Source organism: Ornithorhynchus anatinus, chromosome 11 (assembly GCF_004115215.2).
Source record: "Ornithorhynchus anatinus isolate Pmale09 chromosome 11, mOrnAna1.pri.v4, whole genome shotgun sequence".
NCBI lineage: Eukaryota > Metazoa > Chordata > Mammalia > Monotremata > Ornithorhynchidae > Ornithorhynchus > Ornithorhynchus anatinus.
In genome coordinates, this window is record NC_041738.1 from 14,184,213 (window position 1) to 14,255,460 (window position 71,248).

At 48.0% G+C, this 71,248-nt stretch overlaps 2 protein-coding genes across 2 annotated transcripts in view; both read right to left on the bottom strand.

The window, feature by feature from the left end:
• Window positions 1-18,817: 18,817 nt before the first annotated feature.
• On the bottom strand, window positions 18,818-28,689 carry KRT20 (keratin 20). The gene is made up of 8 exons (XM_029076075.2): window positions 28,266-28,689; window positions 25,353-25,435; window positions 24,494-24,650; window positions 24,106-24,267; window positions 23,884-24,009; window positions 23,174-23,394; window positions 21,666-21,703; window positions 18,818-19,212 (listed from the first exon to the last, which is right to left on the bottom strand). The coding sequence occupies exons 1-8, from the start codon at window positions 28,653-28,655 to the stop codon at window positions 19,055-19,057; spliced, it is 1,335 nt and encodes a 444-aa protein (XP_028931908.1). The 5' UTR covers window positions 28,656-28,689; the 3' UTR covers window positions 18,818-19,054.
• Window positions 28,690-63,838: 35,149 nt separating this feature from the next.
• The window catches only part of LOC100081910 (keratin, type I cytoskeletal 12-like), a 12,013-nt gene continuing 4,603 nt past the window's right edge, over window positions 63,839-71,248 (bottom strand). The window contains exons 4-9 of the mRNA XM_029075526.2: window positions 69,954-70,110; window positions 67,090-67,251; window positions 66,853-66,978; window positions 65,842-66,062; window positions 65,062-65,132; window positions 63,839-64,179 (exon numbers count right to left, since the gene is read on the bottom strand). Coding sequence (XP_028931359.1) covers window positions 64,082-64,179; window positions 65,062-65,132; window positions 65,842-66,062; window positions 66,853-66,978; window positions 67,090-67,251; window positions 69,954-70,110 — 835 coding nt within the window. The 3' untranslated portion in view covers window positions 63,839-64,081. The remainder of the gene's footprint in view (window positions 64,180-65,061; window positions 65,133-65,841; window positions 66,063-66,852; window positions 66,979-67,089; window positions 67,252-69,953; window positions 70,111-71,248) is intronic.

The following is a 71,248-nucleotide window of genomic DNA, read 5'->3' on the forward strand; positions in this document are numbered from 1 at the left end:
AATTCAACCTTTTATTACACAGCCACATTTTCAAGGAACATAACTCATATGAATTGCGAGATACGCCTCTAGAGCACCGCATAAGTGCTTAGGGAGCAGGCAGCCAGACATGTAGAGAGACTCTGGGAAGACAAGGATATTCCTGGGTCTATAGGGGAAGCGTCGCGGCTCAGCGGAAAGAGCCCGGGCTTCGGAATCAGAGGTCACGGGTCCGACTCCCGGCTCTGCCACTTGTCAGCTGTGTGACCGTGGGCAAGTCACTTCACTTCTCTGGGCCTCAGTTACCTCATCTGTAAAATGGGGATTAACTGTGAGCCTCACGTGGGACAAGCTGATGCCCCTGTGTCTACCCCAGCGCTTAGAACAGTGCTCTGCACATAGTAAGCGCTCAAATACCAACATTATTATAGTGGGTTTGCTGAAAAAACTGAGCTCCGCATAGGTGAATCTGGCAGCGGGGTGGGGCGCTCCCTAATTTATGCATTCATTTATGCATCGTCTCTTTTAGGAGGAGAAATCTAATCAAACACAAACTGAGTCATCTAGAAGGTGAGTTACCAGTTCCCCTCCTACTTCACCGTATGCCGCGTTTGGGATGGCAACCGTGTCGGACCTGATTAGCTTGTATGTGCCTAAGCGTTCAGAACAGTGCTTGACACACGGTGAGCCCTCAACGAACACCGTAATTATTATTTTTCAGGCTGGGTGAATCACCAGCTGTCACCAGAAATAGAAGCTACTTAATTATTCAGCAGGCCGGGGGGTTTTGCTGAGAGCTTCTTTATTGGCATGGGATGGATAGATGTGTGTCTGACATGAGGAACCTGTACATTTCATGATGACAGAGTAATAACGACACGCAAATTCGTGAAGCGTTCCATATTTTTCCTTGATTCTATTTAGTTGCCATCGTTTTCACGAGATGTCCTTCCCCTCGACTCTATTTATTGCCATCGTTCTCGTCCGTCCGTCTCCCCCGATTAGACCGTAAGCCCGTCAGACGGCAGGGACTGTCTCTATCTGTTGCCCACTTGTTCATTCCAAGCGCTTAGTACAGTGCTCTGCACATAGTAAGCGCTCAATAAATACTATTGAATGAATGAATGTTGGTTTTTGTTAAGCGCTTACTCTGTGCCGAGCACTGTTCTAAGCGCTGGGGTAGGTACAGGGTGATCAGCTTGTCCCACGAGAGGCTCACAGTCTTCATCCCCATTTTACAGACGAGGTCACTGAGGCCCAGAGAAGTGAAGTGACTTGCCCACAGTCCCACAGCTGACAAGTGGCAGAGCTGGGGTTCGAACTCATGACTTCTGACTCCCAAGCCCGGGCTCTTTCCACTGAGCCACGCCGCTTCAGGGTACTCCGGCCAGAGTACTCTGGTCACAGAACCGAGTGACGGTTCAGAATGGAAGAGAGGTTCGTCCGTTCACTCGGTAGTATTTATTGAGCGCTTACTATGTGCAGAGCACTGCGCTAAGTGCTTGGAACGGACGATTCGGCAAGATAAAATTGGAGAGAGGAAATAAGGATCCAACCGAAACTCAGTCAAAGCCAGTGGAACTTGAAAAGGGCTCGATTCATCTGCTTTGGCATTGTGCTGAGGACAATAAGCTCCCTCCTTATGGATGGATGGAGTCTAGTCCAAAGGATGCCAAGCAGCGCGGCTCAGTGGAAAGAGCCCGGGCTTGGGAGTCCAGAGTTCATGGGTTCGAATCCCCCTCTGCCACTTGTCAGCTGTGTGACTGTGGGCGAGTCACTTCCCTTCTCCGGACCTCAGCTACCTCTCCTGTAAAATGGGGATGAAGACTGGGAGCCTCACGTGGGACGACCTGATTACCCTGACTCTACCCCAGCGCTTAGAACAGTGTTCTGCATATAGTAAGCGCTTAACAAATACCGACATTATTATTATTATGCTAAATGATGACAACGCCACTTCTGAACGCTTTTTCCATAAAATTCCAGTAGATGGCATTCCATACCAACCCAAGAATTCCCCTTCAATTTTTTTTTTTTTGCAAATCCTCCACCTCAGCCTCTGGCAATTTCAACACGCCCGATTTAAATTTCAGTACCTCAATTTAATGGTATTTATTGAGCGCTTACCGTGTGCAGAGCACTGTACTAAGCCCCCGGAACGTACAATTCGGCAACAGATAGAGACAGTCCCTACCCAACAACGGGCTGACAGTCTAGAAGTTCCTTCTCTGTGCCTCAGTTACCTCATCTGTAAACTGGGGATAAACTGTGAGCCTCACGTGGGCCAACCTGATGACCCTGTATCTCCCCCAGCGCTTAGAACAGTGCTCGGCACGTAGTAAGCGCTTAACAAATACCAACATTATTATTCTCTACTTTATACAAGTATGCACTGGATTCTTTTGTCATAGTCCTAGGAGAATACATTTCGTAGCATCAGTAATGATTCTGTTGCATGGATTTGAAGGGGAGTTTAAATAAATGTAAGAAAAATTTCATGTTTGAAGGAACCGACAGTGTGAGACTATACGATAATAGAGACAGCTTGTTCTGAGAAGACATATTTTATTGTTTTGTTGGATTCTGACAAGAATCTTCCAAATTGGACAAAATCAGATGCAAATGAAAATAAGGAAAGCCATTCTGAGACAAAATCCCAAAGAGAGGTTGGGAGTGAACCTCGGGTGGTTTGGGATTGGTTCAATTTCGAGTTCTGACCGGCGATTTTTTTAAAAATCAGGTTTCCTCCCCTCGTCTGCGGGATGACCGTGGGTAAGTCGCTTCACTTCTGTGTGCCTCAGTTACCTCATCTGTAAAATGGGGATTGAGGCAGTGAGCCCCACATGGGACAGGGACTGTGGCCAACCTGATTTGCTTGTATCCACCCCAGCGCTTAGTACAGTGCCTGGCACATAGCAAGCACTTAACAAATACCACTATTATTATTATTTTCGCTTTTGAATTACACATGTTTTTGACTCAGGGACACCTTTCCTTCCACATTGAATTAGTATTGGGTGAACATGAGGCTGAAATGAGAATTGTCCACCATCAGTTCTTGTCAAACTGTGGACACATATATTTCTCTTGGCACTGAATAATAATGTTGGTATTTGTTAAGCGCTTACTATGTGCAGAGCACTGTTCTAAGCGCTGGGGGAGATACAGGGTCATCGGGTTGTCCCACGTGAGGCTCACAGTCTTAATCCCCATTTTACAGGTGAGGTAACTAAGGCACGGAGAAGTGAAGTGACTCGTCCACAGTCACACAGCTGACAAGTGGCAGAGGGGGATTCGAACCCATGACCTCTGACTCCCAAGCCCGGGCTCTTTCCACTGAGCCGCGCTGCTTCCCCTGGAATTACACTAGGGTGGATGCATCTACTGTTTAGTAGACGCAGCTAGTCCTCTAGACTGTAAGCGCACTGTGGGCAGGGAACGTGGCTACCAACTCTCTTACACTGTACTCTCCCAAGCTCTTAGTACAGTGCTCTGCACACAGTAAGAGCTCAGTAAACACAATTGATTGATTAATACGGAGTAATAGATGCTTTTCATCCAGTTTGGGTGTGCTCCACTACAAGACTGGAGCATTCCCTGGGTTTCTGAACTCCGCACCTAATTAATCATACTGGCTAAGTACCGTGGTCTGTATACTATGCTACAAATTCCTGGCTATCATCTAACTTAATCCTAGTAATGATGGTATTTTTTATGCGCTTACTACGTGTCAAGCACCGTTTTAAGCTCTGGGTAGATAGAAGCTAATCAGGTCGGACACAGTCCCTGCCCCACATGGGGCTCACCGCCTTAATCCCCATTCTGCAGGTGAGGTAACTGAGGCACGGAGAATTGAAGTGACTCGCCTAAGGTCGCATAGCGGACAAGTGGCAGAGCTGGGATTCGAATCTACATCCTCTGACTCCCAGACCCGTGCTCTATCCACTAGGCTGGCCTGCTTCTCCTCTATATACCTATGTATGTATTTCTGTTATTTCTGCACATAGATTGGGGCCACAGTGAGGGTGCAAGAACAGTGCTCGGCACATAGTAAGCGCTTAACAAATACCATCATCATTATTATAAATTATTATAAATGGCATTTGTTTGGATTACCAATGTGTTGGCATTCTTCCAAACCAACAATCCCTACTAGAAGGATTTGAATCCGACCCATCGTGGCTCCACCTCTCCTCTGACTGATACCTGGCAGTCATATGATGGAATCCGATGCCAACCTGGCACCCGCTGCCAGTCCGCGTCTGTGCGGCTAGTGATAATCACAGTGATAACTGTGGTATTTGTTAAGCGCTTACTATACTATACTAAGCGCTGGAGTGGATTCATGCAAATGTATCTCCTCCTCTCTTTCTCCAGCCCAGCCCTCACGCTCTCCTCCTCTGCCACTAACCTCCTCACTGTGCCTCGTTCTCGCCGGTCCTGCCGTCGACCCCTGGCCCGCGTCCTTCCTCTGGCCTGGCATGCCAAACTAGTACACTTCCCCCCTTCAAAGCTCTACTGAAAGCCCACCTCCTCCAGGAGGCCTTTCCAGACTGAGCTCCCTTTTTCCTCTGCTCCTTCTCCCCTCCCCATCGCCCCTACTCCCTCCCTCTCCTCTCCCCACAGCACTTGTGTATATACGTATATATTTATTATTGTATTTATTTTAGGATTTCCTGGAAACCTTATCCAACTCTGGCTTCACCGATTCTGTCCTCCCCTGGTTCTCCTCTTATTTCTCTGGCTGTTCATTCTGAGTCTCCCTCGTAGGCTCTTCCTCGGCCTCCCACCCCCTAACTGTGAGGATCCCTCAAGGTTCAGTTCTCGTTCCCCTTCTATTCTCCACCTAACGCTCACTCCCTTGGAGATCTCGTTGGCTCCCACGGTTTCAACTATCATCTCTATGCAGATGTAACCCAAATCTCCATCTCCTCCCCTGATCTCTCTCCCTCTCCCCAGGCTTGCATCTCCTCCTGCCTTCCAGACAATTCTACTTGGATGTCCTCTCGTCACCTCAAACTTAACACATCTGAAACAGAGCTCCTCATCTTCCCACCCAAATCCTGCCTTCTCCTGGACTTTCCTGTCACTGTGGATGGCACCACTGTCCTTCCTGTCTCAGAAGCCTTGGCACGATCCTCGGCTCCCCTCTCTCTTCAATCCACATATTCAATCCGCCACTAAATCCTGTCAGTCCCATCTTCAAAACATCGCTCAAATCCACCCTTTCCTCTTCATCCAAACTGCTACCTTGTTAATACGATCACTCACCCTTCCCCACCTAGATAGCTGCATCGGCCTCCTTGCTGACCTCCCAACCACCTGTCTCTCCCCATTCCAGTCCATACTGCACTCTTCTGCCCAGATATCTTTCTACAGAAACGTTCAGAGCACGTCACCGCCCTCCTCGAAAACCTCCAGTTGTTGCCTGTCGACCTCCGTATCAAACAAAACCTCCTCACCATTGGCTTTAAAGCAGTCCGTCACCTTGCCCCCTCCTACCTCACCTCGCTTCTTTCCTCCTACAGCCCAGCCTGCATACTTCGCTCCTCCAGTGCTAACCTTCTCAGTGTGTCTTGATCTTGCCTGTCTCGCCGCCGACCCCTGGCCCACGTCCTGCCTCTGGCCTGGAACGCCCTCCCTCCTCAAATCCGCCAGACAATTACTCTCCCCACTCTCAAAGCCTTACTGAAGGCACATCTCCTCCAAGAGGCCTTCCCAGACTAAGGCCCAGTGTTGCTCATCACCCACTCCTTTCTGCATCACCCTGATCAGTTCCCTTCGCTCTTCCCCCTCTCCCAGCCCCACAGCAGTAATTTTATGTATGTTTCCTCTCCCCCATGGGGCTCATATTCTTAATCTCCGTTTTCCAGATGAGGGAACTGAGGCTCAGAGAAGTAAAGTGACTTGCCCAAGGTCATACAGCAGAAAAGGGGCAGAGCTGGAATTAAAACCCGGATCCTCTTACTTTCAGGCCCATCTCTTTCCACTAGGCCACACTTCTTTAGTATGAGTACATAAATGAGGAGCAGCATGGTCTAGTGGAAAGACCACAGGCTTGGGAGTCAGAGGACCTGGGTTCTAAAGTTGGCTCTGCCACATGCCTGATGTGTGACCTTGAACAAGTCACTTCTTTGTGCCTCAGTTACCCCATCTGTAAAGTGGAGATTCAAAACCTGTTCCCCCTCCTACTTAGATTGTGAGTCCTGTGAGGGACAGGGACTGTGTCTGAGCTGATGATCTTATATCACCCCCAGCACTTAGACCCGTGCTTTACACATAACTAGCTCTAAAAAAATACCACTATTATTAGTATGAGTTGGCACAGAAATCCTGGGGGGTAGGAGGGCGGTGTAGTTGGCAAGTCAGGATCCTTGGGTACTTAACGCAACTGGGTTTCACAGGGTCAGTTTGGAAACTCTGGAATGATAGAAGGCAGGAGACACCCTCGAATCCCGACCGAAGTTTGTCGCTTCCTGCCCGTCCAGTTTGCCGTGAATCAAGTGGGGAAATTGTACTCTCTGAAGTGTTTTAATATAAAGCTCTGCAAACACTGAAGTAAGCAATCAGTAATATCATCGACTGATTAATCTTTCCCACTTTGGTGTCAGGGGGAAGTCAACTGGTGCTGTCCCCAACCAATTACATTCCAAAGACCTCATGGCAGTAACAGGATTACACGGCTGTCGGGGGTAACCTATTCCCCCAATTCCTTTACTCAACCCCAGCTGTGACTCTGTGCTTAAATTGCTGGATTTGGGCAGATTGAAAGAGAGTCTCCAGTAGCCTCTCCCAAAAGGGCAGGTCTCCTCTATCCTCGGAGGATGGTATAAAATCAATCAATCAGTTGATCAGAAGGTATTAATTGAGGGCTTATCGTGTGCAGAGCACTGTACTAAGCATCTGGGAGACTACAACAGGGTAGGTAGATATGTTCCCTGCACCCAGTGAGCTTAGAGTCTAGAGGAGGAGGTGGGCATTAATATAAATAAATTATGGATAGGAATATAAGTGCTGTGGGGCTGAGGGTGGGTTGAATATCAAGGACCCAAAGGGTACAGATCCAAGTCCATAGATGACATGGAAGGGAGAGGGAGTTGGGGGGAAAAAGGGCTCAGTTGGGAAAGCCTCTTGGAGGAAAATAAGGCCCTGAAGGTGGGGAGAATAGTGGTCTGGCATCTATGGAGGGGGAGAGAATTTCAACCCAGAGAGAGGATGTGGGAAAGGGGATGGTGGTGACATAGACAAGATTGGGGCACAGTGAGCAGAATGGCACCAGAATGCACCCGGGGCCATTCTTTTTATGCGTCTCTTCCTGCCTTTCTAGGAGACGAACGGGGTTGCCCAGCAGAGAGAGAATAGGCCTGCGAGTCAGGAGGACCTGGTTTCCAATCCTGGCTCTGCCACTCGTCTCCCGTGTGACGTTGGGCAATTCACTTAACTTTTCTGTGCCTTAGTTACCTCATCTATAAAGTGGGGATTAAGACTGTGAGCTGCATGTAGGACATGGATTGGGTCCAAATGATGAGCTCGTGCTTAGCTCAGGGCTGGGCACATAGTGCTTAACAAATACCATAAAAAGTGGAGCGTGAAAAGGACTAAAAGGAAAACCTCCATAGGCTTGTAAAGGGTGAGTTCATCCCTGTAACCCTGTCCAGAACACTTGGCTTGGCGAGTTTGCACTTGGGAACCTGTAGTCCCCCAAGAGTTTAGAACAGTGTTCTGCACACGAAAAGCACTCAATAAATATGCTTGATGAACCTCAAGGTTAAACTAAAGAGATAGAAATCTTCTCACCTCCTCATGGTTCTTCCTGCGGTAGATCAGCTCTTCATTCAGGCCCTCAATCTGCATCTCCAGGTCGGCCCGGGCCGGGGGCAGCTCGTCCAGGACGCGGCGCAGCCCGTTGATGTCGGCCTCCACGCTCTGACGCAGGGCCAGCTCGCCCTCGTACCTGAAAGAGAAGGTGAATGAATGAATGAATAATTGATAGTATTTGTTAAGCACTGATTATGTGTCGAACACTGTTCTAACCGCTGGGGTAGATACATGCTAATCAGGTTGGACCCAGTCCCTGTACCACGTGGGGCTCATAGTCTTCCTCCCCGTTTTACAGATGATGTAACTGAGGCACAGAGAAGTGAAGTGACTTGCACAGAGTCACACAGCTGACAAGTGGCGGAGCAGGGATTTGAACCCATGACCGCTGACTCCCAAGCCTATGCTCTTTCCTCTGAACCACGCTTACTGGGTGCAGAGCCCTGTCCTCGGCGCTTGGGAGAGTACAAAGATCGGAACCCTGGGTTAGGCTCTAGATGCATTTAAAAACTGTTACTTTCTAAACCATTATATTACCTTGTGTTTTACAATTCAGTTGTGCTTTCAATCTGGGATATTTAAGCAATTTTAGAGCACAGATCTCAGCTGCTTCCTGTCCTCCCTCAGGGATTTAGCATAACTAGCTCCTTGGAGTTTGAAAACTGGGACAGACAAACCTGTTTCACATGCAGAATAGTGAGAGATTCACGAGAATCGATTTCAGCCCTTATCTATCAATGGTAAGGAGGGCTTATGCCGAGCAAAACACAAGAGAGCAGGTAGACATGATCCCTTTCCACAAAGAAGTTACAGTCTACAAGTAGAGACAGCTATTAAAATAAATTCAGAATAGGGAAAATAGTAGAGTGTAAAGATATTTACATGTGTGGCTTTGCACAAGTTACTTTCCATCACCCCGGAGTCTCCCCGCTGGCTTTATTGAGAACAAGTGATAGTCTACACAACTAGAACAAGCCACAAGAATAATATGACTGATATATTTTCACAGCAATCCATCGGGTTAGAATCCTGAAACTAGATGCTTTTAAGCTTCGAAAATTCATTCACATCAGATTACAAGTAGAGATCACTGTGGAGGCATCGGGGTAAGGCAGTGACCCCAGACGGCACGGTGTTCATACCTTATTCCGAAGTTCTTCGATTGTTGGATTGTATCTACCGAAATCACTGCCCGTCTCCAAGATGATAGCTCCTGGGCCTCGGGCTTCATGCCAGTCTTGGATTTTCCCCTCCAGCTCTGTGTTGGCCTCGTCCGGTGCGTGAACCTTGGCCAGGTAGGAAGCCAACCGGTCATTAAGGTTCTGCACGGTTTCCTTCTCCGATCCAGAAAGAAGATCCAAATAGTTGCCTTCCAGGACACCTCCCGAACCACCTCCCAATCCTCTAAAACCACCCCAAGTCCTCCACCAAAACCATACCCAGGTCCACCACCCACTCCTGCTCCAAAACCCCCACCTAAGTTGACTCCACAGCTAGAACTGGATTTGAACAAAGAAGCCAGACTAAAACCTCCACCTGAGCTCCCTCCACATCCCAAAGAGCTGCCTCCGTGGCCCCCTCCCCCACTGGCTGTAGACATTCGGAAGGAACCACCGCCCACTCCGCTGCATTCATTCATTCATTCAATAGTATTTATTGAGCGCTTACTATGTGCGGAGCACTGTACTAAGCGCTTGGAAGGTACAAATCGGTAACAGATAGAGACGGTCTATCCTTGACGGGCTTACAGTCTAAACGGGGGAGACGGACAGACAAGAACAGTAGCGACAAATAGAATCTAGGGGATGACCGTCTCATTAAAACAATAGCAAATAAATAGAATCAAGGCGATGTACATCTCGTTAACTAAATGAATAGGGTAATGAAAATACATACAGTTGAGCAGACGAGTACGGTGCTGAGGGGAGGGGAAGGGAGAGGGGGAGGAGCTGAGGGAAATGGGGGGAGAAGAGAGCTTAGCTGCAGAGAGGTGTAGAGGGAGTAGAGGGAGAAGGGGACCTCAGTCTGGGAAGGCCTCTTGGAGGAGGTGAGCTGTAAGTAGGGTTTTGAAGAGGGGAAGAGAATGAGTCTGGCGGAGGTGAGGAGGGAGGGCGTTCCGGGACCGCGGAAGGACGCGGCCCGGGGGTCGACGGGATAGGCGAGAATGGGGGACGGCGAGGAGGTGGGCGGCAGAGGAGCGGAGCGTGCGGGGTGGGCGGTGGAAAGAGAGAAGGGAGGAGAGGTAGGAGGGGGCGAGGGGTTGGAGAGCCTCGAAGCCTAGAGTGAGAAGGAAACCCGCCGGTAGATGCCCAAACTGTGTTCCGAGAGAGATGCCATGTTTAGCCAAGTATGTCCTCCCCAGAATGATCAGAAATGTGATGGTTCCAAGAAGCGTCCCGCTGGGCTTACCCTTTCTTCAAGGTGTCTTCCTTGGCGTGTCTACATCTTCTCATCACTGAATGCCCTTTCTCTGCAAGCTCGGCATCTTTCGGGCTGAAATTGATGATTTCTCCCAATACGAAATATTCACTGGCGTAGAAACAAGGGTTCCTCTGGGGATTGAATGCACAGATAAGAGATCCGGGTGGAGTAGGGTTAAGCCGTCATGATGAATTTCCGCTTCCACGGAGCTAAAAAAAAAAAAGTGCGTTCATTCCCAGGACCTCTCTCCTCTCCCTCACAATTGATTTCACTTCTCCCTTCCCCCCATTCTTGGTTTGGATGTTATGGCGGTCTACTGGGATAGAACCTCCTTCGTAGCATCCCGCCCTCTTGTGCTCTTCCTCTCTGGGCATTTGTTTTTGGTATGATGATCCACTGGTGGATGGAGAGGAGATGGGGCTTGCTTCATGCCCCAGTTCTTTCACTTGGTTTTCCAAGATCATGCCTGCAGAAAGCAGCTTAGCCTAAAGGATAAACTCATGGACCTGGGAGTCGGAGAATCTGGGTTCTAATACTGGCTTGGTCACTTGTGTGCTGCGTGACCACGGACAAATCATTTAAATTATCTGTGCCTCGGTTTCTCCAACTGTAAAAGGGGGATTAAATACCTGTTCTCCCTCCTGACTAAGCCCCACATGAGACAGGGACTACGTCTCATCTGATAAACTTTTATCTACCCCAAAACCTCCAACAGTACATGATGCATAGTAAGGTCTTAATGAATGCCATTAAAATATTAATGAGGGGGAAGAAGAGACAGCGAGGAAGATTTAGAGACTATTTTTCATGTCTTCCTTTTGGCGATTGATCAAAGACATCCACGGAGTGTACGGGGTGCTTCCGTCCTCAGCTTGATCCTGAGTTCAGACATTCCCAAATCATGGCTTTGTATTTCGTTTGCTGAAAACTTTTAAAAACTGCCTCTTGGGAAAAGAAACTAAAGGAAGAAAAGGCCGGTAGAAGTTTTGATAATCGGTCAGTGGTGTTTATTGAGAGCTTACTGTGTGCAGAGCACTGTATTTAGCAGTTGGTAACGCAGATATTCAATGGCTTGGGACAGCCTCACTTGATTTCAATGTTGCAGAGAGTCACAGTTATACCCTTTCTGTATCTGGGGTCATTTCTCCAGGGGTAACATGGCTGCTGTGCTCATGAGATATTCCCTGGGTTTGGTGTCATCGCTAAAATCCACCCGTTCCTCTCCATCCAAACTGTTACTCTGTTAATACAGTCACTTATCCTATCCTGCCTAGATGACTGTATCAGCCTCCTTGCTGCCCTCCCAACCTCCTGCCTCTCCCCACTTCAGTCTATACTTCACTCCCCTACCCATATCATCTTCTACAAAAACATTCAGGATACGTCACCCCCCCCTCCTCAAAAATCTCCACTTGTTGCCTGTTCACCTCCATATTAAACAAAAGCTCCTCACCTTTGGCTTTAAAGCAGTCCATCACCTTGCCCGTTCTGCTCCCCTTGCTTCTCTCCTTCTACAACCCAGCCCACGTACTTTGTTCCTCTAGTGCTGACCTTCTCAGTGACCCTTGGTGTTGCCTGTCTCGCTGCCGACCCCTCCCCCGTCTCCTGCCTCTGGCCTGGACCACCCTCCCTCCTCAAATCCAACAGATAATGACTCTCCCTGCCTTCAAAGCCTTACTATATCCTCCAAGAGGCCTTCCGAGACTAAGCCCCACTTTTCCTCATCTCCCACTCCCTTCTGCGTCACCCCTTCTTGCTCCCAGCTCCACAGCACTTGCGTATATATTTGTAATTTTATTGATTTGTATTGATGTCTGTCTCCCTACCTCTAGACTGTGAACTCGTTGTGGGCAGGGAATGTCACTGTTTATTGTTGTACTGTACTTTCCAAGCACTTAGTACAGTATTCTGAACACAGTGAGTGCTTAATAAGTATGAATGAATGAATGAATGAATGAATGACCAGCTCCATATTGGGAGTCAATCTTCAATTGCTGACACTGGTGCTGCCTTTGGGATGGCTATCTTTAAAACAAGATCGAAACTACAGAGAAGCAGCAGCAGGGCTTAGTGGAAAGAGCATGGGCTTGAGAGTCCGAGGACATGGGTTCTAATCCCGCCTCTGCCACTTGTCTGCTGTGTGACCTTGGGCAAGATGCTTAACTTCTCTGTGCCTCAGTTACTTCATCTGTAAAATGGAGATTAAAAATGCGAGCCCCACGTGGGACAGCCTGATTACCCTGTATCTACCCCAGCACTTAGAACAGAGCTTAGCACATAGCGCTTAACAAATACCATAATAATAATAATAAGTCGTGGAGAGCCCTTCTTTGGGCCAGAGAAGAGGAAAATGGGGATTTATGTACCTGTTCTCCATCCAGCTTGCACTACGAACCCCATGTAGAATAGTGACTGCATTTGATCTGACTATATTGTATCACTCCAGCACTTAGCAAGTGCTTAGCACTTAGTAAGCACTTTGCAAAAAAATATACTTACAATAACACTAGATGAAATTATTATCATTATTATTATTATTAAAGGAACAGAGCCATTATGATGTTCATCATCGTCACCAAATGCCATTTAGTCGTTTCCGCTTAGTAGCGACTTCAAGGATACACCTTCTCCAGAACGTCGGATCTTTTGTTATGTTTATGTGTATCCGTAGATTTCTTATTTCAAATTACGGGAGTGGTTTACCACTGTCTTCTTCCGCATGGTAAAAAATTTAAGTCTCTGCCGCCATCTTTGATCAATTGGGAGAAGCAGCGTGGCTCAGTGGAAAGAGCACAGGCTTTGGAGTCAGGGCTCATGAGTTCAAATCCCAGCTCTGCCACTTGTCGGCTGTGTGACTGTGGGCAAGTCACTTAACTTCTCTGTGCCTCAGTTCCCTCATCTGTAAAATGGGGATTAAGACTGTGAGCCCCATGTGGGACAACCTGATTCCCCTATGTCTACCCCAGCGCTTAGAACAGTGCTCGGCACATAGTAAGCGCTTAACAAATACCAACATTATTATTATTATTATTATTATCAATATTTTATTGCTTGATCCTCCTCCTCTGACTCTTTCCCATGCCACAGCACAGGTGAAGCAATTTTGTCTGATGCTTCAGTTTAGACCTTTCCATTATGAGTAACCCTGGCAAGAGAGTTTCTCTCAATGGCATAGCTCTAAACTCCATTGGTTTAGGCAAACGCTTTTACCACGGTAAGGCATTCATAGCAGATATTACGATGTTAGGAAGTTGTTAAGTCTGGGGATTAGAAAAAGTTGATAATAAAAAATCTAGACAGTAATCTTCTTGTTGGTAGGTAACGTGATTACCAACTCCGTTATGTTGTACACTCCCAAGTGCTTAGTGCAGTGCTCTGCACACAATAAGCGCTCAATAAATACGGTTGATTGACTGGAGTTTCAGACTCCACTATATACTCCAATCCCATCTGGGATTCCACAGAGAGAATTCTGCCTAACAGTGTGAGACAGTGATGGAGTAACACCCTGAAAAGACATCTGGATGTTTTAATTCAGCTCTTTGTTTGGGCAATTCTGTCATCTCTGGTTTTTGTCTCAGAATTGAAAGATTCTTGAGAATCTTCTAAGCTCCCTCTTGACTCTATCCTCCTTGGGGGAGAGCAACTTGTCTGCCAAGTCTGTTATACTGAACTCTTCCATGCTTAGCACGGGGTGCTGCACATAGCAAGTGCTCAATAAATACCATCGATTGATGGATTAAATTGGACAAATCGATCACTTGCTGGGGACGTGCGTGTGTGGTTTCGCCGGAGCAGACTCGGGGGTGCTCCGTATCTGGGAGGGGCTATGTGGGTGGAGGGGGGCAGAGAAGACACTCGAGCAGGGGAAGAGGGGATGGAGTCTCCGGAGTGCAGGAGGACCGGGGTGGGGGAGTCCCAGGCTGCTGTCAGATTGTGTCATGCGCCTGGCAGATGTCGATCGTAGGGGATACAGCACCAGGTTGCATCATAGTTCAACTCCTCCTCCTAGGGATTAGTAGATTTTTTTTTTAATGGTATTTTTTAAGCGCTTACTACGTTCCTGGCACCGTGCTAAGCTTCGGAGTAGAAACAAGGCAATCAGGCTGGATGTGGCGCATGTCCCAAATGAGGCTCATAGTCTTAATCCCCATTTTACAATTGAGGTAACTGAGGTACGGAGAAGTTAAGTGACTTGCCCAAGGTCACACAGCAGGCAAAACGGCAGAGACAGGATTAGAACCCAGGTTCTGCTGACTCCTAAGCCTGTGCTCTCTCCACTAGGAAATGGTGTTTCCCCAGATTTGATAGGCTGCCCACACACATTTGCAATCCAAATAAACATCTTCTATGGAAATCACACCCCTGTCGCGTACCTTCGCTCTGTACCCTGGGACAGCAGAAGCCATTCGCGTGAGACTCCTGGGCCAGTCGGGAGTCTCACCCGAGGACAAACTCCCACAGTGCTTGCCTCTTGTGAACTTCAGCCCAACCTCCTCTTTCCCAACCCTCGTGTTTGCCCTTCCCCGGCTTGCTGAGGAGGCCTGACACAACAATTCCATTAAGAAGCAGGAGGGATCAGGGAACTCATCGAATTTCTGTCGGGGTCACCCGGAAGAGGCACATACTGGGGCCTCCGGCAGAATTATAAACATCGAATGGGTTTCCCTTTCAAGAGTTCCGTGGTTTGCGGTTGCCAAGGGACCAGAGGGACGTGGGACTTTGACCCTAGATAGTGAGTGAAGTGAGGGTGGAAATCCTGGTCTTCCGGGGTTTGTCTAGGTTGACGAGGAGGCTGCGAGAAGGTGTGGCAAAGAGAAAGCTGGCACGTTGGCATTTCTGGTAGACTAGTCCCTCCTGCCTATGGGCTCGAACTCTTGCTCAAGGATGATTGATCTGTGATCTGGGGTGGAGCTCCAGGGGAAGTTGACCTGGGGATATCTTAGGTAGAATCAAAGCAGGAAGAAAGTCAGGAGAACAATATTACTCTGGGAATAGGTCTACTGGATTTCCTCTTTTGAAATGCAGGCAATTTTAGGAGGACGTATTTCGGAGACGGGGCGTGCCCCCGACACAGTAACAGTGTAAATAGATCAGCAATAATTTGATGTTAGGGGTTTCTGTTCGGCGCTTGCTAGGTGCCGGCCACTTTAATAATAAACACAGGGGTAGATACAAGCTAATAAGGTTGGAGGACGCAGTCCATGTTCCACATGGGGCTCACAGTTTTAAGCCCCATTTTACAGATGAGGTAACCGAGACGTTGAGTGTCCTGCCCAAGATCACACAGCTGACAAGTGGCAGAGCTGGAATTAGAACCCAGGACTTCTGACTCCTAGGCCCGTGCTCTATCAACTAGACCATGCTGCTTCTCTGCAGGAGTTGCACACTATATTAGACTGTATGGTTCAGAGCGGAAAAGAGCACGTGTCTGGAAGTCAGAAGGACCTGGCTTCGAATCCTATCTCCACCACTTGCCTGCTGTGTGACCTTCGGCAAATCACTTCACTTCTCTGTGCCTCGGTTACCTCATCTGTAAAATGGGGATTGAGACGGTGACCCCCCACGTGGGACAGGGACTGTTCCTAACACGATTTGCTTGGATTCACCCCAGCACTTAGTTCAGTGCCTGACACATAGTAAGTAGGAGAAGCAGCGTGGCTTAGTGGAAAGAGCACGGGCTTGGGAGTCAGAGGTCGTGGGTTCTAATCCCGGCTCTGCCACTTCCCTGCTGCGTGACCTTGGGCAAATCACTTAACTTCTTCGTACCTCAGTTACCTCATCTGTAAAATGGGGATTAAGACGGTGAGCCCCACGTGGGACAACTTGCTAACCTGGAATCTACCCCAGAGCTTAGAACAGTGTTTGACATTTAGTAGGCTCTTAACAAATGCCATCATCATTATTATTATTATTACTTAACGAATGCCACAAATATTATTTTAATTAGTTATTACTTGTACGGGCCTAGTATAGCACTGTATCTGCAGTAAGTTCTCAGTCGGTGACATAAATGATGATGGGTCCCATAAAAACACTAATTGCTGGCTGCACCCTGAAGCATTTATCCACTGTGAGGGGGAGAATAACAGGTCACCTGGGGGGTGGGAGTTGTGAGTGTCCATGACCAGCCCCATGGAGCTGACTCTGGGTAGTGGTCAACATGCCGCTGAATATTCCAGATGGCTTTAATGCGGGGCTTAATGAAATAATAATAGTAATATTAATTGTGGCATTTAAGTGCTTACTATTTGCCACTGTGTGCTATGTACTATGTGTCCCTGTCCCTGTTAACACGGGGTTAACAGTCTTAATCCCCTTTTTGCAGATGAGGGAACAGAGGCACAGAGAAATTAAGCGACTCGCCCGAGGTCACACAGCTGACAAGTGGCCGAGCCAGGATTAGAACCCATGTCCTCTGCCTCCCAGACCCATACTCTTTCCACTAGTCCTCACGGCTTCCCATAGATTGCATTGAGTGACCAGGGCTCAAGCGATTACTTAATTTTGCAATTTAAATGCCTGCTGACTTGGAATGAGTTGTATTATAGTCATTATTATCCAGGACAAAATCCTGCTAGGGTGATGGACTGCCAGGGCCAGAGGGGCAAGGGTTAGGGTTCTAGCGTTTAAAACACTGCTTGGCACATAGTAAGTGCTTTACAGGTGCCAGCATTATTATTATTAATATAGGCTGCTAGGACTAATAGGGCAGGAGCAATGAGTACCAGAGCCAGAAGTACCGGGGCTTTAGGTCGTCAAGCCCAGTGAAGCAGGAGATATGGACTGCTAGGACTCAGAAGGTCAGAGGTAATGGACTCCTAAGCACAGAGATGCAGGGGTTATGGGCTGCTAAAGTCAGAGAGGCAGGGGCTATGGACTTGCTGGATCCAGAGGGGACTGCTAGGACTAGAACCCTCATATCCAATCTGTCACCGAAAGCTGCCAGTCTCACCTTCACAACATCGCCAAGATCCGCCTTTTCCTCTCCATCCAAACCGCTCCCATCTAAGTACAATCACTCATCCTATCCCGACTGGATTACGGCATCAACATCCTTTCTGATCTCCCAACCCCCTGCCTCCCGTCTCGCCCCGCTTCACCCTGCTGCCCGGATTATCTTTCCACAGAAACGTTCTGGGCGTGACACCCCCCTCCTGAAAAATCTCCAGTGGTTGCCCATCAACCTCCGCATCCAGCAAAAACTATTGGCTTCAGAGCTCTCTATCACCTTGCCCCCCTCCTAGCTCACGTCCCTTCTCTTCTACATCCCAGCCCGCACACGCCACTCCTCTGGTGCTAAACTTCCCACTGTACCTCGTTCTTGCCTGTCCCACCTTCGACTCCTGGCCCACGTCCTACCTGTGGCCTGGAACGCCCTCCCTCCTCACGCCCGCCAAACAAACTCTCTTCCACCCTTCAAAGCCCTACTGAAAGCTCACCTCCTCCAATAGGCCTTCCCAGACCAAGCCCCGCTTTTCCTCTGCTCCCCCTCCTCTCCCCATCGCCCCGACTGCTCCCTTTGCTCTACCCCCCTCCCCACCCCACAACACTTGTGTATATACGTACCTATTTATAATTCTATTTATTTTTATTAATGATGTGTATATATCTATAATTCCATTTATTTATATTGATGCTCTTGATGCCTGTTTACTTGTTTTGATGTCTCCCCCCTTCTACACTGTGAGCCCATTGTGGGCAGGGATTGTCTCTATTTGTTCCTGAATTGTACTTTCCAAGCGCTTCGTACAGTGCTCTGCATAAAGTAAGCACTCAATAAGTACATTTGAATGAATGAATGAATAAGAGGGGGAGAGGGTATGGACGCCCAGGCCCAGAGGTGCAGGGGCTATGGACTTTCTGGATCTAGAGGGGAGGCACTATAGACTGCGGGGAAGCAGCGTGACTCTGCGGAAAGAGCCTGGGCTTCGGAGTCCGAGGTCATGAGTTCGAATGCCGGCTCTGCCACTTGTCAGCTGTGTGACTGCGGGCGAGTCACTTCACTTCTCCGTGCCTCAGTTGAAAAATGGGGATTAACCGTGAGCCTCACATGGGACAGCCTGATTACCCTGTATCTCTCCCAGCGCTTAGAACAGTGCTCGGCACTGTTCTATAATAATAATAACAATTATTATTATTAGGGCTGGAGGAGCTGGGATTAATAATAATGTTGGTATTTGTTAAGCGCTTACTGTGTGCAGAGCACTGTTCTAAGCGCTGGGGTAGATACAGGGTAATCAGGTGGTCCCACATGAGGCTCACAGTCTTCACCCCCATTTTACAGCTGAGGTCACTGAGGCCCAGAGAGGTTAAGTGACTTGCCCACAGTCACACAGCTGCCAAGTGGCTTAGTCGGGATTACTGACAATTCCGACACTTCTAGAGGCTCCGGAATTGAGCCTTGGGAATTAGGCGCTGCCTTTCTCCTTCCCTTTAGCACTGCTTTCCCTTACTAAGTGTGAAGAGAGGACAGGTAAGATTGCAGCTCTTCTGAAACATGGGTGGATGAAGACTCTTTAGAGGTCTACCTTCATTCAATCACTCAATGGTATTTATTGAGCACTGAATGTGTAAGCACTTGAGAGAGTACAAAATTAAGAGTCGGGTGACCCGTTCCCTGCCCGTGGTGATCTTCAAGTTTCACTCAGTAGTATTTACTGAGCACCTACTGAGGGGAGGGCACTAAAGTCTGGAGAAAAGTCTAAGTTCATTACGTTAGAGTCGTACCCTGGCCCACAAAAAGCTCAAAACCTAAGACAGCAGAAAGAAGTAAGGAAGAGAAGAGACATTCTTTTTGCCGATAGGGCAAGATGTGTCTCCCAGGGAAAGGGACTTAAAACTTAAGAGATTCAAGGTTTGCTGTGGGTGTGTGAGAGGAAATCATCTGTCCACTCTCCAGAGTCTCCTCCATCTCCTTGGTCTTGGATGAGACAATCTTCCCATCCACCACTTCTTCTACCACCATCCTGATCTTCCGGATTTTCTTCGCATCTGAGGATCAGAAAGGCAAACAGGTTTGAAGTCTCACTTTGTGTGACCGAGGCTTGCTCTCTGTTCTGATATTACTCTGTTTAATGGCTTGGCGCCTCCTCTCCGTGAAGGCATGCAGGGTTGAGGAAGGAATGATCCACCATTCCCTTGGAGTAGATAAATAATAATAATAATAACGATATTTGTGCCAGGCTCTGAACTAAGCACTTGGGTGGGTATAAGCAAATCAGGTTGGACACAGTCCTTTTCCCACACCGGGCTCAGAGTCTTCATCCCCATTTTACAGATGGGGCAACTGAGGCACAGAGAAGTGAAGAGACTTGTCCAAGGCCACAGAGCAGAAAAATGGTAGAAACGGGATTAGAACTCATGATCTTCTGAAACGCAGGTCTGTGCTCTTTCCATTGTAATGTTTTTGGGTTTTTTTGTATTTGTTAAGCGCTCACTACACTCCTCTAAGTATTGGAGTAGATGCAAGTGAATCCAGCCAGATACAGTTTGTCCCACATGGGGCTCACACTCAAGTAGGAGGGAGAACTGGTATTGATTCCCTATTTTGCACTTGAGGAAACTGAGGCCCAGAGAAGTTACATGACTTGCCCAAGGTCACAGCAGGCAAGTGCAGAGCCGGGAATAGAAGCCAGGTCCTCTGGCTCTCAGGTCCATGCTCTATCCGTTAAGCCATGCTACTCTAGACTCTAAGATGTCTGTGGGCAGGGAACGTGTCTACGGATTCTGTTATATTATACTTTCCTTAATAGTACAGTGGTCTGCCCACAGTAAGCACTCAATAAATATGATTAGTTGATGGACTGGATGCTGTTCATCGAGAATGGCCAGGACAAGGCTAACGCTAACCTTCTCACTGTACCTCGATCTCGTCTATCTCTCTGCCGACCGCTCGCCCGTGTCCCGCCTCTGGCCCGGAGCGCTCTCCCTCCTCGTATCTGACAGACGATTGCTCTCCCGCAACTCAAAGCCTTATTGAAGGCAGATCTCCTGCAAGAAGCCTTCCCTGAGTAAGCCCTCCTTTCCTCTTCTTCCACTCCCTTCTGTGTTGCCTTGACTTGCTTCATTTATTCGTCCCTCCTCCCAGCCCATAAGCCCTTATATGCATATCTGCAATTTATTTATTTCTTTATATTAACGTCTGTCTCGCCATTTAGACCGCAGACTCGTTGCGCGCGGGGAATGTGTCTGTTTCTTGTTAGATTGTACTCTCCCAAGTGCTTATTACAGTGCTCTGCACACAGTAAGCACTCAATAAACACAACTGAATTGATTCATTGAATGAGTGAAGTAGCATGGTGCAGCGAATAGAACATGGGCCTGGGATTCAGAAGTTCGCGGGTTCTAAACCGGCCTCCGCCTCTTGTCTGTTGCGTGACCTTGGGAAGTCACCTCCTTTCTCTTTGCCTCAGTTATCTCATCTGTAAAATGAGGATAGAGACGGGGAACCCCGTGTGGAACAGGGACTGTGTCCAACCGGATTTGCTTATATCCACCCCAGCAATTAGTACAACTCCTGGCACCCAGTAAGTACTTAACCTATAACACAATTATCATTATTATCCTTATTATTGTAATGAATGAATGAATGGATGGGATCCCTGCCAGTTTGCTGGAGGTGATCTGCTTCTCAGCTCTGCTTCCATCACAGAATACCCCTCTGGATGGCATCAGAAGGATCGCTTCGAGCTCTAGAAGCTCAGGTTAGTCCGGCCTGGGGAGGTTTGTGCTTCTGGGGTCCCCGGGCTCTGAGTCTCCTCCACCCCCGGAATAAGGAAGGCAGAACTGTCTGGAACAGTGCATCGTAAAAGAATAAATGCCAGCGTCCCTGTTCCAGATAAATGACACGCCTCTAAATGCCTTGGTCCTGCCCCCGGTTCTGGCTTGAATCGATTTATCCTTGCAGCTGTGCTCCACTCGTTAGTGTTTTTATTGTCTCTGTGCAAATAGAGATTCCTGGATTCTTTCCAGAGGCCACTGGGACTCCCTGCAGCACCCCACCCCTGTCTGTCTCCCCCTCTAGAGTGTAAGCTCCTTATAATAATAATAATTATGGTATTTGCTAAGCATTTACTATGTGCCAAGCACTGTTCTAAGCCCTGGGGTAGATACAAGGTAATCAGGTTGTCCCACGTGGGGCTCACGGTCTTCCTCCCCATTTTACAGATGAGGTAACTGAGGCACAGAGAAGTGAAGTGACTTGCCCAAAGTCACACAGCTGATAAGTGGCAGAGCCTGGATCAGAACCCATGACCTCTGACTCCCAAGCCCGGGCTCTTTCCACTGAGCCATGCCGCTTCTCATAGATATAAGGATATGCCCATAAGAATTTGCCCATTCCTATGGGCAGGGAATGTGTGTACTGATATTTTCCAGTGCTTAGTACACTGCTCTTCCCACAGTAAGCACTCAACAGTACCATTGATTGTGTTTGATTGATTTACCTCTTTCCTCCAGAGTAGTTGTCTCACTGTCCAAAGTTCTGTAATTAAAAAAATTAGAAGAAAAAGAGTCAGTATGCTACCCCCATTTCAGAGCGAGACAGAGAGAGAGAGAGTGAAATGGAGAGAAAGGAGAAGAAATGGTAAAGGAAGAGGGAATAAGAGAGAAAGAGACAGGCAGGGGGAGAAAGAGAGGGCGGGAGAAACCCTTGGCCTTATGCCCTGAAGATATTATTTTGTGCTGATACATGGATGAGGGATTCTGTTTTGCTCCTTCACTTTGGAAAGCACCCCGTGCTTCGGTGTCATATGGAGTGGGAGATGATTACAGGTTGATAATATAATGCCAATTTAGTGGTGCTTGCAAAGTTTTAAAAGTTTTTGTGTTGATTTTGTAAAAAAATGGCAAGCTGGTGGGTTACAGATCTTAGTTTCAGCCTGGAAAAACAGCCGGCTTATTTCACAATTTCGAAATTGGACCGTTTCACCCTACTTTTCTAATTCTAAGTAACTGGATGCTATTCATAATGTTTGTGGCAGCAGCAAGACCAAATCGTGGGGAGATTTCCCCGTCTTTCTTCTTCTTTTGGTCCCCATTGGGGTTGCCGTGTTCACTGGGACCATTATGACCAAGTCCTCAACTGCTGAAAGACCTCGGATCTGCGAGTCAGAGAGAACTGGGTTCTGGCTCGACCCTGGCCCCTGGTCTGCTTTGTCCTGAGCCCAGTAAATAAACCTCTCTTGGTCTCAGTTTCCTCTTCTGAAAATTGGAGGAATGAATACCTGCTTCTCTCTTCCTCACAGAGGTGTGATGACAAGAAGTGAGAGCCCTCAGGTGAGGTATTTGGAAAAATGAAAACACTGAACAATCCAAATTAACTGAATTAGTCACTGCCAGCTTTTTGCCACCACTGTGACATAGGGAAGGCAGTTGACAGTGGATGCAGTAACAGTGGTAATTAAAATAATCATCATAATTAAATAATGATGATATTACATGCTTGTTATGTGCCAAGCACTATGCTAAGAACTGGGGTAGGTATAAGATAACCAAATTGTCCCATTCAGGAGAGCAGGTATGGCTCATTTTAACAGATGAGGAAATGGAGGCACAGCAGCTGAGGTGGGAAAGCTTCCTGTCCCCATGATTTCTAGAAGAAGGGCTGTCCTTCTTTACCGCCAATTTTCAGAAAGGGGAAGGGATCAGCTGGCAAATTCTAGAGGAGAGGTTACTGGTTTCTCCAGGAACACCCCGCTCCAGCTAATTGGACCCACCCCCCCCCCCCAATTTCTCCCTCTACAAGGGCCCAGCAGCATAATTAACACACCTTTAGGTCTCCTTGTTAGGCAACAGATACAACAGCCGCGCAGTACTTATGTAAACGTTCTTATACTCTACTGGGTCCCCTCTCTGTGATTTATTTTAGAAGAGTTTCTCCCAGTGGACTGTGAGCTCCCAGCCGATGCAAAGACATCAGAGTTCAGAAGGCACCGCAGGCGAAAAGACTTACACTATGTCCTCTCCCTCTAGCAGGCGGCGGTAAGTAATAATCTCCTGCTCCAGCCGGTTCTTGACGTCCAGAAGGGTATTGAATTGGTCTCTCTGCTTCTCTGATTCCGAGCGGACCTGGATCAGCTGGTCCTTCAAAGCTTTGAGCACTGCCTGCAGCTGGGCCAGCCGGGCCTCATAACGGGTGTTGGTCTCCGCCAGGGTTAGGTCCAGGGAATCTCTCTGCAACAAGCCGTAGAAACACCAACTCCTAGAGCCCAGTACACGCCCAAGGACCCATTTTGTGGGGCAGAACAGGGGAGAGGATCGTCGTTTTTTCTTATGGCACTAAAGTGCTTACTATGTACCGGGCACCAAGCCCTGGGGGAGCTCTGAGATCATCAGCTTGGACACAGTGCCTGTCCCACGTGGGGCTCCCAGCTTAAGTCAGATGGAGGAGGATTTAATTCCCATTTTACAGATGAGGAAATCGAGACACAGCAAAATAAAGCAATTACCCAAGGCCACTCGACAGACAAATGGCAGAGCCAGGATAAGAACCCGGGTTCCCTGTTGCCCAGGCCTGCGTTCTTTCCACTAGACCGCGGCGCTTCCCTCCTTCTGGCTACTTTGAAGGACACCCCCACTACAGTTAGGGTGGATCCCGAGGGTGTGTCTGTAAAGAGGGGGTGCCGAGAGGGGGAGAGGAGAGAGTCGGGGGGAAGACTCTACCTGGCTGAGCAGGGACTGCAGCTCCATCTCCAGGTTCTGACACTTGCGTCTCAGCTCCTTGACTTGGGTCGTGCTGGTCTCCAGTTCTCTATTGTTCAGGGTGATCTGAGTCTCCAGCTCGATCGTCTGAAACCCAGAGGAAGGAAGAGGGATCGTCCGAGCTCTGAGCTCAGGAAGACCCTTCCAAGCCGCCCCCCCCAGGGTTTGAAAGTAGGGTGGTACCTGGGTCTCGTAGCGCTCCTTGGCCTTCTGAATGTTCTTCTTGGCCAAGCTTTCGTACTTGTCCCTCATCTCATTTATGATGGCCCCAAGGTCTGGGCCGGGAGCCGCATCCACTTCCACTTTGACGGTGGCCCCCAGATGCTTGCGCAGGGTATCAACTTCCTAGGAGAGAGAGGATCCAGATAAATCCTAGCCTGGAGAATCATCCCACCCTTCACAGGGCCTGGGGGAGGCGATGAGTAGTCACAGAATGGTGGCCAGTCAGTTTTCCTGAAGGAACCATCAGACAAGAAGGTCCTCCCGTTCCCAGGGTTAACTCTTCTTCCCCTTTTTCGACCCCAGGCCTCAAGCAGCGAAAGGCATGAAAGGGTCCCCCATTTCCCCTCACCTCCTCATGGTTCTTCCTGAGTAAAACCAGCTCCTCGGTCAGGTTTTCGATCTCCGATTCCAATCTGGCCTTCTTCAGGGTCAGGTCGTCGGTGACTTTGTTCAACCCCTGGATATCGTTCTCAACTGACAGGCGCATTCCTAGCTCAGTCTCATATCTGTTTTAGGAGAAAGATGATTTCAAAATCCCAGAAATCCAGAGCTGGAAGGGACCTTGAGAAGTCATCTTGTCCCTGCCCCTGCCTCTGAGCCATCCGGGCGGATGCATACTAACCCTTTTCTTTTAGAGTTCCAGGGAAGCAGAATTTTACCCCTTTCCCGAGAAGTTTATTCCAGTTTATCTGCTTGGGGATATTGCTTTCCTTGTGCCAAGCCCAACTCTATCCTGATGCAAAGAACGCTCCCAGAGAGAGAGCTACAGCAGCAGTGGTTGGCAGGGGGAGGCACGGCTTGTTCCGCACCCCGATGGACGAATACCTTGAACGTTATGCCGGGTACCAGGGTTTATACGGTTAGGGAATACACCCCCATGCCAATCTCTTTCTTGAGTCCCTGGCTAAAGCCTTCCCATCTTTACCATTCCCCTGCTCTTCTGTCCTATAGCATTACGGCGCCAATCTTGGCTTTGTGGGAAGTTTATTGGTTCAGCTCCCTCGGTCAGCTCTGAGGCTCACGTGGGCCGGGGCAGGGCATGGAAGCTTTTGGATCCCACGCTGCCTCTTCCCATTCCCCCGCAACACGAGCATCCCTCTCTTTCCCCTGAGCCCTGAGAGCCCTGCCACTCAGAAGAATACATTCCTTGGGGAAGCGGGGTCTGGGGCGGGATGGTGGTGGAGAGGGGTGCCCAACACCCAACTTACTTGATTCTGAAGTCTTCTGCCGCCAGCTTGGCATTGTCCATCTGCAGGACCAACTGAGCGTTGTTTATTTGGGCATTCTTAATCTGAAAATGCAAAAAGATTGGGGTGACCTAAAGCACAATCACTCCTCGGGCCAACACCAGCAGGCTCCAAACTTGGGGTGTCAGCCAATGGGAGAAATGTGGTTATCCGCCCTCCGCTCTGCATCGACTACGCACTCGAGTGTCTACCCTTTAAGCACTTTGATACCTCAGCCCCTCTGCACTTATGTACATATCCTTCTATTTGACTATTTCCCCTATCTAACACTCTACAGTCTCCCCCGCAAATGATAGTATTTGTCAAGCGCTTACTATGTGCCCAAACCGTTCTAAGCGCTTGGGGAGATACAAGGTAATCAGGTTGCCCCATGTGGGGCTCATAGTCTTCATTCCCATTTTACAGATGAGGTAACTGAGGCACAGAGAAGTGAAGTGATTTGCCCAAAGTCACACAGCTGACAGGCGGCGGAGCCGGGATTAGAGCCCACGACCTCTGACTCCCAAACCCGGGCTCTTTCCGCTGAGCCATGCTGCTTCACATGGATTGTATTTGCATATTGTCATGTGGATTCTGTCTCTGAGCTATTTTAATCAGATAATAATGATAATAATTATGGTTCTCATTAAGTGCTTCCCATGTGCCAAGCACTGGGGTAGATAAAAGCTAATCAGATCCCACAGTCTAAGTAGGAGGGAGAACAGGTATTGAATCCCAGTGTGCAGACGAGGGACCTGAGACAAGGAGAAGTGAAGTGGAGGAGTTGGGATACGAACCCGGTTCCTTTCACTCTCGGGTCTGTGCTCTTTCCACTAGCCCGTGCTGCTTCTCTCCTTCTCGGATCGGGAGCTTGGGATTGGCTGTCACTCCTGATTTTAGGGCCAGGCAGGCACAAGGGAGACTGAGGATTTTCTGGGTTAGTTTCCTTCCCATGGTTCTGTTGACAGAGGCGAGGGTTAGACTCTTTAAACCTGACCTCACCGGCAGGTCCTGAACTTTGACCATGATTTGCCATGGGTGTTGGTCAGATGAATTTGGTTTAATAGACAGCCCACAGATAAAAGGGAAACGTGACTACATGGAACTACCGAAGATTGCGAAGGACTTTAAAGATGTGTGCCTGTGCCAGACCATGTGAGACCTGATGACTTTGTATTGAGGGCAGAGTCTTCGGGCTGATGAGGCCGTCTCTCTCACCGGGACCAAGAAATTCTTTGGCTAGCTCAGAAACAATATGTTTCAGAGACATTCCCAACAGATTTTACTAGGAAATAAAAAGGTTTAATTACTGACAAAGAAGCCAGTTCTCCCCAACTTGCAAATGGTGACTCAACTAGAGAAGGGAGTTGGTTTTAAACACGGTTCGCAATGCAGTTATCCAGCTTCCATCCTTGCCTTTCCACTTAACCTTAATAATGGAGAAGCGATGTGTAAAGAGAAGCGGCTTGGCCTGGTGGAAAGAATAGAGGCTCGAGGGTCAGAAGGACCTGGGTTCTAATGCTGTTTGTCTGTTGTGTGACCTCGGGTAAGTCACTTAACTTCTGTATTCTTCAGTTACCGTGTCTGTAAAATGGGGATTAAAAAGTTGTGATTCCCATGTGGGTCATGGACTGTGTCCAACCTGATTTACTTTTATCTAACCCAGAGTTTAGCGCAGTATAGAGAAGCAGTGTGGCTTAGTGGCAAGAGCCCGGGCTTGGGCGTCAGAGGTCACGGGTTCTAATCCCGGCTCCGCCACTTATCAGCTGTGTGACTTTGGGCAAGTCACTTCACTTCTCTGTGCCTCAGTTACCTCATCTGTAAAATGGGGATGAAGACTGTGAGCCCCACGTGGGACAACCTGATTACCTTGTATCTCACCCAGCGCTTAGCATGGTGCCTGGCACATAGTAAGCGCATAACAAATACCATCATCATCATTAGTATTATTATTGCAGTACCTGGCATATAACGAACGCCTAACAAATAACCATTCAGAAAATCGTGCCGCATCTTTATGGAGAATTGAGTTCTTCAGCTTTGTGGAGGCAATTCCTGGGCAATTAAGAGATCTTTGGGTGGAAAGCAGTGTGGCCTGATGGAAAGAGGACCTAGCTTTGCCACTTATCTTCTGTATAACCTAGGCGAGTCACTTAATTTCTCTGTGCCTCAGATTCCTCATTTGTAAAATGGGGATTCAGTACCTATTCTCTCCCCTTCTAGAATGTGGATCCCATGTGGGAGAGGAACTGTGTTTGACCAGATTAAATTATATCTATCCCGGAGCTTAGTGCAGATCTTGGCACATAGTAAATGCTTAACAAATGCCATAATTAAATTAATTCATCGTCTTGCTCAGATTTGGGTTTGTCTAGGAAATGTGCCACTGATCATTCAGCACCGGCTAGATGGAGCCCAGGAATTAGAATCAATCATTCATTCAATTGAATTTATTGAGCATTTACTGTGTGCAGAGCACTGTATTAAGCACCTGGGAGAGTATAATACAGCAATAAACTGACACATTCCCTGCCCACAGTGAGATTACAGTGTAGAGGGATTAGATGGAGCTTAAACCACACAAGCACGAGGAAGAAGTGATGGGGATGACTGACAGGTGACGTAAGTGTCCATCCCATAACGGATCTACCACATTCTGGTTTAACTCCTCAGAGACCACCCCTCCTTCCCTTTATCGAGATGGGCACGGGGATTGGGACCCCCCAGTCAGATGAGAGGTGGGAACAGCCCGGGTTTGTGTAGAGGATGACCACGGGGCGTCTTTCCTTGCAAACTCTCTTGACTCCTCCCTTCCCGGGAAACCATCCAAAGCCAGATTCCTAGAAAGGCCTGCCAGCCCACAGAGCCCAGTTCCCCATGTGAAACGTGTCTCACCTGTTCTTGGAGCTCCTCAATCGCCTTGTAATACGAGCGGTAGTCTCGGCCCAGTGGAGTGGAGTTCTTCTCGTGCCACTGCCTAATCTGGACTTCCAGTTTAGAGTTGGCTTGCTGGAGGGAGCGCACCTTTTCCAGGTAGTTAGCCAGGCGGTCATTCAGATTTTGCATGGTGCCTTTCTCGTTGCCGGTTAGTAACTTGCCCGCGCCAAGGCCCTCGCCATATTGGATCTGGGTCGTGCTGGTAGAAATCCGAGTGCCCCATCCTCCGGCTCCACCGTAGACACTGGGAGTGTAGAAAACCTGCTTGGCTGGCATCCTGAACACGGGGTTGATGAAGATGGCCTCGTTGGAGTTGCTCCTAATGAATTTTCCTCTGGAGATAGGCATCTTTGGCTTCAAGACCGAGCGTGCCAAGATAGAAGTGGTGAAAGCAGATACGGGGCTGGCCGAGGGTGTGACTGACACATTTATACTCTCCGTGCGAACTCCATCTCTGTAGACCCCGCCCACGACTGGACCCTGGAATGGCCCTCCCACCCCCCCCCCCCCCCCCCGGCCCCAGCGCCCTGGATTTCTCTGGAAAAGGGGTGGGGATTGGGAGTCTCAATTTCAAGCCCAGAGGTTTCTCTTCAGGGTGCATTTTAAACAAAAAGGAGACACAATTGAACTGCTCGTGAATCATAAAAGCCCTGCACCTGTCTCTCTCCAGTCCTCAATTTGGACTGATGTACTGATGTATTCAGAACTCTCCCAGGTGGGGAGGGATTAAAGCAAGCAGATGGGATTCTGAGAACAAAAAGGATGGCCAGGAATAGGCCAGAGGATATTGGGGTGGTTAATTTATTGTTACAGCCTACAGATTCCTGCTTTTTTCTGTCTGGGGGTGAAATCAGCTCTTTCTCTCTCTTGCTACCTCTCTCTCTCTCTGTCAGCCACCCTTCTCTATGCTTCTGCCTATCTCTATCTCTTCCTCTTTCTCTCTGACTTATGGGAACCGCTGTAGTGGTAATTGAGCCCCAAGGTCATCTGCTTCTCCTGCCCAAACCATCAAGGGCCAGGTGGAGAGCTTGGTCCAATTTACCGAGGAGGTAAATTTCTCAGCATCAGAGAAAGATACATTTATGACTGGAACTTGGCCTAGGCGCTGTGCGAAGTAAGTCTCACATTTCCTCCAGCCTTCTACTTGGATGCCCTGCCTACCCCTCAAACTTAGCATGTTCAAAAGCACATCCTTCTCGTTCCATCCAAACCCTGTCTTCCTCCTGACATCGCCAAGATCCGCCCCTTCCTCTCCACCCAATCTGCTACCTTGCTGGTACAGTCTCTCATAATATCCCGACTGGATTACTGCCTCAGTCTCCTTTCTGATCTCCCGTCCTCCTGTCTCTCCTCGCTTCAGTCTATACTTCACTCCGCTGGCCAGATTATCTTTCTGCAGAAACGCTCTGGGCTGGTCACTCCCTGCCTCAAAAATCTCCAGTGGTTGCCTGTCAACCTTGGCATGAAACCAGATCTCCTCACTATTGGCTTCAGAGCTCTCCCTCACCTTGCCCCCCTCCTACCTCACCTCCCTTCTCTCCTACAGCCCAGCCCACACACTCCGCTCCTCTGCCGCTCACCTCCTCACTGTGCCTCGTTCTCGCCTGTCCCGCTGTCGACCCCTGGTCCGCGTCCTACCACTGGCCTGGAATGTCCTCCCCCCTCACATCTGCCAAACTAACTCTCTTCCTCTCTTCAAAGCCCTACTGAGAGCTCACCACCTCCAGGAGGCCTTCCCAGACTGAGCCCTCCCTTTCCCTCTGCTCCTTCTCCCCTCCCCATCGCCCCTACTCCCTCCCTCTGCTCTACCCCCTTCCCCTCCCCACAGCACTTGTATATATTTGTACATATTTATTGCTCTATTTTATTAATGGTGTGCATTTATCTATGGTTCTATTTATCTGTTTTGATGGTAGTGATACCTGTCTACTTGCTTTGTTTTGTTGTCTGTCTCCCCTTTCTCGACTGTGAGCCCGTTGTTGGGTAGGGATTGTCTCTATCTTTTGCCTAATTGTACTTCCCAAGCGCTTAGTACAGTCCTCTGCACACAGTAAGTGCTCAATAAATACGACTGAATGAATCACTGTTGACAGCACCACCACCCTTCCTGTCTCACAGGCCCGTAATCTTGGCGTTATCCTCGACTCCTCTCTCTCACTGAACCGACACATTCAATCTGTCACCAGATCTTGTCGGTTCAACCTCCATATCGTTAAATTCCATTGCTCAATAAATTCCATTGATTGATTGATTGATTGATTGCCTGATTGAGCTCCATGAGCCCCAGAGATACAGGAGTTCAAGCAGTCCAGCCTGATGGGAGGCAGTTAGAGAGGAAAAGGTCTTTTAGAGGAGAGGCTTTGGGGAAACTGAAAGAATAAGGGGCAGGATTTTTTTGATCACCTTGGTTAAATGCTTACTATAATAATAATGGTATTTATTAAGTGCTTACTTTGTGCCAAGCACTGTTCTAAGCCCTGGGTTAGATACAAGGAAATCAGGTTGTCCCGTGTGGGGCTCACAGTCTTAATCTTCATTTTACAGATGAGGGAACTGAGGCACAGAGAAGTTAAGTAGCCTGCCCAAGGTCGTACAGCAGACAAGTGGCCGAGTCGGGATTAGAACCCACGTCCTCTGACTCCCAAGCTCGGGCTCTTTCAGCTAAGCCTCGCTGCGATCTGTGCGGGGGCATGTAGTATAGAAGGGAGAGGGAAGAGACTGGACTCGGAGACACCACTGAGGAGTGTGATTAGATGACTAGATCTGGTACCAGAATGGTAGGTGTTTGGATGGAAAAGATGAGGTGGATGAGGGAAGATGAGGTGGGATTTGGCCATAAATGGAATGTAGGAGCTGAAAGAGAGTGAGGAGTCAAGGATGGTGCTGACGGTGTTTATGGGATGGTGGGAATCATGGTCTTGTTGATTAAAAGGAAAGTTAGGAGGAGAATATTTGAGAGGGAAGATGAACGATTTAGCTTATAGACCTGTTAAGTTTGAGGTGTTGGCGGGATATCCCTGGTGAGATGTTCTGGGCCGGGAAGAAATGTGAGATTATGGGTCTAGAAAGATAGATTTGGGAGCCCTCTACATAAAAAAGCATCATGGCCTAGTGGAAAGAGCACGGGCCTAGAAGTCAGAGGAACTGGATTCCAATCCTGGCTCTGCCGCTTCTCTGCTGTGCTAACTGGGGCAAGTCACTTAACTTCTCCGTGCCTCAGTTAGATCAGCTACAAAATGGGGATGTTCTCCTTCCTACTTAGACTGAGAAGCCCCATGTAGGACCTGATTATCTTGTGTCTCCCCCAAATAATAATAATAATAATAATAAAATGGGATAAAGAGTAATAATAATGATAATAGTGGTATTTGTTAAGCACTTACTAAGCGCTAGGGTGGATACCAAGCAAATCAGGTTGGACAGTCCGTGTCCCACGTGGGGCTCACAGTCTAAATCCCCATGTTACAGATGAGGTAACCGAGACCCAGAGAAGTTAAATGACTTGCCTGAGGTCACACAGCAGGTATGTGACAGACCCTGGATTAAAACCCAGGTCCTCTGGCTACCAGGCTCATATTTGGGGCGCAGTGCTTCTGCTTCACAGGTAAATATCACTGGGGAAAATGTCAGCTGAATGAGGTTAGCATTTAAAAATGAGCTGTTAACACTCAGTTTCTAAAATCTCTACTACGCTTCTGCCCTCTGGGGAAACAGTGCAAATGCTCAGTCTTTCCATCCCCCGAGAGGCAGTGAAATGAACAAAAGCAAGCGGCAGGTATGATTCATCCATGGGTTCTCCACTTTTCAAAGTCAACCTTACAATGCTCTGCTTTGTTGTTAAATAATAATGGACGAAGCAATAAACCCAAGTTGATTCAGACAACACCTGCTCTTCACAGCTGAATTTCAGTAGGCTTCAGGACCCCAGCAATTCTAGAATTGTAAACCACACAAGTACTAAATTCACCCCTTGGAGTCAGCGTATGAACCCCCTCTCCTCAGGGCAGCCGCTGGGATTCTCCGATCACCTCCTGGACTGACCTGGGGAGAAAGATAAAGGCTGAGAGTTCGGTGTTCACCTCCGTAGCAGACTGTTAAGAAGGTAGCTGCTGACACTTTGGCCTCTCATTTTTTTAAAAATCATTTTTATTAAGGGCTTTTTAAGTGACATTTTTTAAGTGCTTATTATGAGCCAGGCACCGTACTAAGCACTGAGATAGATGCAGTCAGGATGGACACAGTCTATGTCCCACATGGGGCTCACAGTCTGAATCCCCATTTTACAGATGAGGTAACTGATGCACATAGAAGGGAAATGACTTGCCCGGGGTTCACACAGGAGACAAGTGGTGGAGCCAGGATCAGGGCCTAGGTCCTTCTGACTCCCAGGTCCATGTTCTTTCCACTGGCCACGCTGCTTCTCACCAGTGCCAAGCACTGGCATACACTCTGGGGTGGGTACTTGTTCATCCCAAGCGCTTAGTACAGTGCTCTGCACATAGTAAGCGCTCAATAAATACTATTGAATGAATGAATGAATAATTTTATGAGACGCAGTCCCTTTTTCACTTGACCCTCACCATCTAAGAGTTGGGTGGAGTAGATATCCCCATTTTACGGTACGAGAACCGAGGCCCAGAGAGAGTAAGTGACTTGGCCAAGGCCCTACAGTTGGCCAGTGGCAGACCTGAGTTTGAAATCCGGTTTTCCTGACACTTTCCACCAGGCCACACTCTATCTTGTCTTTCTGCCCGGTGCGTTTGCCTTCAGCAGTGAGGGAAAGTCCAATGCCCTGTGAAAGAGACATCCACCTCTGGCAAAAGAAAACCCCCAAGGCCTTTTGTCTGTGGAAATCGTCCAGAAGAGCCCCTTGAAAACTCACAGAGATCCCTAGCCAAGGCCCACCCTGTTGGCTTTGTGGACCTTGGTCTAGCTGCGTCAGACAAATGGGTTTGGCTGGAAGGGCACAGTGCCTCCGTGGCACCACCGCAGGCTCACACCCCAACTCAAACAGGATCTGCACAGCCTCCACTCCACCCCTTCCCACCTGGGCCCACAATACCTGAATCGTATCACAGAGTGTTTCATGGATTAAGTCACGGATTGTGTCATGGATGGCCTGCTGGGTTCACCTTCCCGGGCGAAGCTGAGCCGTTCACCTTTATCTCGTTTCAGATGCCCAAGTGGTGCCAGCTGGATTTGGGCAAGGAAGGGCAGCCAGAGCAGAAGGGAAGGGTCTGGTCTAGTGGAAGGAACGCCGGGGGACAGGAGATTAGGGTCCCCATCCCGGGTTTGCCACTGGGCCTCTGTGGGTCCTTGGACAAGACGGTTAACATCTCTGGGCTCCGGTTTCCAAAAATAAGTATAGTTCTTCCCCTGTCTCCCTGCCCACCGGGGATGTGACAGGGATAAAATTCGATGACTGACAGGGTAGTGCTTTGGCAAAATAAAAAATGCTATATAAATTCAAGGTGCTATAATGATCGTTAATCTTTGAAATGTTCGGGAAGCGTAAATTCAAGCCTCTGCCCATTCCCAGCATTAACGCGTGGTGTAAGATTGCTGCCGATGGCAGAGTAAGGCAGTTATCCTTGGAACAGCTGAAGAGATCTATTATTAATAAGCGGCCTGATCGATCAGTTCATTTCATCAGCAGCCACTGCGTCCCATCCGTGCGGTAGGGCTTGTCTTCATTAAGCTTTAATGCTCATCTGTTTAAGCGAAAAAGCGACAGAGCTCACCCATCTCTGGGAGATTCAACAGCCCCTGTGAGGTCCTGGCATGGAAATCTCGCCCCAGGACTCCCCGAGGGCAAGTGAAATTGGGCAAAGGAGCTATTTGGTCTACTTCTTGTTGACCGAAGTGGCGGGAGAGGCCGTAGACAGCTATGGTGACCTGCTCAATGAAGGCTGAAGGAAATGACTCCCTCTGGCTTATTATTATTGTTATTATTGGTATTATTTTGATTATCATATCTGTTAAGTGCTTATTACTTGCCAAGCGCTGAGGTAGATACAAGATAATCAGGTGAGGTGCATTTCCTGTCCCACATAGGGCTCACAGTCTCACAGGCTTACAGTGCTCTTTCTGTCAGACCACACTGGTCACAGTCAAGGAGCAATGTGGTTTAAGGAAAGAGCACGGGCCTGGAAGTCAGAGGACCTGGTTTGAATTCCAGCCCCACCCCCTGCCTGCTGTGTGAACTTGGGAAAATCACTTTACTTCTCTGTGCCTCAGTTACCTCATCAGTAAAATGGGGATTCAGTCCCTATTCCTCTTCCTATTTAGACCGTGAGCACCATGTGGGACATGGACTTTGTCCATTGTGATTAGCTTGTATCTTCCCTGGCGCTTAGAAGAGTGCTTTATCTTCTAATCAATCAGTGGTATTTATTGAGCGCTTACCGTGAGCAGAGCACTCTACTGAGCACTCGGGAGAGTACAACAGGCTTGGTAGATGAGTTACCTGCCCATAGAGAGTTCTAATCCTGGCTCTGCCACTTGTCTGCTGTGTGACCTTGGTCATGTCACTTCTTCCCTGTTCCTAGTTAGCTTATCTGTAAAATGAGTTATACATAGTAAGCACTTTCTTCATTCATTCATTCAGTAGTATTTATTGAGCGGTTACTATGTGCAGAGCACTGTACTAAGCGGTTGGAATGTACAAATCGGTAACAGATAGAGACGGTCCCTGCCCTTTGACGAGCTTACGGTCTAATCGGGGGAGACGGACGGACGAGAACGACGGCGATAAATAGAATCGAGGGGAAGAACATCTCATTAAAACAATAGCAAATAAACAGAATCAGGGTGATGTACATCTCATTAACAAAATAAATAGGGTGATGAAGATATATACACTTCAGCGGACGAGTACGGTGCCGAGGGGATGGGACGGGAGAAGGGGAGGAGCAGAGGGAAAGGGGGGAGAAGAGGGTTTAGCTGTGGAGAGGTGAAGGGGGGTAGAGGGAGCAGAGGGAAAAGGGGAGCTCGGTCTGGGAAGGCCTCTTGGAGGAAGTGAGCTTTAAGTAGGCTTTTGAAGAGGAGAAGAGAATGAGTTTGGCGGAGGGGAGGTGGGAGGGCGTTCCGGGACGGCGGGAGGACGCGGCCCAGGGGTCGTCGGTGAGATAGGTGAGAACGGGGGACGGTGAGGAGGTGGGCGGCAGAGGAGCGGAGCGTGCAGGGTGGGCGGTAGAAAGAGAGAAGGGAGGAGAGGTAGGAAGGGGCAAGGTGATGGAGAGCCTTGAAGCCTTGAGTGAGGAGTTTTTGTTTGGAGCGGAGGTTGATAGGAGGTTGATAGGTAACCACTGGAGGTGTTTAAGAAGGGGAGTGACATGCTCAGATCGTTTCTGCAGGAAGATGAGCCGGGCAGCGGAGTGAAGAATAGACTGGAGCGGGGAGAGACAGGAGGAAGGGAGATCAGAGAGAAAGCTGACACAGTAGTCTAGCCGGGATATAACGAGAGCCCGTAGCAGTAAGGTAGCCGTTTGGGTGGAGAGGAACGGGCGAATCTTGGCGATATTATAAAGGTGAGACCGGCAGGTTTTGGTGATGGATCGGATGTGTGAGGTGAACGAGACAGACGAGTCGAAGATGACACCGAGGTCGTGGGCCCGAGAGACGGGAAGGACGGTCGTACCATCCACGGTGATAGGGAAGAGGGAGGGAGGGTGACAGGGAGAGGACCGGGCTCGGGAGGGAAGGTGAGGAGCTCAGTTTTGGTCATGTTGAGTTTTAGGTGGCAGGCAGATATCCAGGTAGAGACGTCCCGGAGGCAGGAGGAGATTCGAGCCTGAAGGGAGGGGGAGAGGACAGGGGCAGAGATGTAGATCTGTGTGTCATCTGCATAGAGATGATAGTTGAAGCCGTGAGAGGGGATGAGTTCACCGAGGGAGTGAGTGTAGATGGAGAACGGAAGAGGGCCAAGAACTGACCCTTGAGGAACTCCGACAGTTAGAGCATGGGAGGGGGAGGGGGAGGCTGCGAAGGAGACCGAGAATGACCGTCCAGAGAGATGAGAGGAGAACCGGGAGAGGACGGAGTCCGGGAAGCCAAGGTGAGATAAGGTGTGGAGGAGAAGAGGATGGTCAAAGGCAGCTGAGAGGTCAAGGAGGATTAGAACAGAGTAGGAGCCATTGGATTTGGCAAGAAGGAGGTCATACCACAGTTACTAAGTAACAGGGACTACGATTTAATCTCCACTTTACAGATGCGGTAACTGAGGCACAGAGATGTGAGTGATTAGGTTAAGGTCACACAGCGGACGAGGGGTGGAGCTGGGATTAGAACCCAGGCTCTCTGACTCCCAGGGCATTGTTTTTTCCATTGGGTCATACTGCTTCCCCTCCCAAACAGAAATCAGGAGGAGCTTGGGGTCCAGATGACTATTAGCTGAGCCTGCCGGATGGAAACCCGGTGCATAATCACTGTGATTCCTCAGGCGACCGAAGATCAGTTTCAGTGGGAAAATACATTTTGGGGCTCAAATCCGCAGAGGGCAAATCCAATCTTCAGTGCCAACCTGGTGTGGACGAGGCCGTCTGGGCTGGCAGAAGTAGTCTTTCTGGGAGTCTCAAGCCTCCAGCCCCACCTTGAACCCTGCCCGGAGAATCCCGACGTCTGCGAGCCTGCAGACTGTATTCCAGGATCCTTCACGACATTCCCCTGCCCCATTCTAAGCCGGATGGCACCTGAGAGGCCAGGCAGGCTGGAGGAGGCCAAACAAGGGGTGGGCAGGGAATCCATTTTCCTGACTGCCTAGACTGGAAGAAATCTAGAGAGGCTGTGTGGTCTAATGGAGAAGGCACGGGCCTGGAAGTCCCAGCTCCGCCACTTGTCTGCTGTGTGACCTAAGGCAAGTCAGTTCACTTCTTTGCACCTTAGTTACCTCATCTGTCAAGTGGGGATTAAATCATATTCCCTCCTACTTAATAATTGTGATAGTCATTAAGCGCTTATTATATTCAGCTCATCTTACAGATGAGCTACTTCTGAAATCCTCCTCCTTCCAACCTAGATGGTGGGACAGGGACTTGTAGCTATCTTGTACCTACCCCGGGGCTTAGAACGGTGCTCAACCTATAGTAAGCGTTTAACAAGTACCATTAAAAAAACACAACTCAGGCAAAGTAGAGGCTGGGGAGCATGTGGGGGCTGCTGCTGGTGTGATGGTAGAGAGTGGAAAGGAACATGGTACGCATTTGGGATAACTTGTCTGTGCTCTGCCCTTCAGCCCCTAGTTAGAGCATCACCCTCAGCATTGACCGAGCGCCTACTATGAGCTGAGCACTGGGCTCAGCCTTATGTGACATACAGAAGAAGTCGAAGCCCCATCCAGGTCTTCAAGGAGTTTACAGACCAATGAGAGATGTAAACCCTGATTAAGAATGACAGAATAGGTGCAGGTGAATCAATCAATCAATAGTAAATAAACAAAACAGTGCATTTTTCTACAAAAATGTGGTTGCCCATCTACCTCTGCTTCAAACAAAAACTCCTCACCGTTGGCTTTAAAGCCCTCCACCACCTTCCTTCCTCCTAATTCACCTTGCTACACTCCTTCTACAACCGTGCCTGCGCACTTCGCTTCTCTAATGCTCACTTTCTCACTGTGCCTCAGTCTCACCTATCTTGCCATAGATCCCTTGCCCACGTCCTGCCTCTGGCCTGGAATGCCCTCCTTCCTCAAATCAGATGATTACTCTCCCCAAATTCAAAGCCTTATTGAAGGCCCACCTTCTCCAAGAGGCCTTCCCAGACTCAGCGCTCCCTTTCCTCTTCTCCCACTCCCTTCTTCATCCCCCGACTTGCTCCCTTTGCTCTTTCCCCTCCCAACCCCACAGCACTTAATTTAATCTGTAATTTACTTCATGTATTGACGTCTGTCTCCCCCACTAGACTGCGAGCTCGTTTTGGGCAGGGAATGTATCCGTTTATTGTCGTAGTGTACTCTCCCAACCCAGTAAACGCTCAATAAATACAACTGAATGAATGAATGAATGAATAAATGAATGAATAAGAGGTTAGATATGGCTGAGGGGATGGCCTGAACAGGAAGGCGAGGATTAATCTGGAAGTGCTTGTCAGAGGAGTGGCTTTCGCAGCAGGAAGGGGTGGGAGGTTGGGTTTTTTTCCTTATTCGGTGAAGCCCAGTCAGCCTTCTGAAACAGTCAATTCACTGTCAATCGATCTATCAATCATGGTATTTATTAAACACTCACTGTGTGCAGCACACTGTACTAAGTGCTCGAGTGCTGACCACAAGGAGCTTTTAGTGTAGAGGGGTAGACAGATAATATTAGCCAAGTGGAAAGGGCATGAGCCTGATGATCAGAGGACCTGGGTTCTCATGTTGGCTCTGCTAATTGTCTGCTGGGTGACCTCGGACAAGTCACTTGACTTCTCCGGGCCTTGGTTTCCTTAACTGTAAAATGGGGATTAATTACCCGTTCTCCTTCCTTTTTAGACTGTGAGCTCTATGTGGGTCAGGGGCTGTGTCCAACCTAGTTAACTTGTATCTTCCTCAGTGCTTAGAACGTAACTTGATGCAGAGTAAGTTCTTATTAAATATGATTATTATTAAATTACAGATACATAAAAATGTTGGTATTTGTTAAGCGCTTACTATGTGCAGAGCACTGTTCTAAGCGCTGGGGTAGATACAGGGTAATGAGGTTGTCCCACGTGAGGTTCACAGTCTTCATCCCCATTTTACAGATGAGGGAACTGAGGCACAGAGAAGTGAAGTGACTTGCCCACAGCCACACAGTTGACAAGTGACAGAGCCGGGATTCGAATCCATGACCTCTGACTCCCAAGCCCGGATTCTTTCCACTGAGCCACGCTGCTTCTCCATTACATTACAGTACCTAAGTGCTGTAGGGGTCAGTGTTGGGTGAATATCTAGACTATAAGCTCTTTGTGGGCAGGGAATGTGTCTGTTATATTGTTGGGTTGTACTCTCCCAACTGCTTAGTACAGTGCTCTGCACACAGCGCTCAATAAATACGACTGCTTGATTGACTGATTGAAAGTGCTTAGAGAGTACAGATCGGAGTGCATATCAATTCATTGACCCAGTTTGAGGTGGCTACAGAGCCCGCAATCTTATCAAAAATCCACCCTGTATTTTGCAGCCTGTCCCTTCTGAACTTTGACAAATACTTATAGTGAATCCCCAAAAGTTAACTGGCCAACTGAGCCAGATATTTGTTAGGATTGTGAAGAGAAACTGGAGTTTGGCCCACTTACTTCCCTTGACAGTGGATTTATTCCAAGCAGACCATACCAGTGAGTCATGAGGAAATGATTGCCTCGAGGACACTCATCGAAGACAGCCCAGTTCATAAATATGAAGCCTGGGATTGTTGCCAGGGCAACAGTAATGACAGCAAATTGTACTTCACTTCAAGTATACTTTGTGTCATAGTTCCGCTTAGAATTGGGCCCTGGCTGAGGGATTTAAAAAGTGAAGCCAGAATTCCAGATGTCCCTTGGGGAACAGGAATCTTATGGTTCCTGCATTGGCCTTGTTAGATTGCCTTGAGGGAAACAGAAATCCAAATTGGAGGGAATTGGCAGGGTGCTGGGCAATCACCTCTCCCATCCTTTCCAGCAGTATCTCTCGAGGAGATTTCCTGCCTCCTCTCAAATGACACCCCCTCCACATGCACATCGGACCCCATTCCTTCGTGCCTTATTAAAACTCTTATCCCTACCTCCTTCCCTCTCTATCAGCCACCTTCAACCGTTCACTCTCCAATGGCTTCTTCGCCACTGCCTTCAAACATGCCTATGTCTCCCCTTTCCTAAAAAAAAACCCCAAAAACCTGCCCCTTGGCCCCTTGGCTCCCTCCAGCTATCACCCCCATCTCCCTCCTACCATTCCTCTCCAAACTCCTTGAGCGAGTCGTCTATACCGTTGTCTCAAATTCCTCTCCTCTAATTCTCTCCTGGACGCTCTCCAATCTGGCTTCTGTCCCCTTCACTCCACAGAACCCGCCCTCTCATATGTCACCAGTGATCTCCTTCTTGCCAAATCCAAAGGCTTCTACTCCATCCTAATTCTCCTTGACCTCTCAGCTGCCTTCTACACTGTGGACCACCCCCTTCTGCTAGAAAAGTTTAGACTGTAGATTAGACTGTAAGCCCGTCAAACGGCAGGGACCGTCTCTATCTGTTGCCGACTTGTTCATTCCAAGCGCTTAGTACAGTGCTCTGCACGTAGTAAGCGCTCAATAAATACTACTGAATGAAAAGTTATCCAACCTTGGCTTCACTGACTCTGTCCTCTCTTGGTTCTCCTCATCTCTCTGGCTGATCATTCTCAGTCTCCTTCGCGGGCTCCTCATCTGCCTCCCGCTCCCTAACTGTGGGGGTCCCTCAAGGTTCAGTTCTTGGCTCCCTTCTATCTCCATCTACACTCACTCCCTTGGAGAATTCATTCGGTCCCATGGTTTCAACCACCATCTCTATGTGGATGATACTCTAATCTACATCTCCAGCCCTGATCTCTCTTCCTCTCTTCAGGCTCACATTTCCTCCTGCCTTCAAGACATCTCTACTTGGATGCCCTCTCAACACCTCAAATTTAACATGTCCCTAACAGAGCTCCTTATCTTCCCACCAAAACCCTGTCCTCTCCCTGACTTTCCCATCACTGTAGATGGCACTATTATCATTCCCGTCTCACAACCCCATAACCTTAGCATTATCTTTGACTCCTCTCTCTCATTCAACTCACATATTCAATTCACCACCAAATCCTGCCAGGCCCACCTCACAACATCGCTCAAATCTGTTCTTTTCTCTCCATCCAAACTGCTACCATGTTAATATAATCACTCATCCTATCCCGCCTAAATTACTGCATTAGCCTCCTTGCTGACCTCCCAACCTACTGCCTCTCTCCACTCCAAACCTTACTTCTCTCTGCTGCCCGGATCATCCCTCTACAAAAACGTTCAAGAAATATCACCCCACTCCTCAAAAATCTCTAGTGGCTGACTATCCACCCCCACATCAAACAAAAACTCCTCGCTATTGGCTTTAAAGCACTCCATTACCTTGCCCTGTCCTACCTCACCTCACTTTTCTCCTCTACAACCCAGACCACATACTTCGCTCCTCTGGTGCTAACCTTCTCAGTGTGCCTCGATTCTCACCTATCTTGCCGCCAACCCCTGGCCCACGACCTGCCTCTGGTCTCGAATGTCCTCCCTCTTCAAATCTGACAGATCATTACTCTCTCCACCTTCAAAGCTTACTGAAGGCACATCTCCTCCAAGAAGCCTTCTCAGACTAAGCCTCACTTTTCCTCATCGCCCACTCCCTTCTGCATCACCCTGACTTTCCCTTTGTTCTCCCGCCCCCCCCCCCCCCGCCGTCTCACCCAACCCCACAGCATTTATGTATATATTTGTAATTTTATTTATTTTTATTGATGTCTGTCTCCCCACCTCTGGACTGTGAGCTTGTTGTGGGCAGGGAATGTCACTGTTTATTGTTCTATTGTACTTTTCCAAATGCTTAGTACAGTGTTCCGCACAGAGTAAGCATTTCGTGGCTCAGAGGAAAGACCCCGGACTGGGGAGTCAGAGGGCATGGGTTTGAATCCCGGCTCTGCCGCTGGTCGGCTGTGTGACTGTGGGCAAGTCACTTCACTTCTCTGGGCCTCGGGTCCCTCATCTGTAAAAGGGGGATTAAGACTGTGAGCCTCACGTGGGACAACCCGATGACCCTGTATCTGCCCCAGTGCTTAGAACAGTGCTCTGCACATAGTAAGCGTGTAACAAATACCCACATTATTATTAAATATGAGTGAATGAATCATAAAATCCAGCTCAAAACTCAGATCATTCATTCATGCATTCAATCATATTTATTGAGCACTTACAGTGCGCGGAGATCTGAACTAAGCAGTTGGGAGAATGCGATAACAGACACATTCCCTGCCCACATTGAGTTTACAGTAAAGAGAGGGGGAGACAGACATCAATACAAATAAATTACGAATAGGTACATGTGTGCTGTGGGGTTGGGAGAGGGGAAGAACAAACGGAGAAAGTCAGGGGGATGCAGAAGGGAGTGGGAGAAAAGGAAAGGGGGCACTTAGTCAGGGAAGCCCTCTTGGAGGAGGTGCTCCCTCATAAGGATTTAAAGAGGGGAGAGTAATTGTCTGGCAGATTTGAGGAGGAAGGGCATTCCAGGACAAAGGCAGGATGTGGACTAGGGGTCGGCAGCAAGATAGGCGAGATCGAGGCACAGAGATCGAGGTTAGCATTAGAGGAGTGAACCCGGGATGGGTTGTAGAAGAAGAGTAGCGAGGTGAGGTAGGAAGGGGCAAGGTGATTGAGTGCTTTAAAGGCAATAGTGAGGAGTTTTTGTTTGATGTGGAGGTCGATGGACAACCACTGGAATTTTTGAGGAGCAGGCTATGTCCTGAACATTTCTGTAGAAAAATGATCAGGGCGACAGAGTGAAATACCGACTGGAGTAGGGAGAGACAGGAGGCTGGGAGGTCAGCAAGGAGGCTGATGCAATCATCTAGGAGGGATAGGATGAATGACTTTATTAATGTCGTAGCAGTTTGGATGGAGAGGAAAGGGCGGATTTTAGCGATGTCGTGAAGGTGGGACCGACAGGATTTAGTGATGGATTGAATATGTGAGTTGAATGAGAGAGAGAGGGGTCAAGGATAATGCCAAAGTTACGGACTTGTGAGACAGGAAGGATGGCGGTGTCGTCTACAGTGAAGGGCACCTCAGAGGAAGAACGGGGTTTGGGTGGGAAGATAAGGAGTTCAGTTTTGGAGATGTTAAGCTTAAGGTGACGGGAGGACATCCAAGTAGAGATGTCTTGAAGGCAAGAGGAAATGAGAGACTGAAGAGAGAGAGAGATCAGGGCTGGAGATACAGATTTGGGTATCATAATAATGTTGGTATTTGTTAAGCGCTTACTATGTGCAGAGCACTGTTCTAAGCGCTGGAGGAGATACAGGGTCATCAGCTTGTCCCACGTGAGGCTCACAGTTAATCCCCATTTTCCAGATGAGGTAACTGAGGCACAGAGAAGTTAAGTGACTTGCCCTCAGTCACACAGCTGACAAGTGGCAGAGCGGGGAATCGAACCCATGACCTCTGACTCCCAAGCCCGGGCTCTTTCCACTGAGCCACGCTGCTTCTCTTTGTATCATCCAAATCCGACCTGAAGTGTTGCAGTGTAGCCTAATGGAAAGGACCTGGATCCCTGAATTCTAGTGTCAATCTATCAGTCAGTAGCATTTATTGAGTGCCTACTTTGCGCAGAACACTGTATTAAGCGCTTGGGAGAGTACAGAAGAGAAGGCAGGACCCCTCCCCTCAAGGAGCTCGCAGTCTGGTGGGTGTGGGGACAGACTAACGCAAATAAATTACAATAAAAGCAAATATATGGTATGCGTTTAAGGACTATGGGAGTTGTACTAACAAAAGATTATGTTCTTAAGTGGTACTAGACTATATAGTTATTGTGGGCAGGGAACGTATCTGCAACTCTGTTTATTATACCCTCCCAGTGCTTAGTACAATACTCTGCACACAGTAAACACTCAGTAAATATCATTGGTTGATTGATTGACTTGCATAGAGGGGGTGAAGTGACATTTGGGGCGTATAGAATGGGGAGATTAATGGTTGGGCGTGGGGCCTCGCCTTTAGTAGACGAGATTTCCGAAGGGCTTCGAAGCGGGGGAGAGCTGTAATAATAACGATGGCATTTGTGAAGCGCTTACTATGTCCCGAGCACTGTTCTAAGCGCTCATCTGCTGGATTGCCATGAGCCCTGCCTGGGGATTGCTCCCCCCATAATATCAGGCACTGGACCTACGAGCCCTTAACCAGGGATTTGACTCCCTTTTTAATTCGGGCACTCAAATGACATATTCCAAAAGTAAAACCAAACACCACTGTTAGAGTGTAAAGCTTTATTTTATACTGAAACAGAGGTCAGGCGCGCACACACACACACACACACACACACACACGAAGTACAACACCTATAGTTACCAATCCAACTGGTTTTCCTCAAGTCCTTGTGAAGACGATCCCACTTTGGAGGAGTTTCAAGGAGTCCGACTCCCCACGGCTCGTCGTCATCCTGATTCAGATCTTAGAACGCTTGGCCATGACAGCCCTAGGTGTCTTAACGTGTGGCTTAGGTGGTTCCATGCTGGGCAAAGCGGGCCGGTTCTTTCCCCCTTTTATCCGTTGTTTTGGGGGAGTCGCTGCTGCTCAGAATTGCCTGCGGCCTTCCACTAGTTATCAGGTAAATCGGGAGGATGACGACTAGTCCTCTGTGGGCATATCCCCATCCAGCGGTCTTTTAGCCAGTCCTCGTGCCCTCTGCAAAACAATTCATTTCCTCTCCAACAATTGAGGTCCTCAAAACTCCTCAGAAAGATAATACAGTGTCTCCTCCAATTCTTCCTTGGGCCTTGTTGCTCCCGGGGTCTGAATGAGAAGATGGAGTCACCCTTTTCTCCTCTAAATTGTCCATTGGCCTTGTTGCTCCCTGGGTCAAATAATACAAGATGGAGTCGCTCTTGCTCACCACACTGGATATAAAAGGGGAAGGAGTTCCAGGCAGTGGGGAGAGCATAAGTAAGATCATGGCAGCAGGAGACATAGCTGGTAGACTAGTTTGAGTGGAATTAACAATTGACAAAAGACAACTGACTGAATGATTTCAAGTCAACGGTCATGAGTTGCTGCTTGATGCCGAGAGGATTAGACAACCATCAGAGGTTTTTGAGTCATAGGGAAATGTGTGCAGAATGGCATTTAAGAAATATGATCCTGGTGGCAAAGTGAAGTTTGGACTGTTTTGGAGAGAGGCTGGAGGCAGGGAGGTCAGGGAGGAGGCTGATGCATGAGTCAAGCCAGGTTATTCAAGCGCCCAGACCAGCATGTGGCTGTTTGGCTGGTGAAGAAGGGATGGATCCTGGAAATGTCTGGAATAGACAGGATTTGGCACCTGTAGACTGTAAGCTCAGCGTGGACAGGGAATATGTCTACCAACTCTGTTGTACTGTACTCTCCCAAGTGCTAAGTAAAGTGCTCTGCACACAGTAAGCACTCAATACATACCATTCATTGAATCATTCATTCAACTGTATTTATTGAGTGCTTACTTATGGTAATACAATAGACACGTTCCCTGCCCACAACGAGCTTACGGTCTGGAGGGGGGTGGGGGTGGGGGGGGGGTTAACAGTTAAATGACCGATCAATCACAAGGGATGAAGGAGTTGAAGAAGAAGCCGGTGTCACATCAAGGAAAATATCACTGTTGTAGATTTGAGAAATGGGGAAGATGGTGGCATTGTCAACTGTAATGGCAAAGTGAAGTGGAGGAGAGGATTTAGCAGGGAAGATGAGGCGTTCGGTTTTAAACATGTTACACCGATGTATCTTTTGGACGTCCGTAGGGAGAAGTCCTAGAAGCAGGAGGAAATTGCTACCGACCTGGCTGTGTGACCTCAGGCAAGTTTAACGTCTCTGTGCCTTGGTTTCCACAACGGTCCTTCCCTATCTCACAGGAACAAAAAGATAAGATGGCTGATGTGAAAGCCCTGCAGAGAATTCAAAGCAGTTTAGAGATTTAAGGTATAATTATTATTTTAATTTGTGGGGCTCCCGGAGGCTGAGGGGCTGTTCCTCCGGAATTTCTGTGCGGAGCAGAAAACCCCAGAATTTAATGGTGAAGCTTTGGCTAGAGGTGGGAGGGGCACAGTGTGGGTGGTTTTATTGGGACAGACCTGTGGGGTCGCTCCTTCTACAACTCAGCCCTCACACATTACTTCACTTTTCTAGTGCTAACCTTCTCACCGTGTCTCGATCTCGCCTGTCTCGCCACCGACCCCTGGCCCACGTCCTACCTCTGGCCTGGATCACCCTCCTTTTCAAATCTGCCAAACAATTACTTTCCCCCCTTCAAAGCCTTATTGAAGGCCCATCTCCTCCAAGAGGCCTTCCCAGACTTAGCCTCACTTTTCCTCATCTCCCACTCTCTTCTGCGTCACCCTGTCTTGCTCCCTTTGCTCTCCTGCCCTGTACCCCAACCCCGCAGCGCTTATATGTGTGTAATTTTATTTACTTGTATTGATGTCTATCTTCCCCACCCCCCCAGACTACGAGCTCGTTGTGGGCAGGAAATGTCACTTTTTTTGTTGTAATGTACTTTTCCAAGTGCTTAGTACAGTGCTCTGCACAAAGTAATGAAAATAATAAATACTATTGATTGAACTGGTTTCCTTCTAAACCGTAAGCTCGTATGGGCTTTGTCTTTTTCTTGTTGTGTGTATGGGATGTGTCTTTTTCTTGTTGTATTGTACGCTTAGTACAATATTCAGCACACAGTAAGAGCTCCGTAAAAATAACTGACACCCATTTGCTCCTTTTCATTCATTCATTCAATCGTATTTATTGAGTGCTCACTGTGTGCAAAGCACTGTACTATGTGCTTGGGTGAATACAATACAACAAGAAACAGACACATTCTCTGCCCACAACGAGCTCACAGTATAGAGAGAACTGATAACTCTGGCTCATTGAACCCAGACTCATGGTTCACTTTGCAGAGGGATTCTTACTTTTCATTTGGGTGGTTTTATTACAGATGTAGCTGATAAATTTGCGTATCTTACTTGTTACTACATAGGTTTTATTCCCCAGTTTGGTTTTCATAAAAATTGCTTGAGATAAGGCCAGGGCTCAGGCTTCCCGGTGTTTACTTCTGGGCGTCGGAGTCACGTCCTGTTTAAATCGCCAATCTGGGGATTTGAATGCCAGCCAGGGAACCTACATATCAGCCGGCTCAGCCTTCTGTTGATAATAACTTTGATAGTAAGAATACCAGCCCACGAACGGAATTTTCTTTCGTGGTCTCGATGGCTCATTTCCACTATCTTAACGGGGAAGTCCAAATGAAGCGCTAGAGTCTTGGTGGATCAGAGTCACGATCTGCCCGGCTCAGCGTTTTAACTCCAACAGTGGAGGCAGGATGCTGGAAGGAACTACCTGTATATTGTACCCTGGACCCCATCTCTCGTAGTTCATTCAATAATATATATTGAGCGCTTACTACGTGCAGAGCACTGTACTAAGTGCTTGGAATGTACAAATCAGCAACAGACACAGTCCCTGCCCTTTGATGGGCTTACAGTAGTTATGGATGAACCATTCAACCCTTCTCACTCATCCTTCTCCATTTCTCACTCACCCCCATGGGTAAACCCAGATGGTCCAACACCCCAACTCTGTCTTCTACATCCCTGACTGTCCCTCCTGTGACCCAGTATGGAGCTCTAACCAAGCATCGATCAATGGCATTTACTGAGGGCTTACTGGGTGCAAAGCTCTGCACTAATGTTTGGGGAAGTACAGTGTTTCCCCTCAAGAACCTCCAGTGGTTGCCCATCTGCCTCCTCATCAAACAAAAACTCCTCACCATTGCCTTTAAAGCACTCGGTCATTTCGCCCCCTCCTACCTCACCTCACTACTCTCCTACTACATGCCAGCCCGCACAATTCACTCCTCTGATGCTAACCTTCTCACTGCACCTTGATCGCGTCTATTTCTCCGCCGACCTCTCACCCACGTCCAGCCTTTGGCCTCGAACACTCTCCCTTTCTCAAATCCGGCAGACAATTACTCCCTACCTTCAAAGCCTCAGTGAAGGCACATTTCCTCCAAGAGGCGTTCCCTGACTAAGCCCTCCTTTCCTCTTCTCCCACTCCCTTCTGCATCACCCTGACTTTCTCCCTTTATTCATCCCCCTCCCAGCCCCACCGCACTTGTGTACATATCTATAATTATTTATGTTAATATCTGTCTCTCCCTCTAGACTGTAAGCTCATTGTGGGCAGGGAATGTGTCCGTTTATTATTGTATTGTACTCTCCCAAGTGCTTAGTACAGTGCTCTGCACACGGTAAGCACTCAAGAAATATGATTGAATGAATGAATACAATGCAACAGAATCGTTAGATATGATTCCTGCCCACAAGAAGCATACCGACTACAGAGGGAGACGGGCATTAAAATAAAACACAGGGTAAATGGTAGAGTGTTTTGTATTTGTTAAGTGCTTACTATGTGCCGGAGACTGTACTAATTGCTGAGGTAGATACAAGCTAATCAGGTTGGACAAAGTCCAAGACCTAAATGGGGCTCACAATCTTAATCCCCATTTTACAGATGAAGTAACTGAGGCGCAGAGAAGTTAAGGGACTTGCCCAACATCACACAGAAACAGCATGGCCTAGTGGAAAGAACATAGGCCTGGGAGTCAGAAGGACCTGGGTTCTAATCCCAGCTCTGCACTTGTATGCTGTGTGACCTTTGGGCAAGTCACTTCTCTTTGCCTCAGTTCCCTTATCTTTAAAATGGGGATTAAGACTGTGAGCCCCGTGTGAGATAGGGACAGTCCAACCTGATTAGCTTGTATCCATCCCAGTGCTTAGTAAAATGCCTGCCAGTACCAGAATTATTATTATAATTATTATAAGCAAACAAGTAGCAGAGCCAGGATCTGAACCCAGATCCTTCTGACTCCCAGGCCCATGCTCTATCCATTAGGCAACACTGCTTCTCTTAAATTTTGTGGGACTGAGGATGGGCTGAATATCAAGTGCCTTTACCTTGTATCTACTCCAGTACTTAGAACAGTGCTTGGCACATAGTAAGCGCTTAACAAATACCATTATCATTATTATTATTATCAAGTGTTCTCCAAACCTTCCTTTACCCTACCGATATTTTTGTCTGCACAGTTTTGTGGAGGAACAATTCTGCTTTCACCTAGGTGTTGAGTAAGAGAATGCTGAACCAATGCATTTATCTAGAAAGGCAAAGACGAGAGCAACCATTGGAGACTTATAATTGGGTATTTTTGGATCGTGGTCAAAGTGGCTGGCCCACGGGTCCCCGAGTAGTGGTTATCGGTGGCCATCTCCGCCTGGGGGTGGAGACCAGGATCTGTTCAGGATTTGCTTCAAATCCTAAAGTTTAGGAACTAAATCTCCCTGGGGGAAAATCCTGGAAAGTTAGACTCAGAAACAAGTGCTGGGAAGTTGCAGTCCTCTCCCAACCTTCCATGCCTCCAGTGGAAGAGGTTTCTCTCTCCTCGTGACAATTAGGCAGGGACCTTTATGATAATCCCAACCAATCCCCTTCAGCCTGATTTACTCTTGTGAAGGAACAATGGCTTGGCATGCAGGGTTTTAGTGATATGATCTTAATATTCTTTTGCTATGATCTTCATGTGGAAATCCCAAATAAGTGCGAAGTCAGTTCTAATTAATGTAGAAACCTGCCTTCTGACCTGGGTTAGTGCACCCAGCTGTCCTTGCAAGCTCTCTCCTTTATGTTTTGTGATGAGTACTTCATGTCTATTTGCTCTGGCAGAAACCCAGAATGAGACTGCCAGCTTCCCTTCTTCTTCCTAGGGCCAGATGTGCCCTTTCTTTCCGTGCATTTTTTCATTCATGATCAACTCCTTCGAGTCTAAGCATGATTCAAGCCGAAGATTTTCATGTCCTCCTTTTAGTTTGCTCAGCTGGGCACTTGGACCAAAACCAGTACCTACTGTGCAGCTTAGAAGCTGCTTTTCCCATCTTTTCCTATTTGTTCTTGGTCTTCTCTACCTCATATACTTATTCTACCCAATATACTGAATGAGAAAGGACGATATATGAACTCAGTAATCTTGGAAATTACAAGAACAATCTACATTTTAATAACAGAAATTGCTGAATGGGGATATTCCTAAACTGAAGTCTTGACCTCTCTTTTATCACCAGACTGGAGGCCTTTGGCCTGAGAGAGACACTGCCCAGCCCCCACCACACTGGAGGTTCAAGAAGCAGAGCAGCCTAGTGGCATGGGCCTGGGAGTCAGAGGACCTGGGTTCTAATTGCGGCTTCACCACGTGTCTGCTGTGTGATCTCGGGCAAGTCACTTCACTTCTCTGCGCCTCGGTTATCTCATCTGTACAGTGCGGATAAAAGCTGCGAGTCCCATGTGGGACGGGGACTCTGTCTGTCTTGTATCTACCCCAGCACTTAGTATATTGCCTAGGACATAGTAGTGCTTAGCAAATACCATAAAAAAAAAATTCCAGATGGTCCCTTCTTCATCCGGGGGAAGAGGAGAAACCATCAACGGTAGCAAAGTCTCCGGATGCTCCTTAACCACTGGCCCAGAGCCTGCATCCTGATGCTCGGTGGCCATCTCACTGGGGCTTCCCAGCAGTCCCCGCTTTAGGCCCAAGAAAGGGGAGGAATCTTCAGCAGTGTGATATTAGTAATAGCATTTAACAAGTGCTTACTTCGTGCAGACCACTCTACTAAGCACTGGGAAAGTTATACAGGTGGGAATTTGACATGGACCCTGTCCCTGGAAGAGCTCAAAGGTTATGTGAGAGCTTTCCAACTTTAAATCAGTGGCATTTATTACTGAGCGCTTACTACCTGCGAATGACTACAGTAAGCACTTGGAAGAGTACAGTCTAACAGTCAGTCAGTCAGTCGTATTTATTGCGTACTTACTAAGCACTTGGAAGAGTACAATATAACAATATAAGACACATTCCCAGCTCACAATGAGCTTTTAGTCTAGAGCGGGGAGTCGGACAATATAAATAATTTACAGATACGTACATGAGTGCTGTGGTGTTGGGAGGGGGAATGAATAAAGGGAGTCAAGGGAGTGGGAGAAGAGGAAAGGAGGGCTTAGTCAGGGAAGGCCTCTTGGAGGAGATGTGCCTTCAATAAGGCTTTGAGGGTAGGGAGAGTAAGTGGACCTGTTCCCTGCCCATAATGAGCTGTCAGTCTAGAGGGGGAGGCAGACATTAATAGAAATAGATAATGTATATCATGTATTTTTTAAAGATATGTACATAGGTTTTGTGGGGTTTGGGTGGGGCGAATATCAAATACCTAAAGGTCAGACAGAAGTGGGTAGATGACGCAGAAAGGAGAGCGAACTGGGGAAGAAAAGGCTTAATCAAGGAAGCCTTCTTGGAAGAGATGTGACCTTAATAATGCCTTGAAGGTGGAGAGAGTGATGGTCTGGCATATATTGACAGGGAGGGAGTTCCAGGCCAGGGGGGAGTTGGGAAAGCAGTTGGGAGACAGATGAGATCCGGGGACAGTGAGTAAGCTGGCGCTAGAGGAATGGGATGTGCAGGCTGGGCTGTGGAAGGAGATTAGTGGGGTGAAGTAGAATGGGGCAAGCTGATTCAGTGCTTTAAAGCTGGTGGTAAGGAGTTTCGGTTTGATGCAGAGGTGGATGGGCAGCCACTGAGGGTTCTTGAGGAGTGGGGAGACGTGGACTGAACATTTTTGATGAAAAATGATCCATGCAGCGGAGTGAGGTATGGACTGGAGTGGGGAGATACAGGAGGTCAGGATGTCAGCAAGGCAAAAGCAGTAGTCAAGGAGGGATTGCGCTCGGATCAGCGTGTAACAGTTTGGATGGAGAGGAAAGGGCAGATATCAGCGATATTCTGAAGGTAGAAGTGACAGAACTCGGTGATACGTTGAATATGCGGGTGGAATGAGAGAGATGAGTTGAAGACAACGCCAAGGTTACAGGCCTGTGAGATTAGGAGGATAGTGGTAATTTCTAGAGTGATGGGGGGGATGGGGGAAGACAGGGTTTGGGTGGAAGTTCAAATTTGGACATGTTTAATTTGAAACTTCAAAATTTTGGGAGGCCTTTGCTAGGCCTACGTCACTGGTTGTTGCGATTGTCGGTCTTCGAGCTACGAAGGAACCAGAGATTCAGTTCCTCTAGTCATGGTGCCCAGCTGTTCTTATTCTCTTTTTCTCTTATGATGTCTTTTGTGTTGTTTTATGTTCCTATCGTTTCATCTTTCTCTATGTATTTGTTGTCAGCTTCCTTTCCCTACTTTACTCGTAGATTGTTGACTCAGTGGGGGTCATGAATACGTCAAATTCCTATCTGTGCATTTTTCCAAGAATTTATTATAATATTTTGCACAACAGGTGCTTAGTTTCTGCTACTAATATAACCAGCAGTATTTCTTCTACTACTGCTATCATTTATTAATAATAATAATAATAATGTTGGTATTTGTTAAGCGCTTACTATGTGCAGAACACTGTTCTAAGCGCTGGGGTAGACACAGGGTAATCAGGTTGTCCCACGTGGGGCTCACAGTCTTAATCCCCATTTTACAATTGAGGTAACTGAGGCACAGAGAAGTTAAGTGACTTGCCCACAGTCACACAGCTGACAAGTGGCCGAGCTGGGATTCGAACCCATGACCTCTGGCTCCAAAGCCCGTGCTCTTTCCACTGAGCCACGCTGCTTCTCTACCCACTTCCATTATTGCTTTCGTGAGAATGTTTCTGATCCCACAGGTACCACAAAGCCAATCGGACTTTATGGACAGAAATCCTCCTCTTTGGCAAATTCCCCCTAGATCGACTGTTTCCAAGAAGGCTTATTAAAGCAACTATTTCCTTTCTCAAGCGTTCGAAGATTCAGTTTCAGCCCTCTCAGAGGGGAAGGGGCTAGGAAGGTTGGAAATCCCATCAAAACTATGGTAGGGGCCGTGGATCTGGAAATTTTTCATTGATCGGGGGAGCTGAATATTAGCAAAATGCAGGCCTATTGTGTATCCATCCCACTTCGTACCGCTTAATGCAAAAGTTGAATTCAATCATTTCCATTTCAGTATTTTTCAAGAAATAAAAACAACAACAAAGCATTTTTTTAAACTTTGTTGTTGTTGTTTAATTTCTGGGGAAAATTTTGTGTGTGCCCATCTCTGGGGAATATCTTTTAGGAATTATTTGGAAGAGGCCTAATCATTTGAATGAAACAGAGTAATAGCTCCAGGATCCACCCCTTCCTTTCCTCTCAAAGAGTTTCATTGTGGCCCAAGCTCCGGTTATTTTGTGAGAAGCAGCGTGGCTCAGTGGAAAGAGCATGGGCTCTGGAGTCAGAGGTCACAGGTTCGAATCCCAGTTCGGCCACTTGTCAGCTGTGTGACTTTGGGCAAGTCACTTCACTTCTCGGTGCCTCAGTTACCTCATCTGTAAAAAGGGGATTAAGACTGTGAGCCCCACGTGGGGCGACCTGATTCCCCTGTGTCTACCCCAGCGCTTAGAACAGGGCTCGGCACATAGTAAGCGCTTAACAAATACCAACATTATTATTATTAGACTATTTCAACAATCTCCTTGCTGACCTTATTTCCTCCAGCCTTTTCTCCCTTACCGATACTCCACGTTGCTATGTGAATCACCTTTCTGCAGCATTGCTTGTCACTCATCTCCCTTCTCCTCAAAAGCCTCTAAAGGTTACCCATCTCCTCAGACTCTTTATCTCTTGTCCATAGAATAGCTCTCCTATTCTGCTAGTTACTTCCCAAATCACCTCTTTTCTTGTCCAAAACTCATTGTCCTACTGCTCCTCACCCTTGATTCTTCTAGCTCATGCTAATCCCCTGGTCTGGATCCCTTCCCTGTCAATCTACCAAACCACAGCTCTCCTCATCTTTAAGGTCCTCCTAAAATCTCACCTACTTCAGGAAGCCGTACTTGGTTAATTCAAAAATGCCCAGGCTGCGTCAAACCGGTTCGCACCCTAAGCACTTACGTACTTGGACTGTGTTCTTGGAACATATATACGCATATATATATAAAATAAATATATATTTACATATATATGCATATATTTATCAGTACATTTGAATATTTTTTGACCTCTTTGTCCTGATATGTTTGCGCTGCTTTTTATTTATGGTTTTTCTTCCTCCAGTTTTTATTATCGGTAAAAAAGTTTGTCTGTCTCCCCCATTAGACTATAAGCTCGAGAGCAAGGAGCATGTATCTTGCTGTTATTCTACTCCTCCAAGAGCTTAGTTTCGTGCCTGATACTCAGTAGAAACTCAGCAAATGCCACTGATAATGATCACTGTTAGTTCTTTGAGGGCAGGGATTATGTCAACCAACTTTTTATATAGTATTTGTTAAGTGTTAACTAAGTACCAGACATTGGGGTAATTAAAGACTATCTGTTGGGCCACAGTCCATGCCCCACATGAGACTCACTGTCTTAATCCCAAGTTTACAGAGGAAGCAACCGAGGCAGAGAGAAGTGAAGTATCTTGCCCAAGGTCACACAGCAGACAAGTGGTGGAGCCGATATTAGAACCCAAATCCTTCTGACTCTCAGGCCCGTGCTCTATTCACTAGGAACACTTCTTGTATTCTAGAATGCTTCTTGAATTCCAACTGCACTGTGTTCTCCCAAGTGCTTAGTACAGTGCTCTGCACAAAGTAAAAGCTTAATAAATACCACTGATTTATTGATCGATGCTGAAAGAGCTCTATTTGATTGGACCATTACTAAAGGCATCTCTGTTCGCCACCACCCACGCATTCATCTTAATACCCCAATTTTTACCAGGAAATAACTTGGTTCCGTGGGAGAATTGAGTTCATTATGAATTTTTAATGACCTGCCTCTTCTCTTGACCTCTCCCCTTTCCCCTTAGCTTGATCTTGGCCTGGTGATCCACTGTACACGTGGACCTGTGTTCCGTGATGCCAGAGATTCTAGGCCATCAATCAATCGGTGGTCTTTTTTGAGTGCTCACTCTGTAAAGAGCCCCGTGCTAAGCGCCTGGGAGAGTGCAGTAAAACAGATTCGGTAGACACGTTCCCTGCCCACCAGGAGCTTACTATCCCAAGAATGCTGCCTTAGCTCATTCCAGCCTCAACTCGCCCCATCGTAGAATTGAAGTAGAGAGTGGGAAGTATTTGTGGGCATTCCTTCATGGCTCAGTGGGATCCCCGGAAGCAATTTCAGGCAGAACGGGGCAGAATTATATTTTAGATAGCAACTTCGGCAAAACAGCGGAACATTAGTTAAAGGGATATAGCTAAGAACTCAACGATTCATCGTTCATCCTGGGACAAAGACCAAAATGCTCAATCCATCTATCTGCAGGCCCTTCCCACAAAGTATAGTGGATCGACTGATAAGTTATCAATGTTTGACGAATATTCAGGAACATTGGTGGTGCAGCCCCGATAAATCATATGGATAAATCCACACCCACAGGAAGTTATACTAGTCATAAGGCTAAGCCTAATTTTCTAAAATTGCACATTGGATTTTTTCCAGTTCACAGGAATGTCGTTTATGAGGTGTCTCTGGGAGAGGCCCGTGCCTCCCAACACATTCCATCTGGGGGAAAGGAATTCTGAACATGACAAGCACCCTGTTCCACCGCCCTTCCCATCCACCCATCAGAGAGAAGCCATGAGGGTGGAGTCCTCAAGAGATCAAGGATCAGGAAGAGACGAGGCATCTATAGCTGAGATTTGCCTACTTTACAACTTCTGCTCCCTCTGCTGGGTGACAGGTTGATCGTTGGGAAGACGGGGAGTGGCCTTTGAAAGAGATTTGACGTCTACTGGAGTCAGTGAAGTCTTTAAGAAAGAGTCTTCTATCAAATTAAACATTCAGTTGCCTTAGTCCAGGAAGCATTTCATGACCTTATGCAAAAGAAGCGCTTTAGGAAGTGGGAAACAATTCTATAGAAAAGGAGTTATTTTTGTTTCCAAATTGCTGTGATTTTCCTCAGAAGCCTTTTAGGGTCATTATGGCGGTATTTGTTAAGCACTGTGTGCCAAGCACTGTACTAAGCTCTGGGCTTGATACAAGTTCATCCTGCCTCACAGTCTAAGGAGGAGGGAAAACAAGTATTCAATCTCCATTTTACAAATGCAGAAACTGAAACACAGTAAAGTTAAGCAACTTGCCCACCACAGACAAGTAGAGGAGTAGGGATTCAAACCCAGGTCATCTGATCCCCAGGTCTGGGTGCTTTCCACTAGGCTACACTGCTCCTCAAGCCTAATACTGTAAATCACCATCCCCTCTCCTCTCCCCAGCTGAAAATAGTATAACCCACTAGGAGGATTTTTCTTTTAAAATCAGATTTTAACCACTGACCAGTTTTGCTTCTCATCTGGGGACAGTGTATACGAACAGGGGTTTTGTTATGATCGCTGTAAGAAACAGGGAGAAGAGGATGATTTGTAAAACATGGGACGCTTTAAATGGGCCTGAGAGGGAATCATCACAAGTGTCTGTCGGCCCAAATTCCAACATTTTCATTTTAGATGCTGCTGGCCTCCTCATGAATAGTTTCAAATTAGGAATGGCAAAATGGGTCTGGGGGGTGTTTCCAACCTCTAAGTTGAGTCTAACCAGTCACCAGTCACCACTGGGTCTGTTTAAAGTAGAAATACACAGTATATACCAGAGGTGGCCACATCTCCTCAACCAAAGAGCTAGAAACCAAAAGCATAATATGGCTGAGCGCCACAGTTTAATCAATCAATAACAATAATAATAATAATAATAATAATGTTGGCATTTGTTAAGCATTTACTACGTGCAGAGCACTGTTCTAAGCACTGGGGTAGATAGAGGGGAATGAGGTTGTCCCACGTGAGGCTCACAGTCTTAATCCCCATTTTACAGAGGAGGGAACTGAGGCCCAGAGAAGTGAAGTGACTTGCCCACAGTCACACAGCTGGCAAGGGGGAGAGTGGGGATCCGAACCCATGACCTTTGACTCCGAAGCCCGGGTTCTTTCCACTGAGCCACGCTGCTTCTCTATCAATCATATTTATTGAGCCCTTACTGTGTGTGGAAGACTGTGCAAAGTGTTTGGGAGAGTACCACAGAGTTGGTAGATACATTTCCCGCTCACGAGGAGCTTACAGACTAGAGCAGGAGACATTCACTGAATCGTATTTATTGAGCACCTACTGTGTGCAGAGCACTGTACTAAGCGTTTGGAAAGTACAGTTCAGCCAAAGAGCGCAATTCAGCAATAAAACGTTAAAATAAATTACGGATAGGTGTATAAATGCCGACGGGTGAACATCAAGTGCTTCAAGGACACAGATCCAAGTGCACAGGTGAGGCAAAAGGGAGAGGGAGTAGGGGAAATGAGGGCTTAGTCCGGAAAGACCTCCGGGAAAAGATGTGATTTTTAATAAGGTTTTGAAGGTGGGAGAGTGCTGGTCTGTTGTACGTGAAGGTAGAAAGAGTTGCAAGGCAGGGGGAGGATGTAGACAGTAGGATATAGTTAATAGCTTAACTTTGTTCCCTAGAAAAAGTGCACAGATTCCACAGAAGTGATGACATCTCTCATGATTGAATTTCATTATGTGATAATTGTAATCAGGAAACTAATCAGGTGCTGTTACAATAATATATGCAGGTACAACAGGTATGTTTTACTCTGTATTATAGATCATACGTTTTTGACGTTATGATCGTCATACAATTGGGAATTTATATTGGAGGGGCCCACTCCGAAACCGAGGCCCGGTGCTGCAGACTCCAAAACACCCGTGGTATTTTAGGTCCATCTAAACCAGTTTGCTCCGGTGTAGCAACGTTGTCTAATAGATAGAGCCCGGGCCTGAGGGTCAGAAGGAGCTGGGTTCTAATCCCCACTCTGCCACTTGTCTGCTGTGCAACCTTGGGCAAATCACTTCACTTCTCTGGGCCTCAGTTCCCTCATCGGTACAATGGGGATTAAGATTGTGAGCCCTATGTGGGACGGGGACTGTACCCAACCCAATTAGGTTGCATCTATCTCAGCGCTTAGTACAGTGCCTGGCACATAATAAACACTTAACTAATACCACAGTTATTAGTTCCATCCTCTAGGTCTACGAAGTTCAAACAGCTGTAGAGAGGAGAGCAGCGTGGCCATTTCCTGTTCAGATTACCTCCTCTCTTTTCTCACACCCTGAAAAAGAACCGATGCAGTGTCTAAATGCCATCGTTCCCAGGCCGTAACATTACACTCATCCAAGTTGGGATCTAGTGCCACGAGTAGAATGAATCAGATTAGAGCTACGGTGGCTTAGTGGGCTTGGGAGTCAAAGGTCTTGGGTTCTAATCCCTGCCCCGCCACTTGTCAGCTGTGTGGCTTCGGGCAAATCACTTCGCTTCTCTGGGCCTCAGTTCCCTCATCTGTAAAATGGGGATGAAGACTGTGAGCCCCACGTGGGACAACCTGATTCCCCTGTGACTACCCCAGCGCTTAGAACAGTGCTCGGCACATAGCAAGCGCTTAACAAATACCGACATTATTATTATTATTAAAATGGAGATTAAGACTGTGAGCCCCACGTGGGGCAACCTGATTACCTTGTATAATAATGATAATAATGATGGTATTTTTTCAGCGTTTAGAACAGCGCTCGGCACATAGTAAGCACTTAACAAATACCAACATTATTATAAAAGGCGTGTAGGGTGGAACCCCGGCCGGTCTGCAGTTATCCATTTTAGTCCATAAGTGTCGCCCTTGCTCTTTCATAGGCCCGAGAAGTCAATAATAAATTGGTCCTTCATTCACTGTCATATTTAATAAGCGCTTACTGTGTGCAGAGCACTGAACTAAGCGTTTGGGAAAGAGCAATACAACCATAAACAGCGACAGTCCCGGCCCACAGCGAACTCACAGTCTGCAGGTGGGGAGGCAGACATCAATCCAAATAAATAAAATTATAGATACATACACATGTACTGTGGCCTGGCGGAGGGTGCGGGGAAGAGCAAATAATAGCGCTGGTGTTTGTTCAGCGCTTACTATGTGCAGAGCACCGTTCTAAGCGCTGGGGGAGATGCAGGGTAATCAGGTTGTCCCCCGTGAGGCTCACGGTTAATCCCCATTTTCCAGATGAGGTCACTGAGGCCCAGAGAAGTGACGTGACTTGCCCACAGTCAGCTGACAAGCGGCAGAGCGGGGAGTCGAACCCGTGACCTCCGACTCCCAAGCCCGGGCTCTTTCCACTGAGCCACGCTGCTAAGGGAGCAAGTTAGGGAGACGCAGGAGGGAGTGGGAGATGAGGAAAAGTGGCGTTTAGTCTGGGAAGGCCTCTTGCAGGAGATGTGCTTCGGTGAGGCTCGGAAGACGGGGAGAGTAACTGTCTGACGGGTTTGAGGAAGGAGGGCGTTCAAGGCCAGAGGCAGGACGTGGGCCAGCGGTCGGAGGCGAGGTAGGAGAGATCGAGGCTCGGCCCTGGCGGAGTGAAATATGCCTGCTGTGCTGTAGAAAGTGAGAAGCGAGGTGAGGTAGGAGGGGACAAGGTGGTGGACTGCTTTAAAGCCAGTGGTGAGGAGTTCTGGTTTGATACGGAGGCGGCTAGGCAACCACTGGAGATTTTTGAGGAAGGGGCTGACGTGTCCTGAACGTTTGTGCAGAAAGATGGTCTGGGCAGGAGAGTGAAGTATGGGCTGGAGTGGGGAGAGACAGAAGGTGGGGAGGTCAGCAAGGAGACCGGTGCAGTAATCTAGGCGGAATAGGATGAGCGACTGTATTAACGTAGTAGTAGTTCGGGTGGAGAGGAGAAGGCAGATTTTAGCGGTTAGGAATACTGGATCTGAAGAGCAAGGTTTACGCAAGGGCGACGCTACGATACCGTTTTCAGAAGTTCTAAAATTTCTTCAGTTTTTCAACGTTGTTGGTAAGAGGCAGCGTGGCCTAGTTGAGAGAGTTTGAAGCTGGGAGTGAGAGGAGCTGCATTCTCGTATCAGCTCCGAGACTTCCTGGCTGTGTGGGGCAAGTCCCTTCACTTCTCTGTCTCTAAATTGAAAGCTCCTTATGGCAGGGAGCAGGTCTGCCAACTCTGTTGCGTTGTACTCTCCTAAGCGCTTAGAACAGTGCTCTGCATATAGTAAGCACTCAGTAAATACCACTGATTTGATGGATTGATTGAGCCTCAGTTTCCTCTACAGTTAAATGAGTAATAATGATCACGTTGGTATTTGTTAGGCGCTTACGATGTGCCGAGCACTGTTCTAAGCGCTGGGGTGGACACGGGGGAGTCGGGTTGTCCCACGTGGGGCTCCCGGTCTTAATCCCCATTTTCCAGATGAGGTGACTGAGGCACCGAGAAGTGAAGCGACTTGCCCAAGGTCACACAGCTGACAAGTGGCCGAGCCGGGATTCGAACCCGTGACCTCTGACTCCAAAGCCCGTGCTCTTTCCACTGAGCCACGCTGCTTCTCAATACCTCCCTCTTAGACGACAAGCCCCAAGTGGGAAAAGGATGGTGTCCAACCCGATTAACGTGTATCTACCCCAACGCTTAAACCAGTGCTCGACACAAGGTAAGTGCTTAATAAATACCGTGAAAATAAGAACCTCCCGGTGCAGAGTGCTCTCCTGGGCCATGAGGGAGATTAAACAGTTAAAAGAAGACGCATCGCTTGCCCTTTTAGTTTCACGGGGGAGTAGGATCAAATAATCGTATTTGAGCACCTACTATGTACAGGACACTGTACTAAGCACTTGGGAGAGTACAGTTCAACAGATGTGATACACGTGTTCCTGGCCCATATGGAACGTATAGTCTAGAGGGGGAGACAGACGTTAAAATAAAAATTGAAATACGACAGCCAAGAACCCTGGTGCCTAATTGCAAAGCCTGAAGTCAATCTCTTCTCTCTTATCGCAGACCCATGGCTGATGATGACATGGTATTGGTTCATCGTTTACTATGTGTCAAGTAGTATTCTAAAAGCTGGGGTAGATACAAGTTAACCAGGTTGGAAACAGTCCCTGTCCTACATGGGGCTCAGAGTCTTAATCCCCATTTTACAGATGAGGTCACGGGCAAAGAGAAGTCAAGTGACTTGTCCGAGGTCACACGGCAGGCAGGTCGGGGGGCTGGATTAGAACCCAGCTCCCCGACTCCTTGCTCATTCCAAAAGGCCATTCTGCTCCTCGTTCTTCTCCACCCCAGGGAGGGGCTTACCTAAGGGCTGAGCTGTGTGAGCCTCTATAGGAAAATTCGTAGAAATCACTTAGAAAGAGCAGTTCAACAGTTCAGCAGTTCAACAAATCCCAGCTCTGCCACTTGTCAGCTGTGTGACGGTGGGCAAGTCACTTAACTTCTCTGTGCCTCAGTTCCCTCATCTGTAAAATGGGGATTAAGACTGTGAGCCCCACGTGGGACAACCTGATTCCCCTGTGTCTACCCCAGCGCTTAGAACGGTGCTCGGCACATAGTAAGCGCTTAACAGATACCAACAAATACCAACATTATTAAAGAGCAGAGGGTTGAAAGCTTGGACTGGGGGATTCCCTGTGGAATCCACCCAGTTAAAATACATCCCTCTCTCCCTGCTACATCTGCTGGGTTTTCTACAGCCTTGTCTTCCTGCTTTAATCCCTTTCACTAAGCCCCCGTTTTGCCTTCTCCCTCTCTCTTCTCCCTCATCCTTGCACTTGAATTTGTATCCCGGGAGGCAGTGTGGCCTGAAGCACATTGAGAAGCAGCGTGGCTCGGTGGAAAGAGCCCGGGCTTGGGAGTCAGAGCTCATGGGTTCGAATCCCGGCTCTGCCGCTTGTCAGCTGTGTGACTGTGGGCGAGTCACTTCACTTCTCTGGGCCTCAGTTCCCTCACCTGTAAAAGGGGGTTGAAGACTGTGAGCCTCACGTGGGACGACCTGATTCCCCTGTATCCCCCCCCAGCGCTTAGAACAGTGCTCTGCACATAGTAAGCGCTTCACAAATACCAACATTATTATTACTATTAAAGGATACAGCACAGGCTGGGAGTCAGAAAGACCTGCGTCCTAGCCCCGGCTCTGCCACTTGCCTGCTGGGTGACCTTGGGCAAGTAACTTCACTCATCTATGTCTCAGTTACCTCATCTGTAAAATGGGGATTAAGGTTGTGAGCTCTATGTGGGACAGGGACTGTGTCCAACCCAATTATCTTGTATCTACCCCAGCGCTGAGTTCAGGGCCTGGCACATGGTAGGCGCTTAAGTTTGTCTGACGTGAGGAATCTACAGCATTTCACGATGAGAAAGAAACTCCAGTCACAAAACCGAATGACAGTTCAGAATGAAGAGAGATAAGGATCCAGCCGACTTTGTCAAAGCCAGTGGAACTTGAAAAGTCCTTGATTCATGTTTTCGCATTTTTCTGAGGACATTAAGCTCCCTGTAGACTGTCAGCTCCTTGGGGATGGGGATTGCGTCTACCAATTCTGTTTGTATTTTCCCAAGTGCTTAGTACAGTGTTCTGCACACAGTAAGCCCTCGATAAATACTATTGCTTGGTCACCGATAAATGGAATCTTGGCAGAAAAAGCTTCTTGACCAACACATCTCATTTTGCCATGGGAGGAACAGAAGAATTAGGGAGAGAGAAACAGGGAGAGAACTGTCAGCTCCTTGGGGATGGGGATTGCGTCTACCAACTCTGTTTGTATTTTCCCAAGTGCTTAGTACAGTGTTCTGCACACAGTAAGCCCTCGATAAATACTATTGCTTGGTCACCGGTAAATGGAATCTTGGCAGAAAAAGCTTCTTGACCAACACATCTCATTTTGTCATGGGAGGAACAGAGGAATTAGGAAGAGAGAAACAAGGAGAGAATTTTCAATGTGGCTTCTGAAGTTATTCAGCTAGAAAGTAGGGCTTTCTGAACTCTGGCCTCAACATGTCACAATCTATTTTACTTGGAGCTAAGCTTATGGCAATGACTAGACAGAACTCCTTCTCCGAAAGGAACTCCAGGAAAAGGATCCAGAAAGTCACTGAAAATATATTTGATATGCAGGATGCAATTAGATTGTTATTTTAGGAGAAAGGCAGGATGGCTTAGTGGATAGAGCACAGTCCTGGGAGTCAGAGGACCTGGGTTCCCATCCCGGCTCTGCCACTTGTCTGCTGTGTGACCTTGAGCAACTCCCTTAGCTTCTCTGTGCCTCAGATACCTCATCTGTAAAGTGGCGATTAAGACTGGGAGAGCTATGTGGGACATGGATAATATCCAACCTGATTATCTTATTTCTACCCCAGTGCTTAGTACAGTGCCTGGAACATAGTAAACACATATAACAAATGCCATTTTTTTAAAAAAATGAAGAATGAAAATAAGCATTTTTTATTTATATTAGTGTCTGTCTCCCCCTCCAGACTGTAATCTTGTTGTGGGCAGGGAATGTGTCTATTCACTGTTATTTTATACTCTCCCAAGCGCTTTGTACAGCGCTCTGCACATAGTAAGCGCTCGATAAGTACGACTGACTGACTGAATGAATAATCCGGCCTCTGCCACTTGTCTGTTAAGCCTCACTTGTAAAGCGTTTACTATGTGTCAAGCACTGTTCTAAGCCCGGGGTAAGAACAAGTTGGACACGGTCTCTATCCCAGATGGGGTTCATAGTATAAGTAGGAGGGAAAACAGGTACTGAATCTCCATTTTACAGATGGGGAAACTGAAGTAAGGAGAAATGAAGTGACTTGCCCAAGGACACAGGGCAGGAAAGTGGCAGAGCCGGGATTAGAAACCAGGTCTTCTGACTCCCAGGCCTGTGCTTTTCCCATTCGGCCAGACCAAAGGACCACCTTCAGTCCAAAAGCAGCATCTGCCCGTCATTGACGCCCACATGGTCACAGAGTCTGTCAGCAGAGCATTTATTGATTCACAGATCAAAGGGAAATCAAAGACAGTAGTTGTGGTTTTTCCTAAATGGCCCCTGAAAAGCAAACCGAAACCTCTGAGAGATCAGGAACTAACAAGGTAGAATTCTAGTCAATTTATCACCCCTGCTTCATAATCGCAGAATGAATGAGAAAATAACATATCTTGGGAACCGCTCCTCCAGGGTCGAAGAAGGTGAGCCTTGTTCCGGCAGGATCCTTACATTTGTTCCTCAACTTCTCGCATCTGGGATGACACTACTTTACCATCCACCACCTCTTCCACAATTGTTTTGATTTTTCTGGTTTTGGTGGAGTCTAAAGATGAAATAGCAAAAATAAGAAAGGGTTTTAAAGAAGGTACTCTTTGTAGGGTTAGGGTTAAAGGGCTTAATGGCTGGTGTCATTAGAGTGGGCAGGGAACAGTGTTTTGGGTTACTTTCACTTTTCCCAAGTGATGTATTATTATACTCAGTTGGCTATTAATACATGCTATTACTATAACTCAAGCCTTCCAAGTAGGCTGACTGAATCTGGTGAATTCAGGCCTGAAATTTATTACCCAAACTCACATCGCTGTCCACATGAAAGGGAAAAACAGCCTCCCCGACAAACACGTGGCTGAACGCAGCGCCATGCCTGCTTACCTATCTGGCCTCTAGCCCGGGATGAAATTGTGTGTTTAAACATTAAGATGTAAGTAGAAAAAGGGAAAGTCGGACATTCTTTAGTCAGGAAGACCCTTGACGGAGTCCCAGTCACAGACGAGCACAAGCTCACAGTGCAGGACGAAAAACTGGACTGTCCAGCGGTGAGGATAAGGGTGCCTCGTTTTGAAAACAGTGCCTTGTTTTTCTACTGTTCACCTTCCGGACCCAAATCTATCTCCTTGCCCACAGAGGTCAGATGGAAACGATAACAACGATGTTGGTATTTGTTAAGCGCTTACTATGTGCGGAGCGCTATTCTAAGCGCTGGGGTAGATACAGGGTCATCAGGTTGTCCCACGTGAGGCTCACAGTCTAAATGCCCATTTTAGGGATGAGGTAACTGAGACACAGAGAAGTGAAGTGACTTGCCCACGGTCACGCAGCTGGCAAGTGGCAGAGCCGGGATACGAACCCATGACCTCTGACTCCCAAGCCGGTGCTCTTTCCACTGAGCCACGCTGCTTCATGGCAACTCGAGGATCTGACTCACCTTTGGAAGAATCAAGGGACTGAGCCTGGGATCTTGGGCTTGCCGGGGGCGAGTTTTCATCCGAACTGTCTCTGGGAAGGAAACAGAGAGGTTCTCGTCATCTGGAGCTTTCTGGGATGAGGGAGTCCGAGGGAGAATGCCCCACTTAGGAGGGCAGGGTGGCCTTGTGGAAAGATTACGGGCCTGACTCTTCCTCTTGTCTGCTGTGTGACCTTGGGCAAGTCACTTCACTTCTCTCTGCCTCAATTTCCTCACTGGGAAATTGAGAATGAATGAATACCTGTTCTTCCACGTATTTAGACTGCGGGCCTGATTTAGAACAGGGACAGGGTTGAGCTGACTATCTTGATTCTACCCCGGCACCTAGAAGAGTGCTAGACGCCTAGTAAGAGCTAAAGAAATACCATAATTATCCATATTATTTATTAAAGACAGAGCAAAATGTAATGTCCAGAAAAGGAAAGTGTTGGCTCCCTTGGGCAGTAAAGACAGCCTCCCAAAGGTATAAATGACTGAATGACCAGTCAGTGACTTGTGCTAGCAGGTGGACGTTCTCCGGTACATTGAGGAGACCCCGTTTTCCCTCCCTCCCCCTACATCGAGTTCAGGAGGCATTTTTTCCAGGGTCCAATGCAGCTCTGGCCCCAGTCAGAGGGGGGTGTGCGGAGGAGATTTAAGGCACAGAACTACTTTTCAGTTTCACTCGCTTTCCTGCCCCCCACCCCCCGTGTCCTGCCATTTCAGGAAGATGCCCGTGAAAGCATCCCGGATCTTAATTACCCAGCCAGTCCCCCCTCCAACAGGCGGCAGTAGGTCTCTATCTCCATCTCCAGCCTGGCCTTGATGTTGAGCAGTTGCCGATACTCTGAGTTCTGGCGCTCCGTGTCTGCTCGGACCTGCGTCAGCTGGGCCTCCACGTTGCCAATCTGGTACTGCATCTGGGACAGCTGGGAGCAAAAGCCTCCCTCCGTTTCTGCCAGAGTGTCTTCGAGGGATTTTTTCTGCGAATTGGTAGATGATTACATTACGGATTCAGAGAGGCAGTGGGTCATCATCATCATCATTATCACTGACAGCAGATACTGAACATCTTCTACATAAGGAGAGTGGGAGAGAAGAAATCCTCAAGTTCAGGGAAGGGAGAAATCGGGTGTTGGATAGTGTGCCCCGGGAAACTCCGGAGAGTCAGGGACGGGGGTGTTGGATGGCCCCTGTTGGGGTACTGGGGAGATTTAGGGATGGAAAGAGGAGAGTTAGGAGTGTTGGATGATCTATGCTGGGCCACCATGGAGAATTAGGGATGGAGAATGGAGAGTTAGGAGTGTTGGATGATCCATGCTGGGCCACTATGGAGAATTTGGGATGGAGAATGGAAAGTTAGGGGTATCGGATGGTCCTTGTTGGGTTACTGGGGAGGCAGGGATGGGGAGGGGGGAGTTAGGGGTGTAGGATGGTCCATCTGTTACCGTGAAGCTGGATGTCCAAGAGGACCATCAGCACATGGCTCTTAGAAGGGAGACCTCTGGTTGCAAAGTATTTCTTTCTGGACGGATTGCCATTTGATCGGTAGGGTAGAGAGACTCCCTAGTCTGCTTAAAGGAATTTCCCTTCAGGAGTCCAGAGTAATGGTTTTCCTATGTGAGGTCGCTGTGGGCAGGGAGTGTGTCTTGTTGTTGTGTCGTACTCTCCCAAGCGCTTAGTGCAGTGTTTTGCACACAGTAAGCACTCAATAAATACCACTGAACGAATGAATGAAAGTTCCAGGGAGAAGAAGCCTCCCCAGCTTCTCACAATGGCCAGCTGAGACTGGAGGTCGATCTCCAGGTTCTGTAAAGTCCGCCGCAGATCCGTGACCTCACTCCGGCTCGACTGGAGTTGTTCGCTGTGGGTGCTGATCTCTTTCCTCAGGTCTCCACTCTGCAATACCCAAGGAGAGAAAGCACCCGCCGTGGTGTGCCGTCTGTGGCCTCTCCACTCGGATTTGGGGAGGATTGAAGTTGATTCAGTACGGCGGACGGCTCCGCTTACCTTCTCGATGAACCAGGCTTCAGCCTCCTTACGGTTCCTCTCAGCCATCGCTTCGTACCGGCCCCTCATGTCATTCAGGAGCTTGGTGAGGTCAATCCCGGGAGCAGCATCCATCTCCACGCTGACCTGGCCAGGACCTCCGGCTTGGAAGCTTTGGAGCTCCTGGAGAGAGTGAATCATACGGGTAGTCTTCCTTTAATAATGTTGGTATTTGTTAAGCGCTTACTATGTGCAGAGCACTGTTCTAAGCGCTGGGGTAGACACAGGGGAATCAGGTTGTCCCACGTGGGGCTCACAGCCTTAATCCCCATTTTCCAGATGAGGGAACTGAGGCACAGAGAAGTCAAGTGACTCGCCCACAGTCACACAGCTGACGAGTGGCAGAGCTGGGATTCGAACTCATGACCTCTGACTCCAAAGCCCGGGCCCTTTCCACTGAGCTACGCTGCTTCTCCCAATCTTTGGGATCGGGAAGGTATTTTCTGTCCCTCGGACTCCTCTGCGGTCACCTTTTCCGTTCCTGTTCTGCTCCTCTGAGTGTGGCCTTGGTGACCACGATCAGTCAGTCAATTAATACTATTTACTGAGTATCTACTGTGTGCAGAGCATTGCAATTTTGGGAGAGCACAGTAGAACCAGTTGGCATTGAACCCTGCCCTCAAGTAGCTTGCGCTTTAAGGGGAGAGAAAGACACTAAAACAATTTAAGGTAGGATGAAGAGGAAAAAGGAATATAGAGAAGAGTGAGTGCTTTAGAATTAGGGTTTGTAAGTTGATTTATACATACGTGCACCAGGTGTATTTTGTTGGGTTTTTTTTAATGGTATTCGTGAGAAGCAGCGTGGCTCAGTGGAAAGAGCATGGGCTTGGGAGCCAGAGGTCATGGGTTCGACTCCCAGCTCTGCCACTTGTCAGCTGTGTGACTGTGGGCAAGTCATTTAACCTCTCTGGGCCTCAGTTACCTCATCTGTAAAATGGGGATTAACTGTGAGCCTCACGTGGGACAACCTGATTCCCCTGTATCTACCCCGGCGCTTAGAACAGTGCTCTGCACATAGTAAGCGCTTAACAAATACCAACATCATTATTAGAGAAGCGGCGTGGCGCAGTGGAAAGAGCCCGGGCTTGGGAGGCAGAGGTCATGGGTTCGAATCCCGGCTCTGCCACTGGTCAGCTGGGTGACTGTGGGCGAGTCACTTCACTTCTCTGTGCCTCAGTTCCCTCATCTGTAAAATGGGGATTAACTGCGAGCCCCACGAGGGACGACCTGATTGCCTGTATCTCCCCCAGCACTTAAACAGTGCTCTGCACATAGTAAGCGCTTAACAAATACCAACATTATTATTATTAAGAACATCCTGTGAGCCAGACACGGTACTAAGTACCGGGATAGATACAAGATAATTAGATTGGACATAGTCCCTGGCCCCCGTGTCCCACACAGTGTTCATTGTGAGCAGGGAATGTGTCTGTTTATTGTTATATTATACTCTCCCAAGAGCTTACTACTGTGTCCTGCACACAGTAAGAGCTCAATAAATGCAATTAAATGATTTTACAGATGAGGTAACTGAGTCACAGAGAAGTGAAGTGACTCATCCAAGGTCAAACGGCAGAAAAGTGGCAGAGCTGGAATTAAAAACTGAATCCTCTTACTTCCAGGTCCATGCTCTTTAATAAAAATAACATTCATTCATTCATTCAATAGTATTTATTGAGCGCTTACTATGTGCAGAGCACTGTACTAAGCGCTTGGAATGTACACATCGGTAACAGAGACAGTCCTGCCCTTTGGCGGGCTTGCAGCCTAATCGGGGGAGACAGACAAAAACAATAGCAATAAATAGAATCAAGGGGATGAACATCTCATTAAAACAATAGCAAATAAATAAAATCAAGGTGATGTACATCTCATTAACAAAATAGGGTAATGAAAATATATATAATGGTATTTAAGTGTTTACTATGTGCCAAGCACTAAGTCCCGGGGGACATACAAGATGATCAGGTTGTCCCACATGGGGCTCGAAGTCTTAATCCCCATTTTACAGATGAGGTAACTGAGACACATAGAAGGTAAGCGTCTTGCCCAAATTCACCCAGCTGACAAGTGGCAGAGCCGGGATTGGAAGCCAGGATTGGAACCCACAACCTCTGACCCCCAAGCCCATGCTCTTTCCACTAAGCCACGCTGCTTCTTCTGTTGTGAGTAGATAAGTGAGGAGCAGCATGGCCTAATGGAAAGAACGCAGGCCGGGGAGTCCGAGGACGTGGGTTCTAATCCTGACTCCACCCCAAGTCTGTTTTGTGACCTTGGGCGAGTCGCTTCAATTCTCCGAATCTGTTACCTCCTTTGTAAAATGGGGAAACCTGTTCCCCCCTCCTATTTATCTGGTTTTAGATTGGGATTAAGACTGGGAGTCCCATGTGGGACATGGATTGGGTCCAATCTGATTAACCTGTATCTACCCCAGGACTTAGTTCAGAGCTGGGCACATAGTAAGCTCTGAACAAATGCCATAAAAAAAAAAAAAAAGCAAGTGAAAGACCAAGAGGAAAGCCTCCGTAGGGTTTCAAATGATGGGTTCATTCATTCACTTGTATTTATTGAGCGCTTACTGTGTGCACAGCCCTGTACTGAGCGCTTAGGAAGTACAATTCGGCGACAAATAGGGACGATCCGCTGCCCACAGTGGGCTCACAGTCTACTCTCCTGTCCAGAAGAGCTGGCTTGCGTAAGTTTGCACCGCGGGACTTGCAGTCCTCCAAGAGCTTAGTACAGTGTTCTGCGTGCGAAAAGCACTCAATAAATATGATTGATTGAAGAACCTCAGGGACAAACTAAAGAGAGAGAAATTCTCTCACCTCCTCATGGTTCTTCCTCAGGTAGATCAGCTCTTCATTCAGGCCCTCAATCTGCATCTCCAGGTCGGCCCGGGCCAGGGTCAGCTCGTCCCGCACGCGGCGCAGCCCGTTGATGTCGGCCTCCACGCTCTGACGCAGGGCCAGCTCGCCCTCGTACCTGAAAGAGAAGGTGAATGAATGAATGATGGTATTTTTTTAAGCACTGACTAGGTGGTAAGCACTATTCTAAACCCTGGGGTAGATATGAGGTAATCAGGTTGGACACATTCCCTGTCGCCCATGGGGCTCAGGGTCTTAATCCCCATTACACAGATGAGGTAACTGAGTCACAGAGAAGTGAAGTGACTTGCCCAAGGTCACACAGCAGACAAGCGGTGGAGTCGGGATTGGAACCCACGTCCTCTGACTCCCAAGCCCACGTTCTTTCCTCTAAGCCGCGACCCTGCCACTTGTCGGCTGTGTGACCTTGGGCAAGTCACTTCACTTCCCTGTGCTTCAGTTACCTCATCTGTAAAATGGGGATTAAGACTGTCATCCCCACATGGGACAACCCGATTACCTTGTATTTACCCCAGCGCTTAGAACAGTGGTCGGCACGCTGTAAGCGCTTAACAAATGCCAAAATTATTATTACTGTTATTAATCCAGGTCTTCCTGATTCCCAGGCCCGTGCTCAATCCACTAGGTCACGCATGTGATGGGTGGCAACCAGCTGTTCTTCATGTCAGCATCTCCACTGGCCACCGTTTCCCTGGTCCCAGTGTCACCGATGCCGTGTTTCGCCCTGAGCAGGCTAATTCACTGAAGAGACTCCCATTTCATTTTCAGGTCCAGGAGAGATATCGAAGCCCGTAAGTTTAGACATTCATTCTTTCAGTCAGTCAGTGGTACTTATTGAGCGCTTACTGTTTGCAGAGCGCTGTACTAAGCACTTGCGAGAGTACAAAGATCAGAGTCCCGGGTTAGGCTCTAGATGCATTTGAAAACCCTCACTTTCTAAGCCATTATTATCTGGGGTTTCACAGGTCAGTTGTGCTTTCAGTCTGAGATCTTTAAGCAATTTCAGGGCAAAGATCTCAGGTGCTTCCTGTTCTTCCTCAGTGATTTAGAATAAGTAGCTCTTGAACCTCTGGAAAGGTGAAGCAGCATGGCTTAGTGGATAGATCACGGAGCTGGGAGTCAGAAGGTCATGGGTTCTAATCCCAAATCAGCTACTTGTCTCCCGTGTGACCTCGAGCAAGTCACTTCTCTGGGCCTCAGTTACTGCCTCTGTAAAATGACACTCAGCGTCCCAT

Excerpts from the sequence above, each read along its gene's own strand:
- KRT20 (XM_029076075.2), bottom strand. The coding sequence starts at position 28,655 with ATGCCTATCTCCAGAGGAAAATTCATTAGGAGCAACTCCAACGAGGCC. Across the intron at positions 21,704-23,173 it reads CTAGAGGGAGAGGACATAGT|AACTTTGGACAGTGAGACAA; the intron begins GTAAGTCTTTTC and ends TTTTAATTACAG. Across the intron at positions 19,213-21,665 it reads AACTACTCTGGAGGAAAGAG|ATGCGAAGAAAATCCGGAAG; the intron begins GTAAATCAATCA and ends TCTGATCCTCAG.